At 40.2% G+C, this 72,089-nt stretch overlaps 1 pseudogene; it reads right to left on the bottom strand.

The window, feature by feature from the left end:
- Positions 1-27,849: 27,849 nt before the first annotated feature.
- On the bottom strand, positions 27,850-30,081 carry LOC149170243 (ferredoxin-dependent glutamate synthase, chloroplastic pseudogene; annotated as a pseudogene).
- Between the last annotated feature and the right edge of the window lie 42,008 nt (positions 30,082-72,089).

Raw genomic sequence — 72,089 nt, 5'->3', positions numbered from 1 at the left:
CTGGTAATCAAGTGGTTTCTACCATGTTCGACATCAACTCATTTATTCGCATGGCTAGAATCGTACCAATTCGGGAAGTAGAAATGAAGACCCTGGATCTAGTTTCCACCATCCAGGCTGCGAGGAGTTTTGTATTCATTATATAGTAGACTAATCATAAACAGATGGCTGCGCCCATACTGTGTCTACAAAAGTCTATGATTATGATGTACTGCAAGATCATTCCTGTATCAGAGTAGTTAGTCTGTTAGTTAAAGTTTTGATCTGAGTATGGGAATGCCTACCTCAGTGATGATATAATCTTATACATGTATTTTGTGTTGAAAATTGCAGGTTCTGACCAGGCTCTCCACGAGATAATCCTTGAAATGATAAAGCACTTCACCCTTCCTAGATAATACAAAACCCTAATCTACTACAGGCTTCGCACTTTAGGGGGCAATCTGTTACACTAAAAAATGTCACCATGGCTATTTACAGTTAGTATGGCTCTAGCAACAGTCATGCTACCCTCTTAGGCAAGTCTTATGCCTCTGCTCTCCATGTCAAACTCCAAAAAGAGAGAAAGTCTTTATAAATGTATTTATCTCTGGGTACGCAGGTTCTCTCAACCTTACCTGCGGGTACACACCCAATGTTCACAAAAGCTGCGTACTTGTACGCTCTGTATGTAAAAGGGCAGGTGCGTCCCCCTGTAAAGGTCAAAATGCGCAAGTTTCATCTTTAAAAATTTACTTGTAGTCATTTCTAGAGCATTCTAGAAGGTTGTTCGACGTGTATTGAGCGCCTCCAGATGGTTCATGTACCCCTACCAAAGAGGAACTTATCCCATCAATGAGGGAGCTATCCCATCCAAAGAGGGGATTATCCCATTGATGGTGGACCTAATTAACTTCCTCTTGAGCACTATAAATACAGGCATTGGGCCAGAAGGAAGGGAGGTTGGAAGCTAAACATTTCTAAGGGTAGATGCTGCTGGAATTAGGACTCCCATTTAGAAGCTTGTGAGGAGAGATTGCCATCTTTGCTTGTTCTATTTGGAAGTGGGTGAGCTTTGTCAAAGTAAAGGAGAACTCTTGATGGACCCTGGGAGGGACTTGCACAACACCAAGGCTCAGGTTGTAATTGTTCCTTTTGTTTCCTATTAATGCAAATGAGTCCATTCTTCTCAATAACTTGTTATTTATGAGTTGTTTCATGTACTCCTTGGTCTATGTGTTAAATATGTTTTATTCTATGAGATTATCAAGTGCTATTTAATCGTTTGATTGTTAGTGGATGCAGGTTTCAAAGTGAAGGAGGAGCTCATCCGGATCAGTGAGGATGGACTGCTACAACAGCGTTGGACTACAGGTAGGATCTAAACACTTGATTTCTTATATAGTAAATGCATGTTTAGAGAAGGATTGCTCTTGTTTGTCTTGTTTGTCACTAGAGAGTCTTAGGCTCCTAGGGAGGTTGGTTGTGTCCGCACTATCGACTCTTTCCGCCTGACACTCCTGGGCTTCCAACTTTACTTTTATCAACCCGGTAGTTTGTAACAAACTTGGAAGCGTTGGTGCTATATGCACAAGTACTAGTTCTCACTGCAGGTTGTCACTTGGTCAGCCTGCAAGATCAGTAGGAGCTCAAGCCAACTTCTATAGATTTCAGAAGAAGCTCTATGTGTGATGAAAGGAAAGAAAGATTACTCTATAGATGCTATTCTAACTGCAAAAAGGAGAAAGACTGGAATGTAAAGCAAAACCTAGTAAACCCTAATTAACAGCTAATTCTACTTTTGGCAAAAACATTATGAAAACCATGAAAGAAATGCCATTACCTACTCAAGGAAGTAAACAACATCTAACCATGCTATTTCTGGAAGTAAAAAAGCAAAAAACATATTTTTGGATTTTTATGTGTTTTTATATGAATTTAACTTGCATCCAATTTATTGTGTGTGAGTGTGGCAGCGAACGGTGGCGTTAGAGGGCGATTTTGGAGCTTAGGAGGATTTAGGATGGTGTGGATGGGTCCTAAGAGGTCTTAGGTGGCCTTCTAGAGGCTTTTTCCCACACTCAACCTTTAAAAGAAAGCCTACAGGAAAAACCACAGGAGGACATAGGAAAACTACAGGAGGAAAATAGGGAAACTACAGGAGGCCTACATGAGGAGGCCAAGAGAAATTTTCGTTGTTTTTAGGGTGTGAGAGTGGGTGGAAAAGGTGGATGAAGGTTGGAGTGAGGTGTTAGGGCATCTAAGGTCTACCATGAATCACCAGGGGAGAGAAAGATGATTGGGTTTGCTCAAGGATAGAGGAAGAAGTTCTATGAAAAATGAAGGAATCTAGGGCAGAATTGAGGTGAGGTTTGGGAGACCTGTAGGGCATGGATGAGATGGAGGGTGTTACTGCTGGTAAGCTGACCTACTACTGGAAGAGGTCTGCTGCATAGAAATTGACAGTCAACCAAGAAAATCAAGCAACCAATGAAATGAGTGCATCCTAGGAAAAACAGAGTTTTGCATTAAAATGGCCTAAACTATGATGTATAGAAGGAAATGCTGGGAAATGTTGTAAGAAAGGAAAGAATGCAAAAGGACTATTTCCAATTAGGAAGTGAACATGATAAATAATATCTAAAGCAAAACAAAATTGGACTATCAACCTACTAGAGAGCTGCAAACACTAGGAGTCCTAGGAATGAGGAAAATCTGTGTTTTTGGGACAGCAAGAGAGTCTTTGCCTCAGATCATGGTCCCAGAGGGAGGAAGAGAGGCCAAGGCACTATTTCTATCCTTTTGAATCTTCTCTCATCACTTCTTAACCTACAAAAAACACAAATGGAAGTAAACTACTAAATCATCAAAAGCAACCTACTCTTAACCATAAGAGAAATACATCTAACAACAAACTAATCTACAAACTGAAGTAAAGCATACAAATACAAGCAAAGAGAAGCTTGGTTTCTTGGATTGGACTCTAACCCAATAGCTTCAGCCCTCTAAGGTAACTCAGTGCTATCTCAGAAAGGATTCCATCTTCATTATCAAAAAATAGCAAGATTACATAAAACTGTCATGAAACAGTAAGCTTGAAATTTGAGCAGAGTTTACATAAGCAAAAAGTCGACCCTAGTGAGGCCTTAGGTCTCTCTACTCATACATCTGAAGCTATCAATAGCTTCCTTAAAATCAAGGAGGCTTGGCTCCCAAAACTCGAGATAACTAATAATCATCTTCCACTTGTTCGGTTGCCTTCTAGTGCATGATTCAGCCACTTGTTCTCTGAGCTGAATGAAGGGGAATTCGAAGTGAGGAGCAATAAATGAGGGGGATTTCCTTCTATAAGTCCTCTCCTCTGTCTACTTTGAGTTATTGCTACAGTCTTACCACTAGATCCTTGACTTTGACCTCGAAATCCATCAATAATCTGCATTAAATACATGTTAGACCACATGGCATAATAACTAACTCAACTCACCCAATAAGCATAAATATAATTAGAAAATCATACAATAAGCTAAGAGAATGGTTGATTTGACTAGGTTAGGAGGTAAAATGAGCCCATATAATTACCCATTTATGAGGCTCATCATCACCCCCTACTGAAAGTGTTGCTCATCCTCTGAGCAACCTAGTCAATTTCTTGGTCTTTCATGGCCCTAGTGGCCTCCCTAGCATTCTAGGCTTCTGATGTGGTCTACTCATGTTCTCCATAAAATCCTACCTTTCTGTCTGTGTCCTTCCACTACTCCTTCTCCTCTCCTTCTTTTCTGCCTTCCAGCATTCCTAATATGAGTGGAGGACTCAGTTTGAGGCCAATCCAGTTGACCTTCAGCCTTTGCATGGAGTGCTTGTACATTGGCATTATTTTCAATGCCTCCCTTAGCCTCAGGGGGAATGTCATTCTCTAATTTGCAAGTTGTGGGGTAGGGTGTTCCATCTTCTCGTGCATGCATGCACACAGTCATCCCCAGGTAGCCTAAGCATAACTTCAAAGTGTGCAATGGCTTGTTCCTGATTGGCTAGATATTTAGGGGTGATCTGAGGATCATTGGAAAGCAGGTTGTGTGTGCTGATGAGTGCCATAGGATCTGATGGCTCAACTATTATCATCAATGGTTCATTCTGCTCTTTTATTAACAATCTTTTCATTTCTGCTGCCCTCAATTCTTCATGGTTCATCCATGATGCCATTGATCCAGGTGGATATTGGTGGCCACCTGCCAAATCCACTTGGACCCCCACAATTGTTTCTCTAAGCTTTTTCAGTTTCCTTAATTGTAGCACAACTTACTATTTTTAGCAGTTTTTCGGGTCTTGAACTTTCAGAGCCGTTTGGAGGCCCTAAATGAAGTTTTTTGGGAAAACTAGGAGCAACATGGGTCCATGAACCGATGTTTCTCTTCCCAAAGTTGTAGTTCTCAGATAGATCTTTCTAATGAGATATTGTGTGCATCAAATGGAGATCATATACCAAAGTTACGGCCCTGGGAAGTTGATGTACCAATTTACCCAAATGGGGTCCGTAGTTTGGCATTTCATCTTCTAGGGTTAGGTTTTTGGATGTTTAGGGTTTTCCATTGTTTCTCAACAATAAATAGGCCTTCGAGCCTCATTGTAACATAGTTCAGAGGCATGTAGCTGCCACATCTCTTCTCAGAGATAAGCTACCATCGCCCTAGCTGGTTTATTTCCATCTCTGTTTGTAAGCATATTTAAGTATTTTACATTAATGAAATGAAGTATTATTTCCGCTACATCTCTGTGTTTATGGTTATCTTTGTAATTTTTTGTGTTCCTATTTAAATCTGGATTAGTGGTATCAAAGCGGTCTGCTTTTCTTCTTTGTTTTTCTTTGCATGTCCCCAACAAGGTCAAGATATAAGGAGTTAGGGATTGAACTAGTCAACCCTTTGCAAGACCAACCCCGCAAACCCCGACGGCCTCCCGTGTCGGATGAAAAGAAAGATGAGGGTGCAGGAGATGCTATCAAAATCTTGCTCGAAGAAGCCCTCGAGCGGCAAAGGAACGTGATGACAGACAGTTTTGCCCAAATCCTTCAGCGGCTACCCAGAGGCGACGCATCAACTTCCAGCAGCTCCTTTGGAAATGCCACGCCCTTTAAGGTACAAGTTAATTTGGAAATCCCCATCTTCGAGGGTCAAATAGACGCAAATGTTGTAGATAAATGGTTAAATCTGCTCGAGGGTTATTTTTCTGTTCATGATTTTTCCAGTCGGGAAAAGATTATTTTCGCTCTTCTCAAAGTAGCCCCCAACGTCAAGGACTGGTGGGAATCCTACTGCGAGCTGAAGGATGAAAGTACAGGCTCACTATTTTCATCCGCACCCACTTGGCATTCATTCCGGGATGCCATCAAGGAGTAGTACTACCCTATCAGAAGCTATGAGGATCAATACATAAAGTGGACCACGCTGCGGCAAGGAAGGGACCAAGACGTATCAGAGTTTACCAATATTTTCCATAACCTTCGCACAAAGTTGGGTCAAAGATTTGGAGCAGCATTTGGTACTCAAATACCATGGCTACCTGCACAAGTACATCCAGGAAGAGATAGAATTCCTGAACATCCCCTTGCTTAGCATGACATACCGATATGCTATCAAGGTCGAGCAAAAGTTTAAACAGAAGAAGCAAGACTTTGGATCTATGAATTTGAAGCAAGGGAAAGGTGCCCCCAAACCGCAGAACAAAGGAAAAAGCCAAGACGGGATGGCCCCAGACAACCCACCAAAGCTAAAACCAAAGAACAAAGCCGTGAAGCCAAAAAAGGACACAGGAAAGTGGTGTGAGTTCCATAAGAGCTCCACTCACAACATAAGTGAGTGTCGGGCTAAGCAATCACTTGTGGCCGAGCTAAAGGTTTCAGAATCAGATGCATGTTTCGACTCTGAGTCAAAACCTGACAAGGGGAATGACAAAGGGAAGAAAAGTATTGATGCGGAGCCCAACGCCACCGTTGCCACCATGAAGATACAGAAGGAGGAACCTGAAGATCCAGAGGAGGAGGAGCGTCTCTTACACTCCCAGATGTGTGTAACGGGCTCCCTGCTATAGTTTGTTGTCGACAGCGAGAGCCAAAAGAACCTCATTTCAGCAGAGGTCGTGAAGCGGTTAGGCTTACCGACCACAGCACATCCACAACCATACACCATCGGGTGGCTTCACCACGGATGGGATCTTCGTGTGAGCTAGCAGTGTTGCCTTCCATACAACATCAAGCCCTTCACGGATGAGGTATTGTGTGACATTGCTCCCCTTTAAGTTTGTGATGTATTATTAGGACAACCATACTTGTGGAAGCGACATGTTGTGTATGAATGAAGGCCCCGTGCTGTTATTGTTACATTGGGAAATAAGTTGTACAGGATACCAGAGGTAGCACCGCCTACTGCCATCTCTTTGGTTACTGCAAAACAACGCAGGAAGCTCATTTCCAAAACGGGGAAATTTGTTTTCTTGATGATACGCCCTCAAGGAAAGAAGAAGATGGTGGCCACAACCTCCATATAGGGCCCCTCTGCACGACAACTACAGATGGACAAGGTCGTGGAGGAGTACGAGGACATCTTCACCTCCCCCGCAGGGGTTCCTCTGCACTGTCAAGTCAAGCACTCCATCTATCTGACCCCAAGTGTGCCGTTGCCCAATGGACCAATCTATCGGTGCTCTGTTCTGAAGAACGATGAAATCAAGAGGTAGATTTAGGAGCTACTGCAGAAAGGTCACATCCGTCCGAGTTCATCACCCTGTGGGAGACCGATCGTGTTGGTATAGAAGAAGGATGGGACTTGGAGACTTTGTATTGACTATTGGGCACTGAACAAGATCACTATCTGTAATAGGTACCAATCCTGTGGATTGATGATCTTCTGGACCAACTAAATGGGGGAAAATATTTCAGCAAGATTGATATGAAGTCAGGATATCACTAGGTACCAATCGAACGCTCTGACGTGTGGAAGATTGCCTTCAAAGCTAAGGAGGGCCTTTTCGAATGGTTTGTTATGCCTTTTGGATTGACGAATGCTCCTGCAGCCTTCATGAGGCTAATGGATGACATCTTGTGGCCATTCAACAACTCATTCGTAGTGGTATACCTGGATGACATCCTGATCTTTACCCAAAGTTGGGAAGAGCACCTCCACCACATCCGACAGGTTCTCCAAACACTATGACAACACAAGCTATGTGCCAATTTGGAGAAATGCACTTTTGGCATGACCCAGGTTCAATATCTGGGATACATTATTGATGAATAGGGGGTGCATGTGGATCAAGCCAAGATCCAAGTCATTCAAGATTAGCCATCTCCAACCACTCTGATAGAGCTCCGTAGCTTTCTAGGTCTTGCCAACTTCTACCACAGGTTCATGTTGGGGTTTTCTCATATCACTTGGCCCTTGAGTAAAGTCACTAAGGGAGGAGCGAAAGAAAAATTCTTTTGGTTTGAATCTCAACAGAAGGCATTCATAGAGTTGAAAGATTGCCTATGCACAGCACCAGTGCTCGCATTACCAGATTTGCAACAACCATTTGAGGTCGAGACAGATGCCTCTGACTATGCTATTGGGGTAGTCCTTACTCAACACGGGCATCCAGTGGCATATCATAGTGTGACACTTTCAGATATATTTTGGAAGTATCCCACTTATGACAAAGAAATGTATTCCATTGTGCAAGCTTGCCGACAATTGAAGCATTACATTTTAGGGAAGGAAACGATCATCCACACAGACCACCGACCCCTACAGTTCATACAGACCCAAGGGAAATTGCAGAATGATGGCCATCACAAGTGGTCTACATACCTGCAACAGTTCCATTTGAATATCAAGTATAAGAAGGGCAACACCAATAATGTTGCAGATTGCCTCAGTTGACCACCGATCATGGCGTTAACCACTGTGCTCAACTCTTGTGGGCACGAGACTTCTGATTGGCCACTTCTCTACAAAAGTGACTCAGAATTCAGCCACACATACCAGACACTCTTGGAGGGTCAGCATGTTCCATATTTTCACCTCCAGGATGCCCTGTTATGCCACCTGGGTCACCTTTGTGTTCCTTTAAGCGAGTGTGCCAAGATGATTTGGGAAGCACACTACATTCAGGCTGTTGAGCATTTTGGGGTCGAGAAAATGGTGGTAGTATTGCAAAATTATTTCTATTGGTTGAATCTTCGACAGGATGTTGGGAAGTACATTAGATCATGCACTGCCTGCGCCATTGCCAAACTGACCATCAAGAAGCAAGGCCTCTATACCCCACTGCCTACCCCTAGTTGACCTTGGGAATCCATCTCCATGGATTACATGTCAGGCTTCCTTCCACTAAGCATGGAAATGACTGTGTTTTTGTGGTCATCGACAGGTTCTCGAAGATGGCCATTATGGGGCCTGCAAGAAGAATATCACAGCAGAAGCCATTGCTAAACTCTTCTTTGAACAAGTGTGGGTGCACTTTGGGATCCTATAGTCTATCATCTTAGATTGGGACAGTTGGTTCCTCAGTACATTTTGGTCCAATCTCTGGTCGATGCTGGACACCAAACTCACTAAGTCCACAACCTTCCATCCTCAAACTGATGGCCAAACAGAGGTTGTCAACAGGATGATTGTACACATTCTATGCATGTACAACTCAAAGCATCCACGCACATGGGACGAGAGCCTCCCCTATGTTTAGCACAGCTACAATCGAGCTCTTCACAGCTCGACTGGCCAAAACCCTTTTCAGGTGGGCTTGGGATTCCAGCCACTATGTCCCATTGATGTGGCCATGCCATTTGCAGCTACTCACACAGATTCAGCTCATGTCCAGTTTGAAACAGATAAGGCAACCAGCTTCATTGAGCACATCCAACATATTCGCCAGTAGGTCCATGGCATTCTGGAGAAATAAAATGCCAAGTACAAGCAGCGACATGATCAACATCGAGTGCCACACAAGTTTCAGGTGGGCGATAAAGTCTGGTTGCATTTGCAAAAGGAACACCGTACCGGAGCCTATCAGAAACTGATACCACTCCGATATGGTCCTTACACCATTACTAAGCCTATGGGAGACAATGCATTTGAGCTCAGCATTCCCCCATTCCTTTTCCTACACCCAGTGTTCAATGTGGACCGCCTTCGGCTATACTTTCCACCAATTCGACATTGCAAAACAACTCACACCCATAGAATTAAATCCAGATTGCATTGAACAAGCTGCAACTTATCGGATCATGGACACACAGATCAAGCACACTCACCAATAGAATATCCAACTGTATCGAGTTGTGAAAGCAGGCCAACTCCTTCACCAGGGCAAGTGGCTCACCAGGGACCAAGTTCAGCAGAAGTTTCCTCATCTCATGGAGGAACTCAATGCAATGGGGACCATTGCTTCCTAAGGGGGGAGGAATGATCTAGATGGATATTGGTGGCCACTTTCCAAATCCACTTGGACCCCCACCATTGTTTCTCTCAGCTTTTTTAGTTTCCTTAATTGTAGCACAACTTACTATTTTTAGCAGTTTTTCGAGTTCTGAACTTCCGGAGCCATTTTGAGGCCCTAAGCGATTTTTTTTTGGTAAAATTGGGAGCAACATGGGTCCATGGATTGATGTTGCTCTTCCCAAAGTTGGAGTTCTCAAATAGATCTTTCTAACGAGATATTGTGCGTGTCAAATGGAGATCACATGCCAAAGTTACGACCCCGGGTAGTTGATGTACCAATTTACCCAAACGGGGCCCACAGTTTGGCCTTTCATCTTCTAGGGTTAGGGTTTTGGATGTTTAGGGTTTTCCATTATTTCTCAACAATAAATAGTCCTTCGAGCCTCATTGTAACACAGTTAAGAGGCATGTAGTCGTCACATATCTTCTCAGAGATAAGCTACCATCGCTCTAGCTGGTTTATTTCCATCTCTGTTTGTAAGCATATTTCAGTATTTTACATTAATGAAATGAAGTATTATTTCTGCTACATCTTTGTGTTTATGGTTATCTATGTAATTTGTTGCATTCCTGTTTAAATCCAGATCAGCCATGGCCATTAATTTCAGATCCCCTAGCTTGGCATTGGGGTCCCACACATTTAGGTCAGTGAGGGCCATGTTGTGTAGATAGAACTCTGCCATATTTGCTTTGTCCTTGGAGGTGCTTTGGTCACAAAAATCCAAGAACTGCCTGTAGTCTTAGGAAGGCATTGTGCCTCTTTGTGACAGTTTTTATTTGGAATTGAAGCCGTTGATATTTCAGATAGAGGCCATAAGATTTGGCTGGTGTTCTGCATTGTAATGCTTCTATGGATAAGCTAGCCATGTATGCCAAATGAGTCTCTTTCTCCTGTAGCTGCCTCCTTAGTAATTCATTCTCATTCTCAAGGTGGCTTCTTGTAATGGCTTCTCTCTTTCTGAGAGTACTCAATTCCCTACCCATTTTCCTAAGTTTGTCTTCCATGTGGCCAATATCCTCAACTCCTTTGGACTTGGCTATCTGCATCCACCTATGTGTTCTTACTCTCTCTTTTTCCAATTCGAAAAATAGTGGAATTGCAAATTTCTGTGGGATTGTATTGCCTCCCTCAAGTAGTCTATAATAGGAGTCAAGATTAGGCTGGGGGTTAGGTTCTTGTAGCTCTTGTGCTTCCTCTTTCACCTCTGGCTATCCTTCTATCTTTTCCTCAAGTTTTTGTGTCTCCTGTAGGACTGTTTTAGGGTCTTGTAGAATTGCCTTCCCCTTCCATGTAGAAGATCTTGTAGTCCTCCTTTCATAGGTTATGGGTGTCTTGGAAGGCAATTCTTTCACCTGGGTAGATGGTGAATCTTAAATGTTAACGGGAGTCTTTGATGAGGGTTGAGGTTTTCCTATTTTAATTATGGTACTCTTCCTTGCCCTGAAATACATGGAGGTTTTTCTTTTCCTTTTCTGCTTCTGTTTGATTGGTGTACTGAGGGTAGTGGGGGAAGCTACTGCTTCTCTTTCCAAAGTTTTAGGGGACTCTTCTCTTTGCTCTACCCTCTCTGCCTCCTTTTCTCCCTCTTCTATTTCTTTTTCCTTCTCCTGCTCTGTCTTTTTTTCTACCTCTTGTTCCGTCTCTTCAACTCTCCCCTCTTCTATTTATTTTCTTTCCTCCTTCCTCTCTTGCTCTTCTATGTCACCACTGGCTTCATCTTCTCCTCCTTGTTGTTCTCCCTCCTCACTGATAGCATGACTTACATCATAGGTTAATGCCTTGATGTCATCCTCAACTTTCGTATTTCTGAAAACTTCCCATGCTATACGGATTGTAACGGTATGGAGGGCTTCCTCTACTAGGATCTTGATTAGGCCATGGTGAGCTAGCTGCAGTGAATTTCCTTCTTGTACCTTGGTGCTGGAGTCAATGAGGGACTGAAGGAGAAAGTAAGGGATATGAGCTTTTGATGTGCTGGGGTATCCATGCCATATCTCAATTTTTGGAGGATTCTGAAATGATATCCATAAACAATGTTGTGCCTCCCCTGATAAGAAATGTATTTGGTCACTTGGTAGCTAACCTCATCCTAGTGATATGGTACACTGGCCCTCCTAATTCCATTTTTGTCTTCAACAGGGGTTTCATTATCTTGGAAAAATTTCCTCTTGGAAGCCTGGCCAATTGGTTTCTCATCTTTACTCCAAGGCAGCCCAAGAAGAAGGGTAGTGAGCCTACTGATGAATTCAGGGGTTATTTTAATGGAGAGGCATCTAATGGTTACAGTAGCACGAGTTCTTGTGTGAGGGACCAGAAAGAGCAAATTCATGGGAAATTTCATCATCAAACCCTCTAAACTTCTCAAAGAAATTCATCCAGTTTTCCCTTGTAAATATTTCCACCACTTGAGGATGTGTATGGAGTCTACTGGAGTTAGTGGGCTCTTTTCTCATAAACCCCCTTTTCATACTGCCTATACTTCTTTTGAAAAACCAGTTATGGAGGTGGAGACAAGATATTTGGGTGCAATAGAAAAACAGAGGGGACTGTGTTTTTTTTTTTTTAAAATAGATTTTTTTTTTTGTGTTTTTCTACCCTCTTAAAGACTCATTTAATCTTCAATTTGAGACCAACTCTTTCACATTTTGATATTAAACAGAGGGAATTCATGAACCCTACCTCTTCATACTGAAATTTGTGCCAAAAATTGCATTTCCTTCCTTCAAAATGACTCATTGCACCTCCTGTAGAAGCCCGTTGTCCCTCCTGTAGATTTCCTGTAGGTGCTCCTATAGAAAATGTCGAGAGAAAAAATATGGAGGAAATCGATGGAGGATGGTGGATACGAGGCTGTGGAGGCATAATAAGACTACGGTGTGGCTGAGTTACGAGGAGAAACTGAAGAAAAGGTGGTGAGAATGCGCGGGGAGGAGTGCTCATTACCTTTTATGGTTGTTTTCGGTTATGAGTGCTGAGATGGCAAGGTGTACGTTGCCCAGATTAGGACCGTTGGTCCTCACTTGCTTGGTCATCATGACCCCCCTTGTAATCATCACCTCATTACTGAATCAGAGTTAACTCTTCCTCCCATTACCTATCTTTCGCATCTTTTTCTTGAGTTTACTGTGCGCATGTGTGGGTGGTATCTTGGTTAAGTGGAGTCAACTAAATGAAGGTGGCCAAGTTAACTGTCCACCTTTCCTTCTTTCGATTTCAACCATCTCGTTGCCTTCATATGATTCCTAATTACAAAAATGCAAATAGAGGAGTGACTTAGCTACTTACCTGTAATCCAAGTGTATTTGATGCCATCGATTGTAAGGTGCTTCGGTTTTCTCTGCTGCATGCTTTCATTTTCCTTCATGCATTCTGTCTCTACTTGATGATGTGTTGTTGTGTGTTTTTTCAGGTTATTCTTTTGCTGGAGCTGATTTGCATGTGCCTTTCCAACCTTCAAATGTGTTGTCCCTTACTACTAGTGTTGGACCTCTATGGAATTAGTTGCTACAGGAATTCCTACAAGAGCTCCTGTAGCTGCTTCTCCCCTTGAAACTTTAGCTATTTCCCTATGCTTGGAACTCAAGAATGATGCTAGAGGTGGAGATGAATGATGGAGGGATAGTAGGTAAGCTTCAGGTAAAGTTAATGGTGCCCTTTCCTCTTTTTTTTCTTTTTCAAAACTGAAAAACTGTTTTTCTGTGTTTTTTTCTTGGAAAGGGAAAAAAATGATAAAGATGCTTGGAGTGTGATGTAGGCTTGGAAATGATGGAAAAGAGGTTTGAAGATGGTAAGAGGGATTATAGGTTCCTCATGAATCTTTTCTTGTCCCTCAAATTGCCTCCTATAGGCACTTTTGGCTCTCTGTAATTTCTACAGGAGCCTCCTGTAGAAAACACAGTTTTGGAAGAAGAGGTATAGTGGGGTGAAAGAGATGCCAAGAATGATGGAGGAAGGTGTGGAGAAGATGAGATGTATGCTAGTATGAATGTTAGGGTCCCCTTGGCACCTTATCCTGCTCCCTGTAGTCCTCCTGCAAACCTGCAATGCAATAAAAATTCATTTTTTTCTTTCTCTTTTTTTTTTTTTTTGAAAACAACTAGGGCGCCTCAGAGAGGTTTTCACCTTAATTGCCTTCCTTGGGCGCCTCTAAGGGAGGTTTTCATCCAGGGATCTTATTCTTTTCCTTCTTTTTTTTTGACATCACTGAGCTGCCTCAGAAGAGGTTTTCAACCCAATGATGGGACTCAAGTGCCTCATGGAGGTTTTCACTTGAGTCCTTATTTTTTCTCTTTTCTTCAGTGAGTGGGTGAAGTGGAAGCTAAGACATGCTCCGCTACCATCACTGTTTTATTCAAATCTTCAATAAACTCTCGCTTGGAGAGGGTTTTCTTATAGACTTTCAACTGATGTCCAATGACAAGCATGGGGATGGCTTCATCATCAATGGTTTTGATCAAAACTGAACCATTGTCATTGCATTTCTCCATAGTGTAGGGTCCCAGTCATCTTGTCCTCAGCTTGCCTTTGAAATCCTTGTATCTTGAATCATAGAGTAGTACCCAATCTCCCTCTTGGAATTTCTTCTCCCTGATATTTCTATCATGCCATATCTTTCTCTGAAGCTGAACTACCTCTGTATGGATAAGGGCTTGCAATCCGTATTCATCTAATCCATTGAAACCAAGTAGTTTGCTATATCAGCAAACCATGGAGAGAGTACTGACATAGAAAATAGGTGTTCATCTGGAATTTGGTCATACACCATTCCTTCTTCACCTGCAGGCAAATTTACTCTAGACAAAATGTCAGCAACAACATTCTCTTTACTAGGCTTATCAATAATGGTCAGATCAAACTACTGCAGTAAAAGAAACCATCTAATAATGCGAACATTTACATCTGGTTTGTTCATTAAATATCTAATTGCAGCATGATCAGTGTGCACAAAGGTTTGATAGCCTGTGATATAATGTTTGAATTTGATTAAGGAATGCACGACAGTTAGGAGTTCCTTCTTGGTCACTGTATAGTTTAACTCTGCCTTTGATAGGTTTTTCTTATAAAGTATATGGCATACGGTAAATTTCCATCAATTTGTCCTAAGGCTGCTCCTATTGCTTTTTTTGAGGCATCTGTGTGAATGTGAAAGGGTAGGACCCATTTTGGGCCTCTGAGAATTGGGGCAGTCACTAGCTTGCTCTTCAAGGTATCTAGGGCTTCTTTACAGTTTTCTGACCATATGAACTCAACATCTTTGCCTAGGAGGCCAAACAAAGGAGAGGCTAACTTGCTGAAGTCTTTAATGAATCTCTTGTAATATCCAGCTAAGCCTAGGAAGCTTCTGACATCTCTCACCTTTTGAGGAGGTGGGACCGTTTGGATGATGGCAATTTTGTTGGGGTCCACCTACAATCCCTGTTGAGATATTGCATGACCTAGCATGGTCCCTTCAGTCATCAAAAATTCACATTTTTCCGAACTGAGGGACAAGTTCATCTTAATACAATTATCTAGAACTTTTCCTAGGTTAGATAAGCTTCCTGAAAGTCAGAGCCATAAGGAGTAAAATCATCCATGTATATTTCTACTGCATCATGAACCAGTTCATAAAATACACTCAATACCGCTCTTTGGAAAGTCGCTAGAGCATTGCAAAAACCAAAAGGAAGGACCCAGTATGCAAAGGTACCCCAAGGAAAAGTGAAAGTGGTCTTATCTTGGTCTTCCGGGCTGATTTGAATCTGATTGTACCCGCTAAACCCATCTAGGAAGGAGATATTTTTTTCCCTGCCAGACCATCTAACACTTGATCTATGAAAGGTAAAGGAAAATGGTCCTTTTTAGTGGCTTTGTTCAATTCTCGATAGTTGACACAGATTCTCCACTTACCATTTTTCTTTGGCACTAGCACCAAAGGAGAGACCCATTCACTGTTAGAGATGGGATAGATGAATCCTGCATCAAGCAATTTCTACAATTCTTCCTTAACAATATCTTTAAGTGTTGGGTTCATCCTCCTTTGAGGCTGCCTGACTGGCTTGCAATCTTCCTTTATGTATATATGATGAGTACATACTGAAGGGTGCACTCCCTTCATCTCCTTATAACTCCAGGCGAAGGAATCTAGATGTTTTCTCAATATGCTGCATAGCTCTTTCTCCTGGGAAGTAGATAGGGATGGATCGATTTTCAAAGTTCTTTCTGGGCCGTATTTTTAACATGGAGAGAAGTGGGGTTGGCCGCACAAAGATCAGTTGAGGGGTTATTTTTGGTTTCTCTTATTATGTATTCTAATGGTGATACACTAGGAGGTGGATTCTGAATCAAATTTTCAATCATATCATCCTCATCTTGCGGTTTCCCCCCCATGGTGATTTATAATGTACAAAGTGGGGCAGAATAAACTTCATCCTCATCCTCCTCCTCCAACCAGAGAGGTAGATCATGTTCTAGCAGAGGTTGGGCAGGAGGATATAGGATTAACTACTTGGACATGTGCCCGTTCTTTATGGTCATGTTCCTAGCTCGGCAGCTGATGTAGGCATCGGCTGTAGCCAACCAAGGTCTTCTTAGAATGAGAGGATACCCAGTGAGCTTTGCCTTTGGCTAGAGAACTAGGAAATAAGTAGGGTACTCCCAAGAATCAATGGAGGCCTTCACATCTTCCACAATCCCCTCAAGGGTCACTGTGGAGTGGTCTGCTACCTGCAGCACTGTCGTGGTCTTCCTCAAGGAGCCCTGGAGGTTAAGTTTGAGCGTTGTGTCCTTTATCATCACATTAATGGAAACTCCCAGATCAATCAAGGTATGTGGGACCATTGTTCCCTTGATGTGGACATCAACTACTGGGCTTCCAGGGTCCAGATATTTTGGACAGATTATCTGTCCCAACATCAGGTCGGGTAGTTGTCCTATGAAATTGATGGTTGGGGAATCTCTCTTGCGCCTTCCTGGATGCCTAAAGCACTTCTCTTTGATCAACCTATTGTAGACAGGAACATCTTTTATGGCTTGGAGAAGTGGTATCTTCACACATAAATGTTTCAATTCTCCCAGGAGTTCAGTCTCTTCTAGGGTAGGCTGGATTGTCATGGATAGTCTATCAAGAAAGGGTGGATTTGCTTTAGGTTCACTTTCCTCTTTATCTTCCTCAACCTCCCTGGGTGGAGTTTGGCTATCTGGGAGAACTTTCCCGGATCGCAAGTTAATTTCTCGAATCTCCACAGCATAAGTTGGGCATGATGGTTCCCCACTATACACTTGCTGAGCCTATCTATTGTTTGGGTTTGGATTTGGTTGGGTAGAAATTTGGGGTTGCCTTGGTGGAGCAGAAGGTAACTATTGTGGTTGGGCAGGTGGTGGAGGCAGAAGAGCGAGAAGAGAGTTGTATTGTGGTCTCCACCACGGATGAGATGCATTCCACTGAGGTTGCAGTTGAGCATAGGATTGAAATGAATGGGTGGCTGGTTGGGCATGATATTGAGATGTGAAGGACCAAGGAGGAGGCGTGGACTAGAAAGGATGAGCAGGGGGACCCTTAGAAGGTATGGAGGTGACTGGTTGGGGTTGTAGTATGCCTGATATGTCCCTTGCATCCCCTGCTGGTATGGTCTAGGTCCATGCGGCCTCCTTTGGTTTATGTAATAGATCTGTTTAGTGACTCCTTCGGCCCCTTGGTATACAAATTTAAGTTCAGGCAAGGAAGGGCACTCATCTATAGAATGATATTCTTCACAGACTGAACAAACCTCTATAGAGTTCAATGGGAATTCATTCCTAGGATGCCTCCTTGTGCATCTAGGGCAAAAATGGCCAAAGCCCTCTCTGCTTCCTCTTGTTTTCTTTTGATATGTAAGGTATCCATTTGCATGGAAAGAGTCTACAACATCTCACTCTTGAAGTCTTCCAGCATGTTTCCAATTTCACCTTTAATGGATGAATTGTATGAAGAGGTACTAGCTATGGGTTGACCCCCCTACCTTTCTTTCTGGCTGCTCTAGAATGGTTTCTAAAAACAATCTTTATGTCCTCATAGGATAGTTGGTAGACATTTCCCCCGACCAGTAGATGGAGGGTGTCTAAAAGGTCTTCCCGAATTCCCCTGAGTAGGACCAACTTTAGAGACTCAGGGTCAAGTACACCTGACCCTTTTGTAACTGAGATGGAACCTCTCTTCATAGTCTTCCAGGGACTCATCACTTCCTATGGTCATTCGAAAGATTCCTTCTTTAGTATATTTTGACCTACAATAGTCTCAATACTTGTCGTTAAAGGCCTGCTGCATCTGAGCCCAAGTTGTGATGCTATTGCCAGGTAATCCCATGAACTAGCGCAGTGCTACATCCTTGAGAGTAAAAGGGAACAATTTCAACTTTTTCTCATCTTCTGCATAATCATAAGTTCGATAGATGACAACAAAATAAAACAAGAAGGCATCAGGATCTTCTGTAGTCAGACAATGGAAGTGAGGTAGGGCTGAAGGACTTATATTCTTCATTTTGGTGTCCCCATTGGTTTCCCGAATGGGGAAAGTACCCTCTATTCTCTCTCCATTTCCCCTAGCATTTCTGTTTTCAGCCATTGGCTTCGGAGGAATGTTTTCTTCTTCTTCTTCTTCTTCCCCTATAGGTTCTTCAAATATGTTTGGTTGTTCACCTAAGGGTTCTTCTTGATTGCAACCACCGAAGAAGAGAGAAGATTGGCTATGTGAAGCAGTGGGGGTGTTGGGCAAAAATTTTCCTAAGTTATCTCTATTCCTACGAGGCATGAAAGGAAATATTTTTGGTTGTTTTTTTTTTCTTTTCCCCACACTGAAAGTACCTACAAAAAATGAAATTGTGAATTGAACAAAACAAATTTCAACTAGCTGAAATGAACTTGCTGAATGGAAATTTGTAGAATTGAAAAGGAAAGCAAGGATATGTAGAACTAAAAGAAAAGAAATGACTAGTCTACTTTTGCCGAAATAAACTATTAGCAGAATGTTGCAATAGGAAATAGAAGAAAGTAGTAATCACAGAATACTCTGACACTTCCCCGAAAACGGCGCTAAAAAGTAGTGAGCACCAGTATTGCAGCAAGAATGATGCAACTCCTGGGCTGCCAACTTTAATTTTATCAACCCGGTAGTTCGTAACAAATTTGGAAGAAGCGGTGCTATATGCACAAATACTAGTTCTCACTGCAGGTTGTCACTTGGTCAACCGGTGTGAGATCACTAGGAGCTCAAGACAACTTCTATATATTTTAGAAGAAGATCTATGTGTGATGAAAGGAAAGAAATATTACTCTATAGATGATATTCTAACTGCAGAAAGGAGAAAGACTGGAATGCAAAGCAAAACCTAGTAAACCCTAATTAACAAGCCAACTATACTTTTGCCAAAAACATTATGAAAACCATGAAAGAAATGCTATTACCTACTAAAGGAAGTAAACAACATATAACCATGCTATTTCTGGAAGTAAATAAGCAAAAAACATTTTTTTGGATTTTTATGTGTTTTTATATGAATTTAACTTGCATCTAATTTATTGTGTGTGAGTGTGGCAGCGAATAGGTGGCGTTAGAGGGTGGTTTTGGAGCTTGGGAGGATGTAGGATGATGTGGATGGGTGATAAGAGGTTTTAGGTGGCCTTTTGGAGGCTTTTCCCACACTCAGCCTTCAAAAAAAATCCTACAAGAAAAACTACAAGAGGACACAGGAAAACTACAGGAGGAAAATAGGGAAACTACAGGAGGCTTACAGGAGGAGGCTGAGAGCAATTTTAACTGTTTTGAGGGTGTGAGAGTGGGTGGAAAATGTGGATGAAGGTGTTAGGGTGACTAAGGTCTACCATGAATCACCAAGGGAGAGAAAAATGATTGGGTTTGCTCAAGGAGAGAGGAAGAAGTTCTATGAAAAATGAAGGAAAATAGGGAAGAATTGAGGTGAGGTTTGGGAGACCTATAGGGCATGGATCAGATGGAGGGTGTGACTGTTGGTAGGCTGGCCTACTACTGGAAGAGGTCTACTACATAGAAACTGACAGTCAACCAAGAAGATCAAGCAACCAATGAAATGAGTGCATCCTAGGAAAAACAAAGTTTTGCATTAAAATGGCCTAAACTATGATGTATAGAAGGAAATGCTGCGAAATTATGTAAGAAAGGAAAGAATGAAAAAGGACTATTTCCAATCAAGAAGTGAACATGATAAAGAATATCTAAAGCAAAACAAAACTGGACTATCAACCTACTAGAGAGCTTCAAACCCTAGCAGTCCTAGGAATGAGGAAAATCTGTGTTTCTGGGACAACAAGAGAGTCTTTGCCTTAGATCATGGTCCCAGAGGTAGGAATAGAGGCCAAGGCACTGTTGCTAGAATTTTGAATCTTCTCTAATCACTGCTTAACCTGCTACAAAAAACACAAATGGAAGCAAACTACCAAATCATCAAAAGCAACCTACTCTTAACCATAAGTGAAATACATCTAATAGCAAACTAATCTACAAACTGAAGTAAAGCATGCAAATACAAGTAAAGAGAAGCTTGGCTACTTGGATTGGGCCCTAACCCAAGAGCTTCAGCCCTCTAAGGTAACTCAGTGCTAGCTCAAAAAAGGATTCCATCTTCGTTATCAAAAAATAGCAAGATTACATAAAACTGTCATGAAATAGTAAGCTCAAAATTTGAGCAGAGTTTACATAAGCAAAAAGTCGACCCTAGTGAGGCCCTAGGCCTCTCTACATATACATCTGAAGCTACCAATAGCTTCCTTAAAATCAGGGAGGCTTGGCTCCCAAAACTCAAGATAACTAACAATCATCTTCCACTTGCTCAACTGCCTTCTAGTGCATGATTTGGCTGCTTGTACTCTGAGCTGAATGAAGGGGAATTCGAAGTGAGGAGTAATAAATGAGGGGGATTCCCTCCTATAAGTCTTCTCCTCTATCTAATTCGAGTTATTGTTGCAGTTTTACCACTAGATCCTTGACTTTGACCTCGAAATCCATCAATAATCTACATTAAATACATGTTAGACCACATGGCATAATAACTAACTCAACTCACCCTATAAGCATAAATATAATCAGAAAATCATACAATAAGCTAAGAGAATGGTTGATTTGACTAGGTTAGGAGGTAAAATGAGCCCATATAATTACCCATTTATGAGGCTCATAATATGGATTCCTATTTTAGTCAGTCCCTAAACTAAAATAGGAAGTAAAATTCGAATTTGAACTTCACAGTTGTTTGAAAATAAATTAATTAATTCACCATGAGTTAATTAGTTGTGAAAAATCAAACATGAAGTCTATGTGAGGACATGCAACAGTTTCTCCACTAATTGAGGAATTTATCCATCAGTTAATGAGATAAGGATGAGTTCTAATTTGAGTTGTAATTAGTTGGCTCAGTTAACTGAGTCAAGTCCAGTTAGATTGATTTAAATAGTTTGTTTAAATTATTGTGAGTTTAGTTAGTTAATGCATGGTTGCATATAACTGCTGCACTTTAGATAACTGAATATTCTCTCATGAATAACTCATGCATGTCAATTCAGATAGGTTCCCAGTTGAGATCAGAGGAGGGACAATGTACTATCAGTTGGATGGATTTTTCTATAAATGAAACTCATCCATGGAGAAGGATTTATCTCCTTCAAGATTGCACAGTTACTACTGGGCCAAGTGAGCAGTGTGAAGTGGGAATTCACATGTGCAGAAGCACTGGACCCCAAGAAAAACTACGCAACGAAATAGGAGGCTTGGAGGGCAGAGGAGAAGGTTTGTGAGAGGCCTTTGACTGTCTATGAGAAGTAGAGGGATTATACTGAGAGCTGGTTGGCTTCCAAGCTAAGGCTTTGTGTAATTCTGTGACTATTTTCCACTTGTATGATAATACAGAGTTGGGGTTTTAGGATGAGGCTTTCCCCGGGTTATTTCTTCTGTGTTATGTGTGATTGCTTCTGATTCTCAGTTATATGTGTTCTCATTGATCGCGCTCAAATTGATTAAGCTTCCACAAAGTGTTGTAGAAGTAGATCTTGTATTTTGTTTTAGTATATTGCATAATTTGTTGATCTACAGTGGGAATTTCTATATGAAGGCTATTCCTCTGCAGAGCATCCCAAATTTTCATGGGATGATCACAGAGGATCTTGATGCCTTCCTATTTGAATTTGATGTCCTTTGTATAGGGTATGACTACACCACTAACCCTCAAAAGCTAAAACTGTTCCCTTCTACTCTGAATGGAGTAGCTTTAAGATGGTTCATGGGTCTGGGTAGACGTACTATTAATTCTTGGGATGATATGAAGACTTCCTTCCTCACAAGATACCAGGTCTTTTGCAAGACTAGGGAGCTAAAAGATGAAATATTTAAGATGACTGCAACGGATAATGTGACTTTAGAAGAATACTTCGAATGGTTTCATTATAATTTGTAGAGATCTCCACACACCACCTTACCAAAAGAAGTCCTAAGAGCTATTTTAATTAAAGGAATGAAATACGAGTGGATAGAAACTCTAAACTTAAAGGGGAAAGGGGATATTTCTCAAGAAGATTATGATGAAATCATTCGCTTGTGTATCAGGTGTCCGTGAGGAAGCACATGCACAGGAGTAGGAAGCTGAGATCCCATGAGAAGGGGAAACAAACCACATAGTGGAGGCGTAACATGAATGGAAATCGGTAACCTCCTGGAAGATTTCAAGACAGACATCCTGGGCACCCTCACGACGCAGTTGGACGTCCTACAGGATAAACATAAACAAGCCTTATCAGAACAAAACTTGGCAATTTTTTTCCCACGCTGCCGAAATAAGCACAACCAACGGGAGTGTCCATTAGACATGGTTCAAACATGCGCTATCTATACCAAGGATCATGCCACTAAACAATTTCCATCACTTCTGGGGCTAAAAACCATGTTCAAGGAAGCAAAAGAAGAGATAGAGCCAATATATCTAATTAACCAGCATTGACAGTGGCAGGATAAAACTATAGGTATGTCAGACGCATCCCAGTTCTTTCCTTCTTCATAGTTTAATCAACAACAAAACCCTGGGGTAGCATAGCAAGGCCAATCACCTTACTCGAATTGGAAACCTCAGCCATTCCCTATGACATCGTGGTCAACTCAATCCTTTCTGGGTAATGGATGGCCAAATTCTCCTTTTACTCCTGTTTGGCAAGGTAATCCCTATCCATCCTAGTGGCCTGCCTCCACTTCTCAAAATCTGAACTGGTCTACAAATTGGCAGCGACCTTTGGGAATATCCAATACTCCTATGGGGATAGGTCCTCAACCTCAACCTGCATTATCAGCTCCTTATCCATTACAGCAAAATCCTCAGCCTCTTCTGCGCCCTCAATTGCCAGCTCAACCAAATTGGAATCCTAATAACAGACCTATTCAGCTGGTGCAGATTGTCGAGAGCTCAGACTATGAGATTGAACAAAAAGAATGTAATGAACTAAGATTGAGGTCGGAATGTATCATCACCCCTGAGGACAACATGGACCAACCATCAATTGAGATCAAACCACCACCTGTAATTGATACTAAAATAAAATAAGGAGAAGAGACAAATCAACATAAAGATCCTAAGGAACTCATAGTCACTTCTCCCCTGTTCCCTGAAAGGTTAACGATACCTAAGCCAATTTTTTACCCAAATTTTGATCTTGTAGGGGAACTAAAAAATATTTGCATAAAAATTTCACTCCTCGAGGCCATCCAGGTCATTCCCATCTATGCTAAAACAATTGAAGAGCTATGTGTAAAGAAACTTGTGAGGAAAGCAAAAACTTCACCCACCATTCATGTTGTAGGAACCTTATCTGATTTACTCTTGGGAGGGGAAACTCTGGTAAAGTATGAAGATCCTGGGAATCCCATAGTGATAGTTCAAATATATGGCCGCTCTTTTCCCAATACGCTAGTTGATCTGGGTGCAACCATTAACATTTTAATAGCATAAACCTGTCAAGAACTTGGTATTACAGCCTTGGAACCAACCACCACCTTACTAGAACTTGCTGATCATTCGGTGGTAAGGCCAGAAGGAACTTGATGGGATATTACGGTTTCTGTTGATTCATGGGAGTATCCAATATATTTTCTTGTTATAAACCCAAAGAGTTAATTGGGTGGGCATCCTCTAATTCTGGGCCGACCTTGGCTAGCGAAAGTTGATGTATATATAGGATGCTGAGAGGGAAACATGACTATTGCAAAGGGGGATGCTATAAAAAATCTTGTTTTATACCCCCCTACCAAACCAAGTCTTCCCATTATAAAAATATGTTAACAACCACCAACATACCTGGAAGAAAGCATCTGTTCACCACTCACAATAGCAGAGGCACTTGAATTCAAAGATCAAACTGAAGATGATGTTATCACCAATTTTATCAATTAGCTAGCTAATGTGAGAAATGTAAAGTGTCAAATGTTAAAAGAAATTGTTGGGTGTGGGATCCCCCAACGAAAGTTTTGGGGCTTAGAGCCCAGATTTTGGTCAAAAATTGTAAAATCCGATGTAAAGACTTCGCATTTTGTGGGCACAGAGCGCATAGCTTGTAAATGAGTCATAGGGTTGTCTGCCCTTAATTTTTTTATTGTAATGTCGGCTATAGAGATCTACCCATGGTTCACAGACCATGGGATTGTATAAATAGAGCGAGGTTCTAAGTAGTTAAGACATCAAGAGAAGGATGAAGAGTTGAGTCGTATATGTGGAGTAAAGTCTAGTTTTGGGTCATAGAGTAGGAGAAGGCTCTGCAGTCGAGTGCGTAGAGGTCTAGTAGTCCGCAACTAAGTGCGTGGACACCTGTAGTTGAGTGCACAGGGTGAGTCGAGTCTGTAATAGTTGGCAGTATTAATAAAGAGAAGTTACATATTAATTGTGTGTATTTATTTCTTGTTTTATACATTGAATATATTGGGTATAAATAGCACTTCTACTATTTATATGATGCGTGAATATATATGAATGTGTTGATTAAGTGAATGTGAGATAGAATATTTGCTTATGCGAAGTTAACTAACATATGTAAGAAGATAAGTAAGGTTCACAGTGTAATTTGGGGAAATAGCGCAGGTCGCTGCCATAGCAGTGCGAAAGCATCTCAACCTCGGGTTAGGGTTGTGCGAAAGATGATTACAATAGATCACAAAGGTATTGAAGGATAGAACAGTGCGTGAAGTTACCTGTGCGAAGGTAGGCATAGTTGGACTAAATTGGCACCACAAACATCTCAAGGGTTCGGAAACTTGGTTCCAGCATCCCGCCATACTACTTTGGGTGAGACTTCAGTCCGCACTCTGCGGGCTGATGCCGAAAGGGCAACTAGTGTAGGGATTTGTTTGGCTAAACAAATATGACCTTGGGTCAGGCCCCCTCAAGCCAACAAATGGTTCTGTTTCCAGGACCAGAATCTGCATAGATATCTCTGATGTCGTAACACTGGAATCCAACTAAGAGGGAAATTGAAGGTTGGTTGGATAGAAGAATTCATGAGTTCATAGTGCAAGAGAACAAGAACCTGCGACTGTTAAAAGAAGAGTGGTTAGACTGCAACCTATACACAGAGATCCACGAAATATTATTCACATCCTTCCCTACTGAGCTATACGAGTGGATCGCAAAGCTAGCAGATAGCCAAGGAAGGTGGAAACTTGACGATCCTATTGTGTGGACCCAATAGTTAGTGTGATGTCTAGAAGCATCGAAGGATAAGATTGCGCATGCCATTGATCATTGGCTTGATCAGATTATATTGAGTTTGCGGTTGACACCTTAGTCAGCTATAGTGAGGCAGAGCGACGCTTTCTCAAAGGACCGAGAGGTAAGTACGTAAGGTCTTTAAATACTTGGATTAAAATGTTATTGTGTGAAAAGATGCTTATGTAGTTACCTTGATGTTTGGGGTTACGCGAAGTCGAAAAACTTATAGGAACAAAGGAAATAAGGGACCAAAAAATAGCCCCTTGATTTCACCTCTGCAAAGAGACGAGGAAGATCTCACGAAGGTCTCTTCGCGAAGTGTGATACATCTGATAAGGCAAAGAATTCTGCAAATACTACCTCCACCCACACCACCACTAGCTTCACCGCCATCACCTCCATCTTCACCCGTACCACCTCCACCACCATCGCGAGTTAATATGGAAAGCACAGTGAAGTTTCCTATGCTCAAGGGATTGGGAAATGAAGATCTAGACCAATTCTGGTTCGTTGTAAGGGCCGTATAGGGAGTACAAGGAGTTACAGATGACAATATAAAGAAAGCCACAATGGTTAGCACCCTACAGGATCACGCGTTGACTTGGTATATTAAGCACTCTAATGATAATCCAAATGCGGGAATCGCGATATCCAAACAACGCTAAATAAAGAATTTACCAGGCCGAAGTCTGAAGCACAATCAATCATTGGATTCAAAGAGATCACGATGCTACCAAGTGAGACTCCTTGGGAGCTAGATCGCCGGCTGAAATGTATGATTTGCGAAGCTAATATGAATATGACAGATGGACAACATCGCGAGTGGTTTGCAGCTTCGCTAACACCACATTTAAGGAGTGCGCTATCGTCACAGAAGCTAACGACGTAGGTAGAGGCCTTAGAGATCGTGATGAGGCTGCATGAGACCTCGATGTGGGATCCCAACTTGGGAGTTCAGCAGATCCACGTGCAGCTGAAGAATTTATGCCTTGAGATGCAGAGTCTGAAACAGGACAAGACAACTCGACCAGAAGTGTGCGAAGAGGTGTGGTGCGTACAATGGAAGGGTGAGGGTCATGATAAGGACCACTGCCTAATTTTCACAAATTACCTCATAGGATGAGGACCAATGCCTTTAAGGCCGGAAGCGCAAGCAGGACCTAGCGCAACGCTTGCTTCGTGGTGCGCGATTTGTCAAATAGCTGGAAAACATGCCACGTACAACTACCACTTGTTACAAAAGTATACACAAAATTCACAACAGTTGTTTTGTGACTTTTGGGACATGATGAGTGCACTTGTAGAAGCTGTTATCACAAAATAAAGCACTGAAGGCTGCCAATCAGTAAGACTCTGTGTAACTATTTCAAACCAGGCTTTTGACTAAGGCTTAGCCTCCTTAGTCTGAGAGGGCTCTCTCAAAGGTTATGAATGTTGACTAATGACAAGATGGCTAACTCTTATAAGACACATGAACAAGTATGCTGGCTGGACAACATTGAATTGATTCCCATTGGGCTTATGGAGTCACTCATATCTCAGTAAACAATAACACTATCTTTTCATAGAAATCAGGGCACTTAACATCTAAATGTTCAAACATAACTTTGAAACCACAATTTGCAAAGGCATACAGGAAGTCAGAGCATGATTCATGAGTTCTGAGTGATTATGCATTAACAAAACTGTAAAAGAACATTAAAGAAAACATACCATCACACATTTGAACAAGAAGATCCTTTGTGAATCCTGAGAAGAAAAAACAGTCATTTGCATTACTGAAATCTGTTTATACATAAACCAAAACAGTCTTCTCCAAAACATCCAACCCCCATTACATCAAAGTTTGATCTATATATAGAGATACACCCTTAACTAATTTGAGCTTCCTCCTCCAGCATGAGGGGAGCTCGATGACTGCTACTAATTACCCCTATCTACCATTTAACTAACTCATTAAATACATTAAGTGCTGAGCTGTAATTACAAAGAGTCCCAACTAAACTAAAACTCTAATTCTATCCTCCTCGTAACATGATTCTTTCTTGATCCTTGACACCTGTCTCCTTTCAGTTTGGCCGAGATAGCATGAGATGAGCAATTAATGTCCCATGTTGGCTTTGGATACTGAAGACTTTGATCCGCTCCATGTTGGCTGAGAATATCCCTAAATTTTTGGTTCTGGTCCTCCATCACTTCAAGCATTCAGCAGCAGGTACTTTAAGTCTTTAATGAGCCAAGAATATAGGGCATCACCATGTTTCTGATATGCTGGAAGCTTCTTTGATGGACAGGTGTGCCAACCAACTTCTCGTATGCAGCTCCCTCAAAACCCTAATCACCGAGAATAAAGTGGCTTTATAACCAAAAATCTTAAACTTAGGTTAAAAGATTTCACCTTTTGTTAAAGGTACACCTGGCATATGTTGAATGGATGTAGCAGCTTCCTTTGATCCCTTTCATGTCACTGAGGTGTTCCCTTTGCAAATTCCTGATTCTTCTTTCAAACTGTTTGCCTGCGTTTTAAAAACAACACCTACAGCAGTTTCGCAATTTCATAGCGCGCTACGAAACTGCGAAACTGTTTTAAACAATTTCCATTTCCCTTGAGATTTTTACTGCTCTGCCACCTGATTGCAAAACTCCTTTTTACCTTGGATATGTATAGCAGGGTCTACATGCCTTCAAAATAAGGAACTAAGCAAAATTTTACAAAACTTAGAACACACCTTTCGCGCAGCCCATTCTCAATAAGTGTCTGATGTGTCTTTGTAAAACCAAGCCCCCAAGGACTACCTGCATGTTTGATAGAATTTATTGGACTTGCTCCAGTGCCCCTTGCAACTCCAGAGGCAACAGTTCCAATTCCAGCCTCTGCTACAAACTTGACAGAAACCTTTGCCATTGGATTGACCTGGTGAAGGTCAAACATCAATTGCGCAAGGTCCTCGATAGGGTAGATATCATGATGTGGAGGAGGTGATATCAGAGGTACACCAGGTTTAGAGTTACGCAATCTTGCTATGTAAGTGCTGACTTTCTTTCCAGGCAGTTGCCCTCCTTTGCCTGGCTTTGCTCCTTGTGCAATCTTGATCTCCAACTGATCTGCATTAACTAGGAAAGTTGGAGTAACACCAAACCGACCTGAAGCAACCTGTTTAATTGCACTAGTGGCAGTGTCACCATTTCGAAGACCTTTAAGGTGTGGAAATGTTGATGAATATCCATCAACTACATCTGATAGAGGTCTCCAACGCACAGGATCCTCACCACCTTCCCCTGAATTTGATTTTCCTCCTATTCTGTTCATTGCCACGGCAATCGATTCATGTGTTTCCCTTGAAATAGCACCAAGTGACATGCCCCCAGTGCAAAAGCGCTGCACAATTTCTGAAGCTGGTTCGACCTTCCCAACAGAAATAGAAGGCCGATCACTTGCAAATTCTAGGAGGTCACGAAGGACATTTACTGGCCGGTTAGCAAGGTGTTGTTGGTAGACTGAAAATGCGTTTTCATTTTTCTCACGAACAGCTTTATGTAACAATTTTGACATCTCTGGATTATTGCCGTGATATTCACCTCCAGGTCTAAACTGTATAAAGCCGAAGTTTTCAAGCCTCCTAGCAGTATCTTCAGAGAAGGCTTTCACCCAAAATGACAATGATTCACGTGCCAGCTCATCCATATTCAAACCACCAACTCGGGAGAAACTCCCACAAAATGCTATGTCAACCACTTCTTTACCTAGCCCATATATCTCAAAAATTTGTGCTCCACGATAACTAGAAAGCAACGACATACCTATCTTTGAGAGTATCTTCAAGAGGCCAGCCTTAATTGCCTTGCCAAAATTCTTCTGAGCTTGCTCGATTGTAACTGTTGGCATTTTCCCATTCCTCATCATATTTTCAGCTTTGGCACTCAGACGCCATTAACGACATGTCTCCAGTGCCAGATATGGACAAACAACACTCACACCATACCCAATTAGGCAAGCAAAATGATGTGTACTAAAACATTGAGCTGTATCAGCAATTATCGATGCTGACATACGCAAGCCATTTTGAATGAGGTGTTGATGAACAGCTCCAGCTGCCAAAAGAATAGGAATTGCTGGCCTAGTTGGTTCCAATTCATCGGCACGATCACTGAGGATTAACAGATGTGAACCACCTCGAACAGCCTCATCTGCAGCTTCACAGAGTCTATTTATTGCTTTTTCCAAAGATCCATCAAGACCTTTGCTGATATCAAAAATATTGGTAATCTGCGAGCCTTCAAATATGAATCTTTCTTCAGTAGCTCTAGCTCTCCCTCATTCAGCACGGGACTTGCAAGAGTTACCTGAGCAGCATTCTTTGGTCCAACTTCCAAAATATTTTCTCGTTTTCCAAGACTAACTTCCAGAGACATGACTAGGCCTTCCCCTGCTTCCACTTGTTTTGCTATAATATCAAGCTCAGACAACCGTGCTGTAATGCTTCTGCCAGCTAGCGGAAAGGCATCTAAGCTAGAATAATGCTTTTAATGTTTGATGCGTTCACTTTGTTTACAAGCCCATGATACTTTTACGAAGAGCATCCAAAGACATACGCTGATATTCCAAGCTGCTTTTATCTTGTAAATCTTTCATCATTTGCGCCATGATAAACTAAACCTTTAGTGCTTCCTTCAACAATAAACCGAGCAATGTCGTTCCTCCATTGAATAACAACTACCATGGGACAAACAACAAGGGTGCCTTTAACCTGAGGTAGTACCTTGCAATCACTAAAACTGTCACCTTCAGATTCAGAACTGATGACAAGCATACACGCAGGAGCTTGAGAGCATGCCTCCTGTAAAGTGCATCCACCCCAGAGCTATTTTGCATGACAGCTGCTATGGATTCGAAAAAATCCCCCATTTCGTAGCGCAGCCAATGCAAAATATGAATTATGCGCTACGAAATCACCTAAAAGATGTTGCGCTGCAAAACTGCTAAAAAAGATTCATGTGCTTATTTGCAGACATTTGGCATTGAAATTTTGTCAGTGATAACAGAAGCTATGAGTTGATGATGGATATAACTCCCACCTATAGAGTTCAGACTGAAACGTAGCCCCTAGACCCGAATACAGGAATAGCACGAACAGGATTTTAGGGGCGTGGACGAGGCCGAGGCAGAGGAGGACCTAGAAGAGGTCATGGACAATTGATATGCTACAATTGTGGAGGGCCAGGACATTATGCCCATGATTGCATGAACCCAACGTGCCCGTCATGTCTGTATTGCACCTTGTGTGATCATGAGGTAGAAGATTATCCTATGCTGATAACTAGGATACGCGGCAAAGGAGCACTACCACCTCCCCCGACTTAGAACCTGCAGATGATGAGGTTTGAGCCACGCGAGGAAGATTCAAATGTGAACATTGTGCTCTAAAGTGGAATCACGATGGGAGATGACAAAGGAAAACAACCGGAATATAGTACTTGGGTTTGCAAAGCCCCGGTGAAAGAAGCAGAGTTTGATTTGGAGCGTACTCGGGAAACCTTCATGGAAGCTAAGAAGAGCTTCACTGGTGCCTCCACTTCAGGAAGCATAGATAGACCAGAGCCAGAGATGGACCCATCTATGCTCACGACGTTCCTGGAAACATGTATGAAGTTACTGCACGACAGTAAGGCTATAAGAGGATTATAGTAACTCATTAACAGATGTGCTGGGACCACGCCAGGAGAACCGCCCGTAGTTTGGAAGATTGGAAAGCATAAGACAAGGACGGGAAGAGAAATGAGACTAACCGCGCAAATCAGAGAATATGAGATGGATCAAGTTATCCTAGATTTGGGATCGGATGCAAATGTTCTGCCGAAGCAGACATGCGAACGAATGGGGCTACCTACGCTATAGTGTCTCCAATTTAGCTACGAATGATGAACCAGTAGAAAATAATACCCATGGGGCGATTGCAGGGAATAACTGTGGATATTGAGGGAGTGAGCACGTAGGCAGACTTTGAAGTGATAGAGATTATTGATGACAAAAATCTCTACCCCATGCTCTAAGGAATTGATTGGGCCACTGACATGAACGGGGTGATTAATCTGAAGAAGTGCAAGATGATGTTTGAGAAGAAGTCACTACGCTTAATTATACCCTTGTACCCTGTTGAAGGATCGTGCTATACGGAGCTGGTGCATGACTATGAAAGTGATGATGACTTGGACTGCATCTACAAGATAACAATGCGAGAGAAAGACTGGGTAAATCCCACCACAGATGGGTAGATTCGATGGGAGCACGATAGCTCCTATACTTTGGATTCTGATGAGGAGATAGAGCGATGGAAGAATCGGTTACATGAAGTAACTATGCTTAATTGTAATATGATGACAAGGTCACTGCGTTGTGTATCGACAGAAGAAAGAGATCTACCTACTTATGATAGTTTAAGAGAGGTAGATACCTTCTTAGATAAATTTGAAAGAGAAGTGCCAAAAAAGAAACGCTTCGAGGCCTTGGACTGGGTACTGCGGACTACACCTGCGAGATGGTGGGGTACGCACAAAGGAAGCTTTGACGAATGGCGCAAATGTAGAATGATGATGCACACACGATTTGGGAAGCCTAGGGTGTGATTTATAGAAAAGTACAATGGACGGGATGATCCACGCGTGCATATGGCTAGGTGGGCTCAGGTATATGAAAAACAACCTATGTGGATGCACATGAACTCCACGCTGAAATGTATGGTCAATAAGCATGTGTTGGGGGAGCAAATGTGCAAATGGCTCTTAATATTGGGGAGACATTATGTAGGAAGAAAAGTCGTGCAAAAGGTTCTCTGCGCCGAAGCATTCAACAAAGTACTGGAGATCGTGTTGACCAAGGTATGTAATGTGTAGTGAATTGATTGGGACATGCGCGTACCCGCAGTATTATGGGCTTATAGGATGACATGCAAGAAACTGACGGGACAAACACTTTTTAGGCTTGTCTATGGAGTGGAAGCCGTAATGCCTATGGAATACTTCGTGCCTAGTATGTGCATAGAAATGCTCACAGGTATGACAGATTGCAGAGCCCTAGAGGAGAGGCTCGCGCAGTTGGAGGAGCTCGAAGAAGAATAGTTTTTGGTTGGATTCCACCAGCAGGTACAAAAGTAGTGTGAAAAGGCTTGGCATGATCGACATATTAAGCTACACACCTTTAAGGTGAATGATTTGGTGTTGTTATATGATAGTAAGTTTGATAAATTCCCAGGGAAGCTCAGAATGCATTGGCTGGGACCGTATGTTATTAAGGAGATCACAGATGGTGGCACGGTGCATTTGGTAAAGTTAAATGGAGAACTCTTCCCAAGCAAAGTAAATGGTAGTCATTTGAAGCCATACACAGGTGGTCCGACCATCTGACTAGTCGACGGAAGCATAGTCTTAGTGCTCTAGGTAGCTGAAAGGAGGCACGGGACTATAAACTACTCTACCCAGGAGCTTTGCAATGTCAGGACTGCATGAAGTAACGAAGTGTCACAGGGTCCACGACAGCGCGAGGGTAGCTGCGCTGCCGTGCAGGTCGGCTAGAAAGTGACCGTTACAGTCACTATTCATGATGTGATGCTTGGTTTGAGACCAAATGGAGTGGGCAGCGGACATTTAAGGTGAACTTAATGGGCTAGCTTCTTGAAAATCTACCGCCAATTGAGAATTAATGGATTGAATGTGGGGGGAACGGTCGAATTCAAATTCAAAAGGTGCTAAAAATTACAAAAGGGTTGTCCAACAAACAACACTTGGCAATTTGAGAACTGAGTTATTGCATGCCTAAACATTCATGAACATAGACTTGTTTGATCTTCTGAAGGCGAATTCGTTGCTTGAGCAATTACCCGAGCCATTAAGAAAATTGTGGAATCGTACTATGGCATCACTTGAGGAAGCCATGGATACGAGAGTAATGACTGCTGAGGAATCCACATAGGCCATTACAGAAGTAGAAGCCCCTGAAAGTGTCGGGATAGTCACAGAAATCCCTAAACTGCCGGGCATGCCGAGACCCAAGAAAGACAAGTAGGCCATGGTACCAGTGCGCGTATCCCTTAGGAATCCGTTAAGGGCTAAGCTTACCATGGAAGAAAAGGAGAAGGCTATCAATTTGGAGGTGGATGAGGAGGAATAATTTGAATAAATCCTAGTAGAGGAGGAGGATGTAGAAATGGAGGTTGCCTGCATATGTTCCTCCGCAGAAGGGTAAAGAAAAGGTGCCTAAAGATATAGATGAGAGGAAAATCTCTTTGCAAACTCTGCTGCTCCCTGACGATATTATTTTTGAAGGAGTGCACCTGGGGCGAGTGCCCGTACTGAGATTTGAAGACTGGGATATCATGGACCTCGAGAAGTTACCACATTTGGCAATCACACAGCTAATGCGCCAGAAGAAAGACTCGGCGAATGGAATCATAGAGTTAGAGTGCGTAAATGGCTGAGAGGTGTGGAGAAGGCAGGACTGTTAAACCTGCTCTGGGTGTCGCATTACCATCGCGCCCCAGTGACCATTTTTTTCATTAGGCAACTGCTCTGCTTGGTGCATGATGGGTGCTTGTGGCTAGAGGAGCCCATCCCCATCACAGACCATTTGATTCACAGGATTACCCGGCTCCCTTGCAAAGGGAAGGATCCAGCGAACATCTCGGAGGGAAAGAGTGATGACTTGGCCATCGCGGAGGCCATGAAGAAGAAGTTTAAGATGGAGAAAAAGAAAAGAGGGTATGCCATTTCCAGCATCAACAATCCCGCGGTCAAATTCGCGACACAGATATTGCCAGGAAAGGGTATGCGGAAGTGCCATGCAGATGAGTTTCCCGCGCTGGTGGTTGCACTAGTAGCGCAATGCGTAGAAGGGGTCCAGTTCAACTAGGCAAACTACTTATTTGGAGAGTTCCTTGAGAATTGTCATGAGGCATAGTAGGAGGGAAAAACTTTTCACTATGTGTGGCTTCAGCTATCCATAGTACTGGTGGCATGGGAATTGCTCGAAGATAGCCAGTTCCCAACGATCACGCAGGACCTTCCGAAGGTAGCAAAGTATGCTTCACTGTGGGAAACCACGGATGTGTAAAGGGTAAGGGACAATAAAATCTTATGGGTGTTCATGGAGATGAACATCAGAATGGGGATTAATCGCAAACAAGGTTATTGCCCATGTTCTACAACAGTCTGTAGAGCTTCATGGAGTTCAAGGCATATTTCCACCATGTTCACATTAGGGTGTGGAAGGACCCCGCAAAGATGTGGCACGAGCTACCTTATATGGCGAAAAACGACATCATCTTCGTGGTCCTTGAGTCATGGTCGCCAAAGTGGTGCACTCCAACCAGCCTCGCGGTGGAAGCAGAGAAGTTTGCCGTGCAGTGGAAAAAGGAAGAGGTGAAACTGCGGATGTCGCATTGGCAAAAAAGTGCAGAAATGAAGCAGCAGCAGCTAAGGCCCAGGTGGCACGCGACGCTGCGAAGTTGGCGGAAGAGAAGAGAATGAAAACAGAGGAAGAGCGCGAAGGACAGAAGTTGCCTTCACTCGAGCCAGAGACATATACAGAGCAAGGTAGTGTAGACCCATAGACAGCGTTCACCCAGCTGAAATGTCCTCGCCCAAGAGAGCAGTTAGGGCAGCGAAAGAAGTCAAAGGCTTCAAAGACTTCTTTCGACTCAATCACCCTCACTGAGGGGGATCTACATGACATTTGGCGAGTTGTCATGGCGAGATGGTGAGGGATGTCACCACGGAGGCCCTCTAGCAGTTCCAGGAGGAACACCAGATGATATTGATGGCCCTCCGGGCACAGATACAGGAGTTGCAGGTGCGCACTCCATAGGCTGGCACTATGTCAACTAGCCTTGCAGTAGGCACGTCCGCGGCCGAGGAAATGTTGCACGCCCGAATGACCAACACCATAGTGCTGCTAGATGGAGCACTCATTACAAAAAATGAGGCCAATAGGCCTATGGTCAGTGGGTTGAAGGGAATCGGGTTAAATGTGGCTGCGCTCCCTCGGGAGACGCTCTATGTTCTACAGGATGGAATCATTGCAGAACTACGAGCCAGGGAGGGTTGCGCGCTCCAGGTAATTAGCGAGTAGCACATCAACATTGAACAGCTAAGCCTGCAGTGCGATGAGGTAGTGGCACAAAACAGACAGATCGTGTAGGTGGTGGAGGAAGCCTGCCAGATGGTCCCGGAGTTGGCCATCCAAGCAGAAGAACTAGTGGAGGTGCGCATCCGGAAATTAGCAGCAAGGGTGTGTGAGGCAAAGGAAGAAATGGCCAGGGTTTAGCTGGAGCTGAACCTTCAGATAGCTGAACTACAATTGAAGGCGCAACCTTCAACTCCGCCGGAGGTTAAGGAACAATGTGCCATTGTGATTACAACAGCAATAGTAGAGGTTAACAGTGCAGTGACAGATTACACAAAGCTGTTTGAGTAGTCGTTCGAGGTTCTCACTACCCTGCATGAGGACCCAAACATACAACACCTAGAGACAGAGGCGCGCAAGCTACAATAGAAATATGACGAAGTAAAAGGGACCACGCAAACGGTTGCCCTTACACAGAGGCTCACGAGGATGCAACATGCAAAAGCACTCAAGGAATAGGTCGATGCTGCTTGACATAAGGAAGCAGTTTTGAAGGCATGCTTATAGCTATGGATTGATGAGGCATATATCATTACAGCCTCCATTGAAGCAAAGCTCGCGCAGCTGCAAGCAACACAAGAAAAGGTTTAGGGCAGTAGTTCATCCACAACAGTCTCTGAATAGCGCATCTAGGAAGTACAGCAGGCAGCTGCTCAGTGCGCTACCGATCTTACAGCGATCCAAGCAGAATCGGGAGGTCTTCGCGCAAAGATCTCCGCACCAACAGAGTGAATCGAGGGCGAGTCATGATGTTTGTGTTGGGGGTCTGTTGGACGCGGGATCCCCTAAGGGAATTTTGGGGCTTAGAGCCAATATTTTGGTAAAAAAATTTAAACTCCGATGTAAAGACTCCACATTTTGTGGGCGCGGAGCGCGTAGCTTGTAAAAGAGTCATAGGGTTGTCCGCCTTCAATTTTGTTAATGTAATGTCGACTGTAGAGATATACCCATGGTCCACAGACCATGGGATTGTATAAATAGAGCAAGGCTCTAAGTAGTTAAGACATCAGGAGAAGGATGAAGAGTTGAGTCGTATCTATGGAGTAAAGTCTAGTTTTGGGTTGTAGAGTAGGAGAAGGCTCTGCAGCTGAGTGCGTAGAGGCCTACTAGTTCGTAAATGAGTGCGCACGTCCCTGAGGCTGAGTGTGCAGGGTGATTCAAGTCTGTAACAGTTGGAAGTATTAATAAAGAGAAGTTTCATATTAATTTTGTGTATTTATTTCCTGTTTTATGCACTGAATATATTGGATATAAATTGCACTTCTACTATTTATATGATGCACGAATATATATGAATGTGTTGATTAAGTGAATGTGAGATAGAATATATGCTTATGTGAAGTTAACTAGCATCTGTAAGAAGATAAGTAAGGTTCGCGGTGTAATTTGGGGAAATAGCACAAGTCGTTGCCATAGCAGAATGAAATCATCTCAGCCCTGGGTTAGGGCTACGCGAAAGATGATTATAATAGATCGTGAAGGTATTGAAAGATAGAATAGTGCACGGAGTAACCTATGCGAAGGTAGGCATAGTTGGACTAAATCGACACCACAGAAATCTCAAGGGTGCAGAAAATTGGTTCCAGTATCCCCCATACTGCTTCGGGTGAGACTTTAGTCTGCACTCCACAGGCTGATGCCAAAAGGGACAGTAGTGTAGGGATTTGTTTGGCTAAATAACTTCGAACCTCAGTTAGATCCCCTCAAGCCAACAAAAATTCTGGATAATGAAGCCTTGGAAGATCCCTTGAAGGATATCAATGATCAACACATCAAGATGACTATTGTTCATAACAGCAAGCCTCTAGAAATTGAACCAGGCAAAGTTTTAAACATTAATGATAGCCTGGATAGTAATCAGCATCAAAAGCTCATTTAGGTCCTACAAAAATATAAAGGGGTTTTTGCCTGGGATTATCCTAACATGAAGGGTGTAGACCCATAGCTGTGTACACATCACATCTATAACAAAAGGGAAACTTGTCCTATCTGGCAACCTCATCGGAGATTGAATCTGCATCTCAAGGACATTGTGAAAGAAGAGTTACAAAAGTTGCTGGATGTGAATTTCATTTATCCTATTTCAGATAGCAAATGGGTTTCGCTATTAGTGGTTGTCCCCAAGAAAAATGGGAAGTGGCATATCTATGTGGATTATCGGGAATTGAATAAGGCAACACAGAAAGATCGCTTCCCTCTTCCCTTTATTGATTAAGTCCTTGATACTTTTGCAGGGAAGCAGTTCTTTTCCTTTCTAGATGGCTTCAGTGGCTACAATCAGATTCAAATCGCCCTTAAAGACCAAGAAAAAACAACCTTCACCTATCCCTAGGGTACATTCACTTACAGAGTGTTACCATTTGGCTTATGCAATGCCCCAACCACGTTCCAAAGAGCTATACTCAACATTTTTTTGACCTGATAAATGAGGGACTTGAACTATATATGGATGGATTTACTCCATATGGGGATGACTTTGATCAAGCACTGCAAACATTAGAAAAGGTTTTAGAATGATGCGTTGCTACCAGGTTATGTTTAAGCAATGTCAAGTGTCACATGATGATGACCAAAGGCATGATATTGGGACATTATATTTCTGCAGCAGGGATATAGATAGATCCAGTAAAAATACAGGTAATTATTTTACTACCTACACCCTGTACTCAGACAAAGGTACGTAGCTTCCTGGGATATGCAGGCTATTATCGCAGGTTTATTAAAAACTTTTCACAAATTGTTGTGCCTTTATATGCTTTAACTAGAAATGTTGATTTCAAGTGGTCTGACAAATGTGACACAAATTTTACAGGTTTAAAGAAACTAGTCTCGACGGCACCAGTATTACGTGGACCAAAATGGGAGCTTCATTTTCATATATCCATGGATGCATCAGATGCAGCGATAGGCATTTTCCTCGGCCATGAGGAGGATAAAAAACCATATGCTATATATTACATAAGAAAAAATCTTATTGCTGCAGAGCTTAATTATATAGTGACAGAAAAAGAATTATTAGCTGTCATTTATGCCATAAACAAATTTAGACATTATATAACTGGCTACCAAAATTTTCTGTATACTAATCACTCTACCATTCAGTATTTAGCTAACAATCCTATCACAAATGGTCGAGTGGCTCGTTGGCTATTTCTCTTGTAGGAGTTTGACATCACTACCAAAGATCGTTCGGGGAAGGAAAACCTAGTCATTGATTTTCTATCCTGAGTTCTGAAAGTCAATGATCCACTGGCAGTAGATGACCAATTTCTAGATGAACATTTGTTTTTCATAGCAGTCAAGACGCCATGGTACACAGATGTGGAAAATTATCTAGCAGTGGGGAAGATTCCTAGGAATTTGATAGCAAGGGAAAGGAAACATATCATTGAGTGTAGCGCCCGATTATTTTGGATTGGTGAATATCTTTTTCACACAGGGTCTGATATGTGTATACATAGATGCATTTGCGAGGATGAGATTTATGACATCCTGAAGGCTTGCCATGACAAGCCCTGTGGGGGACACTTCACAGATCGAAGGACGGGGCATAAGGTACTACAGATGGGCAATTATTGGCCCACTATTTTTAAAGATGCTAAGAAATATTCTCAGGCTTGTGATAGCTGCCAAAGGATGGGCTGACCTGGCCAATCTAATGAAATGCCACTGTAGCCCCAACTAGTCATATAACCCTTCGAACAATGGGCATTGGAATTTTTTGGCCCATTCCATCCGTCATCAAATCAGAAAGCCAACATGTTGCCACAGATTATGTGAAAAAATTGGTGGAAACTGTAGATTTACCATGAGCTACAGAGGAAGCCGTGATTAACTTCCTCTTTGGGCTATTTGTGTGGTATGGTTTACCACAAGAAGTGATAATAGATGGGGGAGGGAAATTTGTAGGACACAAGATTACAACCACTCTCATAAATCATCACATTACACACAATATCACTTCCCCATATCACCTGCAGGTGAACGGGCAGGTCGAAAGCACCAATAAGGTCATTGAAGCAATTCTAACCAAGATGGTCTCAACACATTAGCGAGAATGGGTTTCTAGACTGCCACAGGCCTTGTGTGCCTATCGCACGACTTGGAGGAATACTACTGGATACTAGGTATACCAACTCGTGTTTGGAAAAGAACCTATTTTTTCATCTAAATTTGAAATAAAGACTCTAAGAATGTCTCAGGAATTGGGATTAGATTTAACAGAAGCCCAAACCAAACGACTTCAACAAATCAATGAACTCGACGAGGCTCGACTGCTTGCTCTGAAACGGACTACAATTATTTAGTAGAAAAGGGAAAAGTGGCATGAAAACCTTATAAAAAATAAGACGTTTCAAAAAGGGGATTGGGCACTCCTCTATGACTCCAGATTTCAGGATTTTCCAGGCAAATTGCAGACAAGATGGCTCGGCCCTTATGAAATTCAAGAAGTACATAACAATGGTACTCTTACTTTGACTACCATTGACAGGTCTGGCCATTATTTCAAGGTGAATGGGCATCGGGTGCGTCTTTACCACAAACCACTCACCAAGGAGTCTTTTTGCCAGCAATTATGCGAGGACCCCTCCATGAAGATCTTAGCTACATGGAGTGATGACCTGACAACTTTTCTTTCATAAAATTGTGATTTTATTTAAATTGTAAATAATGTATATGTTCTTTTGATTGATTGCAATTCAATAGGCATCACCATGTAAATATGATATTTTTTCTTGTTTTAGGTGTTTGGTAAGTGTTATTAAATCGATTGAATGATTATTGTTCAATCAATTGAACAACACTTATGTTTGTGTGTGTGTTGTTGTTCAATTGATTGAATGATTGTTGTTTAATCAATTGAACAACACTTATTTTTATGTTTATATTGATGTTCAAATGATTGAACGATTGTTGTTCAATCAATTGAACAACAACTTTTTGCATTTTTTATTATTGTTGTTCAATTGATTGAACAATCCATTTTGCATTTTTTGATTTTTTTTGTTCAAACGATTGAACGATTGCTTTTCAATTGATTGAATAACACTTTTGCACTTTTTTTTCTTTTCAATTTTTCTATTCAAATGATTGAACGATTGTTGTTCAATTGATTGAAAAACACTTTTACGTTTTCAATTTTTCTATTCAAACGATTGAATGATTGTTGTTCAATCGATTGAACATCACTTTTGTGTTTTTATTTTTGTTGTTCAAACGATTGAACGATTGATGTTCAATCGATTGAACATCACTTTTTATTTTTTCTTTTCAATATTTGTTGTTCAAACGATTGAACGATTTTGTTGTTTAATCGATTAAACAACACTAGTGTGTTTTTTTCTTTCTGATTTTTTTTTCAAGCAATTGATGATTGTTGTTCAATTGATTGAACAACACTTTCGCATTTCTTTTTCTTTCCAATTTTTGTTGTTAAAATGATTAAACAATTTTTGTTCAATCAATTGAACACAACTTTTCTGTTTTTTTCTTCTTTTCAATTTGTTGTTCAAATGATTGAATGATTGTTGTTCAATCAATTGAACATCACTTTTGCATTATTTGTTGTTCAAACGATTGAACGATTGTTGTTCAATCAATTGAACAACAATTTTCTTTTCTTTTCGATTTTTCTGTTCAATTAATTGAACGATTGTTGTTCAATTAATTGAACGTTTGTTGTTCAATCAATTAAACAACACTTTTTGTGCTTTTATAGGAAGAAATGTGATCTCTTTTATTGTTTCATCACCGGTCATTTTTCCATCTTTTCTTTTTCTTTCACGTTTTGAATAAACACCATCTGATTGGATTTGTGCCTAACATAAAGAAAAATAGTAATGTCAATATCATTATGATCTATGAATCCTTTTGATGGTTAACTTTATTCAAACACTGACATGGTGCATCTCTATAATGACTTGTTGAACATCTTTTCTTTGGACACATCATAAAATGATTCATTATTTTAAAACAATGCTCGCTTATTTTTCACAGTTTCAAATGGATAAATCCTTTTGATACGATGATATGGGGGTAAAAGTATAAACTTTCATTAGCATTTTTCTTACTTCTTACACCATCCCTGACTCTTAAGGAGTAAATGAGCCTCCCTCTTTTTACAATAAAAGCATCACAATATGAAAATAATGAAATATGAAAATGCAGCAAAAGAGGATAGGGGGTCTCATCACGAGCCAGCCTACCATGATCATAAGGATGTGACAGGTGATATTCCATTTTGGCCACCATACAAGGTAATGACCTTTTTGATAATCACAACTGTCAGAAGGACAGGGGGTCTCATCATGAGCCAGCCTGATCACTTTGTTATATCCTGGTGAATGGCACTATGATTATCTGGTCACCATGCCAACATAGTGGTCTCTTTATGACAAGAAAAGAAAGAATCATTTACATGCTAAAAGGAGGACTCTGGATCATTCGTGGAGTTAAAAAGCAACCTTGTCAAGGCTATGAACACCTGCTGGCAGCAGTGGCTCTGCTAGTGGTATCAGAGTACTATCTTACAATGTCAAATGCTCTCTATTCTATTACCACCTTTGGATTCATTTTTAAAGGAAATTTCCCATTTGAACAACACTCTTACAAGGCAACAAGCATGGTAACTTATATATTCATTATATTATATTTGTCCAATCACTTTATGACAGTTGTTAATACTTACCGCCAATTATTCATTTTTTACTAATACCACTTAAGGTGAAAATCTTTTGACATAATGATTTAAATATATGTTTTTTTATTTTTTGGGCATTTCACCTCTGATACATGTATTTCTTTAATTTCTTTGTCATATATCGCACCACTTTTATGGATTGGTTGCCTACATTTATGAATTACCAATTCGTTCTCTTGCTTTCACATGCTTGGAAGATGTAGATGCCCTTTTATCATTGGGGGGGGGGGGGGGGGGTTTCTGCATATGAACAACATGTGTGACAGTTATGGATAATTGAGTGATAATTATAAAGTTTATTTCTCGATAAAGGACTGCATGATGATTGTGTATGCGTAATAATTATCAAAGTATTTATGATTGGAGAAAGGGCGACGACCATTATGGATGGCATGCAGATTGATTATGAGACTACGTCAAATATTGCTAACGAGACAAATGACTTGAATGTATTTGATGTTAATTCCCAAAACAACGTCATTTTCATGTTAATTGCTTTAACATTCTTTGCTGCTATTCTAAACTGAAAAAGTGCAATAGAAGTGCATGCGAGTGAACCAGTCACAGGAAAAAAATAGCCATGGGAGGTAGAGCTATCTGAAATGAACCCATAATGCTCATGGTATCGGAACAAGATCGTGCAATTCTTGAGCGTGCTTGGTGGCTGCAATATCTGAATAAATTGCAGGGATTTCACGAAGAGATGACACTCGAATTCCTAAAGAAATTGCATAATGGAAGCATCACAGTAAGAGGTAGGGACATAACGGTATCTGAAGTGGTCATAGCCAAAGTCATTGGTCTTCTGGCCAAGGGAACAAAATGGACAGAAAAACACGTCCTTTTGTACAATGTGGTCACAATTTTCCAGGACCCAGGTGAGAAATTGTTGCACAGGGAAAGAGATTCACCCTTTAGCGTTAAGAAAAACATGGTAGGAATTCGCAGTTGTTGTGCAACGGTACATCGTATGCGACGGTCATCAGGATGTGGTAAAGCCCTGCCAACTCAAATTTTTAGCCATCCTAAGAAAGAAAAGTTCAGTTAATTTGTCATTTTATTTGAATTCCCTAATGCATGATGTCGCTCGTCGAGTTAGGAAAGCTAAGTACCCACACACTGTCATCAGTCATAATGGACTGATCAAATTGATTATCATGCATGGACTGGCCCAGCAGTAGCTAACCTGGGAAAATATCATCAATCCTACTTTGGCCCCACCTCCAGAAAACCCAGTAACAGAACAACAAGGGCCAACAACCCCATGTCCGAGAAGGACACTGAAAAGAAAGAATTCCTCTGTGCCCTTGAACCCAACAAAACGTAGGTGCTCTATGCAGGTGAAGTCCCAGTGACATACTCCAATTCAAACAAATGAGGCTAGGCCATCTCACACACCACCTCCAAGTCCGCAAAATTCCCCTTTACAAGACTATGAGGAAGAGGTGGCCAGGGTATTGGAAAACATGGGGATATTTGGTGAGGGAAGATAACAATATGAGAATGTTGAAGTACAAAATTGTACCCCCAACTGGTCTACGTCTACTGACAACCCTGGTTATGATCAAACCCTGCCATTTACTGATTTCTTGGAAGAATAGAGGGAACCAGTCCCTTTTGTGGAAAAACCCCTTGAAGCTGAGGTGCATGAAGAGGAAGCCATTAGAGAAGAAAATCAGATAGTAGATACTACTCCAGTGGACCCCCTAGCTAAAGAAAATCATGCAGATGAAACCCTGGGAGATCAAAATCAACCAGGAAATGTTAATTTTTTTAAGTCCCCTAAGGACGAGGCCTACCCAAAGAAAACCGAGAGAGTGATAATTGCTCAGGAGACACCATTTTATTGGGGTCTCCTGAGAGAGAAATTCATGATGAAAAAGAGCTATAAGGTGAAGATCCATTGGGAGATACAGTTCCAATTGAAACCCTCCCTAATGCTGAAACAATACCACCTGAGCATGAACTTGAGGAAAATGCAGTTGCACCACCACCGATTGGAAGTCCTAGAATAAATAAGACCTACAAGGACAGGCTCAAAAAAAATCTTAAAAAGTATAGAAAACAAAAGACAATAATTGGGCAGCTAAGACAATGGTTAAAAGAAGCAATCAAAGACAGAAAAATGAAAGTGAAAATGGAGACCACAGGGACACAAACAAAACATCGTTCTGGAAAAGTTGCTGAAACCCAAACTGAGATTCTTTTGGTCTGTTCAAAGGAAACTCAGACAAGCCATGTCTTGTGGAAGACAATGAAATGCAGACTGAAGACCCTTGTGTTTGCCCACAGGAGACCCAAATGGACTACCTTACTGAGAATGTTGTCGTTCAAACTGATGCTGAAGAAAGCATCCCAATTGATTTTTGCAAATTCAAGAAGCAACCAAGGTTGTTGTCCAAACTGAGCCTATGGAGACACGAGATAATGAAGTCCAAATAGCGAAGACACCTACTTACATTCCCTTAGCAAGGGAGGCATTTATTAGGATATTGCATAGTGAACTACTAAAGGTTCAATAGGAATTAACTCAGCACAAAGAGGAAATAGTTTCCCTACATATACATCAAGAATTAAGGAAAACATTTGAGGCACTCACAACTAAAGAGGATGAGACCTTCGCTCAATACAAGGCTGAGTAGAAAAAGGTTGAGAAAGCACAAGACAAATTACAAAAGGCTACAGAGCAGTCGGAGACTGTGTGCTCTCTTTATTCAGACACCCTGTCATGCCGAGCTCCTGCTACAAACTATGCATTATTCCTCCTGGAAAGGTACCTCCTGCTGAAAATTAAAGCTGTTAAGGCTAGCAAGTCTGTGGAAATAAAAAATACCCCAGACTTTGTCAAATACTTCAGAGAGCAGAATGAGAAGGTACAATGACTCCTATGTGAACTTTACATGCACAATTTCTTTTTAGAGGACGACAGAGACAAAAACCCTAGCCCCTTTATAGGGGATGTGCAATTCCATACATTTCTTTCCTTTGCTACTAACCAACTCAAATGGGCCAAGGCCCACAATACTTTTATAAACTGTGAATATGGCATCAATCTATGGGTTAGGGGGGAAACCTACAAAACCACTACATATCTCTATCAGGCACAAGCAATTTATGAAGTGAGCTGGTGTTGTGGGACAATTAGGGCCATTCCACACAGATATTATACAAGATGGGAAGGAGTACTTCCAAGAGATCAAGGAAGAAGCCTTGTATGCAACTAGACAAAGGTGGGAAGTCTCTGGCAATACTGTTAGAAGCAGAGAACCATTTGGATATTGGAACTTTAAAGCTGCCTGCTCTCATTTCCACAAATACAGTAACATGGTCTTGACCATGGGGCCTGAATGGATAGGATGTCGGTATAGAACCCTAATCATATGGTCTCCTATAGATAAGTATCGCAGTTACTACAACTTGAAGGATCAAGAAGTAAACCAGGATTTTGATGCACTTAAGAAGAAAAAGGCTTCAGAGTTTATAAGGAGGAAGTATATCCTGCCTATTCCCTAACTCAGTTGCACCTAAACCGTGCGACAAGGTAAGCTGGGGAGTCAAGAAAAAGGTATGTTTTCTTCTTGTTAATAGCTTTATTTAGCACTCATCCTCACTTGATTATCTTTGTTTATGGATAGAAGTATAGGAATAACAACTAAAGTTGGGTAAAAGTAATCAGTAACAAATTAGACGAATCTAAGCAGGAAAAATTGATTTTTACTATCTTTATGTGCAGAAGATGCGAATTGGATGATAGTTGTTTAAAATTAATAGAAAAAAAACATCTCATAAAGTAAAAACACAACATCAGAGGCAAGGCAGGACATTGGAGGACCAAGCAAACCGGTGCTATTTTATGACGAAATCAAATTGAGTATTGCGAAATGATCAGGACCCCTTGATCCTAAGGATTCAATTTTATCTATTTACTTTTCTAATTGTTATATATAAGGCCGAAAGGCAAACTGCATGAATAGTTCAGAAATTCATAGTTTATAATTATTCGTTTGAACTGTTAGCACTTAGAATGAACCTCAAGGCTGAGAAGAGGCAATTTCGAGGTAACCACAAACCAAGCTTTTGATCTAGCATCTAACCCGGCCAGACTAGAGAGGGATCTCTCTTTGCTAACAAAACATGGCTCTGATAATTGAATCTTATGCTAGCTATGAAGTATGGGGATTTGATTGAAAGTTGTGGGTCAAAAACAACAAGAGAAGGGATCATTGGGCTATGGAATCGAGGCTAGTTTCTGCTGGCAAACTTGGGGCAAAGTAAGTGCAATGTTTAGCCAGATAAAAGATGTAAATGAGAGAAGGAAAGAGGATAAATCCTACTACCCTACAGGCATCAATCAAGGGATGGATCTACAGTGGCAACATTAGAATAAAAAGAAACACATGGTTACTCAACAAAGCATCAAACAGAGGATGGATTCTACAAAGATAACCACTACATTTAACAACAAAATCATTGCGAAAGGAGAATCATGCGTGGATGGATTCCTAACACTTCCCTTAGATAATGTTGTAACAAGAATTAGCAGAAAAAACAAATTATGTAAGTGATTTTACAAGGAACACATGTTGCACATTAAACACCGTGATGGATCCCAAATCTAAAGGGCAGAAGCTGCTCCATCAAAAATAATATTCAGAAAAAGCTTTACACAGTCCAAAGAAACTTTCCTCTGCTGAAAAATTTGAACCTTTTACACTCTAAAATTCATAAAATATATACAATTAGCTCATCCCTGTACTAAGGGAGTTGAGCTCAACCATCTCTCTCAAGATAGAATCAGTGACATTAAAATTGGACCGAATTTCTGAAAATAGGTGTCAACGATGAACTCGTATCTCTTTAACCATAACACATGTTACAAAAGTGAGTGAGGTTTTTGTATATAAGGTCATTTTTGAGAAAAACCTCTCTCACATTTTGGAAATTCGTTTCCATTTTCTCGGAATCTGTGCCACAAAATAATCTCTAAAATAGGAAATCATTAAATATTTAAATTTGTAAAAATAGGCTGTAAATATCTAGTCAAGTATTCCAATTCATGACACCTGTGAATAAACGGAAAGAGGTTTTTGTTATATGGATCGTGGTTGACAAAAATCTCCTTGGGTTTCTCAAAATTACTTTCCATCTGTTGTAAAATGGTGCCACACAACAATGACTAAAACAGTAAAACAAATGCAAAATTTGTTTTGTTTTAATGTAGGCTTCAAATATCACTGCATATCTCCCACATAGTATCACCTATGCATAAACTGAAGGAGGTTTTTGTTACTTTGTATGTGATTGACAAAAACCTCTTTCACTTTTGTAAAATTCATGTACATTACTTCATAAACTGATTTTGTAGTAAACTTGTCCTTGTGTGCAGCAAATGACCTCAAAACATGCATAATCAAGAATCAATCATTCATTTCGATCATATCTTCTGATTCGGGAGCTGGTTTTGGAAGTGTGATATACCGTTGGAAATATTTTTTTGATCTACTTCTGATGAACATGCTTAGGATATGATTTTCACTGAAGATCATGTGAAAAACATCTCTGAAAACCAGACATAGTAAGAGCCCATTTTGATCCCTGGTGACAGGCTACGAAGACTGGAACTAACATGGACATATAATATTGTTACTTTGGTGATGATGTAACTCTATTATTCATTTTAATGAAGAAAACTGTGTTTAAATCATAATTATATTCTGAGTATCTCATAGTGGAGACTTTTGGTGACTCTGGGCCCAGTCAAGAGAAGATCTACTGCTTCACCTGTGCTATAATCTTTTCTATTTATTCTTTACTGTCTGTTAATGTTAAGTTAATATCATTTTTATTATCGTGAGGATTATCGATTCCGATTTTCTTTTGTTGTTCATTCGAGATTCAGATTGAGCCGTGTGTTATATATGAGTAATGCTTTTGATTGAATTGGTTATGCATTAGATCGTTTTTCATTCCAAGTAATGTTATCATAGATTTCGGAGATAGAATTGATCGCTTTTTGTAATATAGTTATTTGTTGTTTAGATATCATTTGTTGTTCTATTATCATTTGCTGTTCAATTATCAGTTGTTGTTCAATTAGGATTTGTTGTTCAATTATCATTTGTTGTTCAATTGTCGTAGTTCTCTTTAATGATTGAGTGAGTTAGTTTCAATTCCATTTAAGACTGCCAAGTGTGATTCTTTACAGTTGTATTCAGAGTCTTTTTCTTTCATAATAGGTTAAGTAAAATTGAAAAGTATGTTATGAAATTCTTTCAAAGCTACTTCTTTCATAATTGTTTAGATTGAGTTTGATGAGATAGTCATTAGAAATTACAATGATTTATTATTAGTCAACCTCTAAATTCACTGCATATATAGTCTGACACTCTTGAAATAAAAAGACTTACCTTGGGTTGACAATTAATTTAGGAATTATGATTTCCTGTAAAAAGACATCTTAGTGCACCAACAACAGGTTGACAAAGGTAGTGCACTACAATGCATTAGATAGGGATTCCAAGTTCACTTCTAGGTTGTGGAAAGAGTTATTTGCAGGTTTGGGTACAAAGTTGGCCTTTAGTACAATCTATCATCCGCAAATAGATGGAAATACAGAGAGGTTCAACAGGATTATGGAGGAAATGTTGAGAATGTACGTCATGCATCAACAATGAAAGTGGGAAGGGTATCTTTCACTAGTGGAGTTTGCATATAACAATGGGTATCAGGAATCCTTGAAGATGAGTTCATTTGAGGTGCTTTATGGGTGGAGTTGTAATACTCCTATCAGTTGGAGTGACCCAATGAACAAGGTATTGATAGGACTGGTCATGGTGGCAGAGATGGAATACGACATGCATGTTATCAAGAAGAATATAAAGGTAACATAGGACAAGAATAAGATCTATGTCGATCAACACAGGGTGTTTAAGGATTTTCAGGTTGGGGAAGAGGTGTACTTGCACATCAAGCCCAATAAGATCTCCTTGAGGATTGGATCATGTGCTAAGCTAGCACCTTAGTAATTTGGACCTTTCAAGATTCTTGAGAGGATTGGACCAATAGCCTACCGACTTGCACTGCCTCTGACAGTGAAATTCCATGATGTTTTCCATGTGTCGTTGATTAAAAGATATCTAAAAGATGTTCATAAAGTTATTGATTGGTATGTATTGCAGGTGGAACCAGAAGGAGAATTCTTGTCGAACATCAGTGCATTTTGTAGTGAAAGATTCTCATGCTCCAAAATCGAGCAATCAAGCAAGTTAAAGTGCAGTGGAAGCACTTTGGGCCTGATAAAACTACATGGGAGATGAATGATCATATGCAGGCTATGTATCCTTCTCTATTCATTGGTTGAGAAAATGTGTCTGATATGTGTTTGATGTTATGTTTGGTTATGTCTATATATGCATATGTATGTAAATAACACATCTAGTTGTGTTGTAAAGCTCCAATAAGCGGCATGGTGTTCATGATGTGTTGGTTATGTTTTAGCAGATGGATATGACGTAAATGATGTATCGAGCTACATTATAAAGCTCCATAGAAAAAAATGTGTTTGCTGGTTTATAACTATCATTTAACACTGGGGACGGTGTTCCTGTAATAGCCATGGTTAAAACTCCATGTAATAAAATTAATAAAGGAAAAAAATAAGACCAAGGTCATGGGGCATGTATTCCAAGTTAAATATTGGGAAAAAACATAGTGATGGGATCACTTGTGATTAATAAATAGCTATGGAAATTCACAAAGGAAATGGCAAAGAAAAAGAGGCATTAATTGGATTTTTATTTATGATAATACTTGAAAATAGGAGAAAAGGAAGGTGAAAGGTCACATAACTATTTTTTATTAACTGCAGGGATCATAGTAATCTACTCCATTTTTAATCAAAAATTCTTGTTGAAAAGAAAATGGGTCATAAAGTGAGTATTGGTCATCTAGTTTGTATGTTTGCACATGTAATCATGCCATGTTAGGGCTTCATAAAATTCTACATAGATATGAAAGAAATTTTTCTAAAGTATATGTAAGATGTTTGGTGCATAGAATTTGCTAATTAAACTATTAAGGAAATGCGAGCATTTATCCATTCCCACTGTATTTAAGAAGTTTAATGAAGTTAGCCTATAAGATGATAAATTGTTTTTTTGTAAATGTCGGTAGATGAATTCATGCAGTGAAATACCAGTCCAACTAAACATGCCACTGTTAATCAATTTAATTCTTGATTGTCAACCCAGGATACCAACCTGGAATTTTATCACTATATACTTGTTCAAGTATGTGTTGTAGCTAGTTTTTCCTAATAAGATATATTGGATCATTCTTTTATAATATATCATGATGCATAGAACATCATTATTAGTAATGAAGGTGGAAAGAAAACAATTGTAAACAACTCTAGTTTCATGGTCTAGAAAGTTCAACAACCTATCTCAAGGCTCATCAAGGAATATGTAGTTGGGAGGTTTGTTGCTAAACTGATATTAAATAATGATATTCAACAACCCTACCATATTTCCATTCAGGACATTTTTTCTTTGGTTCAAGTAGCAAGATAAGCATCAACCTCGAAAGCAAGGGCCCATCAAAAGGGGGGACTCCATTAGCATCTGAGTTCTCCTTTAGAGGGAAGGTGTGTAGTAGCACCTTACAAAGTAGACGTGGCCCACTTTAGTATTCATAAATGTGGTTTTAGATGGTTACATACAAAGAATTTTGATCCATGGCAATGGGTATGTGCAAAATGGTATCTTTGGGAACCTTTTCGAAGTCTCCTCCAATTCGATTCCCCCATATGAGCTACCGATTGCAACACATATGAAATTATCTAGTAAGTAATCTCTCCCCTCCCTATAACTCCTAAATATTGTTTTAAAGTTGTATTATTTAGTCGTGAGGCTAATTATATAATCTAGTATGAGGGCGATGCGTAATTCATCCGTGCTCAATTTGGAGTTGACACGTGTCTCTTAAAAACATACTTTAAATGAAAAAATGTTGTCATCTATAATAAAAATATAAATGATTATACATATTTGGTTAGCTTTAATTAAAAGCATTATAAAACATTAATATTGGCATTCTCATTGTGATCATTTGGTTCGTTGATATTTCACTCTCACTCTTCAAGTAATAAATAAAATATTTAGATTTCTATGTTAAATAATACAATTTTATATAACTTTACAAAGATAAAGTAACTAAAATGAATGTGCAACTCATTCAATTTTTAATATAATTATTATTAATAATAAATTATTCAAAAATACAATTTAAGCAATGAAAAATTACACATGGTTTATATATATATATAGAGAGAGAGAGAGAAAACCACTATAGATCTATCTTAATCATGTATTTATCAAACACTAAAAGGGATTAAATCCCTTGACGTGTGATTTTTTTTTTTTTGCATTATAAAAGTAGCTTTTCATATAATGAGACTTGATCCCTCTCAGCTCTTGCTATATTTGTGGTTAAGATGGATCTATATTGGTTTATTTACACCCCAAAATTCACATGGCATTGTCTCTATGAGTAGCATATTGTAATCAACTAAACTTGATATTAAAATGGAAAGAAAAATTTACAATTGGTCATTACCCTTTACAAGTGCATAGTTTATTATTAAATATGAGTGATGTCCTAAAAAATTTACAATTTTTATTATGATTGAGCACATCCTTGTTGGTCTATTTTATGCATAGCATCTAGCTTAATTTGATGAATAGTTAAAACAACAACTCCATTTTGATGATTTTCCTGCTCATAATATTCAACCACAAGCTTTCCTTTAACCTTTGTAATCTCAACATGTATTGTTAGGATATGAGTAAATCAAGAAGATATTTTTATAGCCATTTAAACATTTTGAGTTAAATCCTTAAGGCCTATAATAATGTCATAATCATTTCTAATTTTACATAATCATTTCTTTCCATACAAAAATATACTAATAATTCCATAGTATCAATGATACACAACATAGAGTATTCTAATTATTATAAATTAATTATATGCATAACTTATATGAAATTGTGTTTAATGTAAGCAATGAAGTACAACAAATACTATGGTTGTTCCTTTCAAATATGCATATATCCACCCTTGCCCCTTTGTTTTGTAAATAAAATATGCATATCTCTATACCTAAAACGAGTCTAAGCTTGCTAGATTAAGTGTTTAAGGTTTGGTAGTATGGACAAGTTTTGATAACAACAAGAAGTTAGTGTTTTCCAAATAAAAAAAATTCATATGATGCTTTTAATACCAAGTGAAAGATTTAACATATAACATGTATAAGGCAAAGGGGATTCATGATAGTTATAAAAGGAAATTATGAAATCAAGGAAAAGTAGGAAAAAAAGCAATACTCCTCCCTCTGTGAATCTCATGAGGAATCCCATGTGGTATTTTAACTTAAATTAACTGAAGAAATCATTTACACTAGTAATATGGAGGTGATATTATGAAAACCCCATCCCAGGTTTCCATCATGAAAGGCAATGTAAATACATTTGTAAAATATATTAAAATGGGCTAAGTCAAAGGGACACAGATTCCAAACCAGAGGGGTTGCTTGCTTGGAATGTATGTGGTTTCCCTGTTGCAGGAAATCTGAATAGTTTTTAGCAGTCATTAAAGGATTTTTGGTGTGTGTGTGTTTAATGGATTGGTTTTATGAAATTAATGGGACTGAAAGAGAAGGAAAAGGACCATGCTTCCTTGCAAAAAAATTGCAAGGAAAGAAGGACAAGGGATTTATGATGATGGACTATGCTGGCAGCAAGGACAGGGAAAATCAATCCCTACATAAGAAATAAAATAGAGGGAATAGGAAAAGAGAGGGTTTGACCCCGATTCAGTATGAGATATTCATTCAGACACAAAACAATGCAAAAGAGGGGGAACAACAAGGAGTTTTTCATAAGAGAAGAGAAGACAATGATATCAGTTCAGTTGGAAATATTAGTAAGAAGAAGGTCTCTCTTTGGTGAGGAACAATGGCCTCTGAAATCCATGTATAACCAAAGGGTAGAGAATGGTCTTCTCTAGATTCTATTGATGGATGGGGTGGAGGATTTTTCCTTTGATTCCTAGAAGGAGGACCTTTGAATCCTTTCATGTTTGATTTTTTACAGTGCGTTCTAGATTCTCTAAAGTGGGTGGAACCATTGTGTTTTGTTTGAAGGGTGGAGGCTTGCTTCTCTAGACTCCCTTGACATACTTGGGTGGAGGAAGTTGTCCTTTGCATTCCTTGTTTTTCCATTGGTGGAGAAGAAGCCTCTGGATTCCCTATGTGTTTTTTATTGGCTTCCATTGGGTAGCTAGATGGTGGATGCATCTGACCTCTGAATTCCCTGTGCATTGTTTAACTATTGAGTGACCGATGGATGGAGGAAGGAGGTCTTCTGGAGTCTATGTTTGAGCTGGCAGTTAGTGTTTTAATTGTTTGAGAAATCCCCTCAATCTTTGGAATTTGGCTTGGTTGTAGTTGTCTATGGTTGAGTGGAGAGTCCTTGTCCCAAACTTAGCTTCCTTAAAAACAGTTACAAGATAAGTGTTATTTTGCATTTGCTTAATTGATAATGCATGTATATGACCTTTCTGAATTGAAATGATGTTGCATAGTAGTATTTATTACTATATGCAGATATTATGATAATGAATGGTATATTATGCAATGCCTTTACATGATAACAATAATTATGATTTATTTTTAGATTGAAATGATGTTCTGTGTGAAATGCTAGATTGTGTGGTTAATAGCTCATAATAAATAACATAATGTGCAAAGTATACAGGAATTGAGAGGATCCATGAGGATCGAATCTAAATCATGGAAACAATTAACATAAGGAATTCTTTTATTAATGTAAAACGATTACATTAGAGACAACTTGTTTGACAACGTTTGTGCATATGTTGGCTACAAGCCTATGTTATAGTTTATGTGGCACTGTGTTGATGTTGAGGATGACTTCCTCTTTTAACTATAATAAACTGTGACTTTACAATAGAGGCTGCTACTAAATTTCATTTTCAGCAGTCCTAAAGGTCAAGTGCCTCAGTGATGCTAGCTAGGTCACTGCAAGTTTGATGGTGTGCCTAGGAACACAGATCCTTGAGGAGTTATGAGATCCTCATAGACCTCTTGAAGCCTTGTGAATCTCGTGGACTCAAGAGGTTTGATGCTAGCTTAAGCTCAGGAGGGGTAGAACTTGTAAGGTCTTAGTAAACCATAGAAACCATGGAGGAATGTTACCGTAGGTCTAGTCAATTTCAATACCCTTGCAGTTGAGCCCTAAGTAAATCCATGCTTGAATGGATAAGTTCTAAATAGAGCTGTGTGTGACGAAGTTAAGAAAAAACTCAACTTATAATTTGATTGACTAATACTTATCCTTCAATACTAAGGAAAACATAGCCGTGGGAGCTCTTGATTGTGATGGGCCTACTTTAGTGAGGTTTATCATGGCCATGCATGAGAAGTGCAATAGAAAAAAGGGTGCATGTTGTTTGCAGTGCAATTCTTATGTGATGGGAAGGCTAGTAGTGATGCTGATAGTGAGGAAAGTGAACCACTGAAATGATACCCGATTATGCAACAGTATGAAGATGTGTTTCCAATGGAGGTTCCTAGATTACCTCATCATAGAGAGGAAAATTTCTCTATTGATTTGGTACCTCGAGTAGAACTAGCATCCAAGGCACCATACAGGATGAGTAGCCCTGAGTTGGTGGAGATAAAATTACAGCTAAAGAAGATGTTGGATAAGGGCTACATAAGGCCTAGTGTGTCCCCATGGGGAAAACCCATATTGTTTTTAAAGAAGAAGGATGAAATCCTTAGATTACACATTGAATACAAATAATTAAACAAGGTGACCATACATAATAGGAACCCATTGCAAAGGATTGATGATCTCTTTGATTATGTTGACGGTGTTGGACCTGCCAACATGTCAAGGGATCTCCTCATAAGAAGTCCCAACTAGACATCAAACTGTTTGGAGTAGGAGTCCTAGTAGTGGATAGTATAGTATCGCCTTAACTATGTTTTTGCGCAAAGATAAGTAAGATGTCATTGTTGGCAGCAAGGGTGTGACCTTGCAGCAAGTCAAGGAAGGTGCATGAATGGCTGTAACACACAGAGGGGGGAAGAGTGTTCCCCTTAGAAACCTGTGATAGCACATAGCTTGAAAGGGAACACACGAGCATAAAGACATCACGAGATGGAAATCAAGATAGATGAAGATCCAAAGTGATGGATTATATCAAAAACACGCTTTGATAAGATTCATACAAACACATATGGAATAGTCCATAAATACATGCGTAAATTACAACTACATATATCATTCAAGTAACCAGGATAGTTGAATTACAATAACAACATATGCATGAAATGTGTTGACTTTATTATATTAAAAGAGTGAAAGATCCAATCATACATACAACCATGACAACCGCTAGCCCTGACAACGGAACATTACAGTGACTACTGCCTTCTCCTCCAAAGAGATGTACTAGCTCTACACTGTGGAGAAGCCAAGGCTCGTTACAATACACTCCAAGCTTTCTCTAAGTTATACCTATAGGAAGCTTGGCTCCCGAAATCTTGTACAATGAGTTATGAGGTTCTATAAATAGAAATGGGTGGGGTGGCCCTTGACATTCTCCTTTGTGACTCTTCAACTATCCTCATGACTCTTCAACTTACACATGACTGTTACATTCTACTATTGACACTTAGTCTTTCACTTTACAACATGTTTACAATACATTCTGCACATGTACCCATGTGAGACAAAATGGGCTCGAGTAAGCCATGCAAGACATCACTAAGACTCAAACAAATGTGGGAAGACTAACTCTTCGACATCCTCTCGATGATCGATGGTGGAAAAATGATGCCAAGATTGGTAGTCCATTATGGTGTCCGCATACTCTGTGGTGACATCCTTCTGAAAGCAAACTCTTGCCTCTTTTGCATCTAGGTACACTGCTTTTGCACCTCTGTTAACCTCATCAGATAACATGCTCATCATGGTCTTGAGTGTAGTTGGACCAACAACATACTGGTGCATAGTGTCTGCGGTCATCTACAAGTTTGCGTTGGTGGCAATGTGCATCAACTAATCAAAGTACGTGTCCAACTCTAGTCAGACTTGGTTCTTTGTATTTCCCTCGGTGAGTGTGCCAGTGGATGGGATCACATGCATGCACACAATGACATCCATGCTACTAAAAAATCATGCATGTGAAGCCTATAAGCTGGCGATGAGCTGTGGAAGTTCCTCAAAGTTCCGAATCTAACTTTGGATGTGTGCCTTCAACAACACTGCTTTTTGCTTCATCATCTTTGGCAAGCACAATGGGGCTCCTTTGTACCTCATTGTCCATATTTTCATGTGATTGACAATAGTGTGTATGTCTGGAAAGATGTGTGCTCTCCTAGCACAGCATTGCTGCCAACCATTAAGATGGACAACTGACTTATGCACGGTGACGCACCTGAAAGTACAAATTCCACATCATTGTCTCAAGAGATGATACTTCATCAAGTATCAATTTCATCAACTCTGCTCTAGCGGATGTTGTAACTTACTCTTCTCCCAGCTTGGCTGATTGTAACTCCTTAGTCATGCTCTCATTCTTAGCTATCAAGAATCTAACACTCGACCTGGTGGCTTCGACATATTCCTAGGTAGCATCAGACAATGCAGCTGGATGTTTTCACACATCGGACACGATCACTTGTTCTTCAAACTATGCAGAAGATACATGGACATCTGAAGTGGGCACTCTGCGTGACTGCACAACTCTGTGTTGTGACTTGTCGAATTATATGTTGTGCACATCCGCTTCGGGATTGTCCTCAAGGATTACAGTGTCTCCTTGATCGCTTGGGACTTGCTCTTCTCTCAGATAAGGAGAAGCCGGTGGCATGAGCTCTTGGTTCTAAGGCATGAGGTCAATGTCTTGATCTAAATCTAGCTAAGCCACATCCATTTCCATCTATTCCAACATCTGTTCAATCTCCTGAGCAAAGTCCTGCTCCTGCGATTGCTCACCCTGTCTGCTATGTGCCAACTGTTCGGATGAATCAATAACCTGTATGGGCGCAGTTTCAACAATATGTGCTTGTTGTGCCTCCTATTGTTCCTGTTTCAACTATGCTTCCTTCTCTCTTCTGTGAAACTCTTGTTCTTCCTTGAGTTGCTTCTTCAACTCCTACAACTCCTTTTCTACTTCCTCTAGCTTTTGGTTCTCTCTTTGCCTTTGCACGATCCTCCTATTGCACTTCCGCATCTTTACGTCAATCTCCAAGGTTGCTTTCAACATTAGTGGATCTGCTTTGAACTTGCAGCTTTGCTTCACCTCTACTTTATGAGAAATATTCCTCTTGCCTTTGTCAAGCCCAGGTCTACTTCCCTATGCTACTACTGATGATGTTTCTCTCTGAAATGATGCTGCCTTTTTCACCACTAACCACTCTACAGTCATTTTGATCGGTTCATTAAGCTTTGAAAAGTTATAGCCATATCTCCATGGGTCTTCGTTAGGCCAATGGAACAACCCATGGATCCAAGGATGATACACTCTCACATAGTGGTCCTTCGCTAAGTATTGCAGGTCATATGGATTGAAACTTCTAGTGTCGAAGGTGAACCTCTTGAATTCCTCCATCTCGGCCTCAACATGCTTGAGATTTTGGATCTCATACAACCTGATCCGCAAAGGAAGAGAGAGCCAAGGGGCCTTCTTCTTCTTATGCAGTCTTGCTGACAAACCTGTCAAGATGTGATATACAATTTCTTGCATGACCAGCTTATCCATGGAAAACTTCGGCAAAACATCAGGAGCCTTCTTTGCGCCCTACATCAGGATGAGGGTGCCAAGGGGTGAGGCATACCGATCTGCTATTCCAATCAATGCCTCCATCGTTGCCTGCGACATGAAAGGTGGATCCTACTAAAAAATCATCCCTTATATCAGGGTGACGAAGTGGTTTGATAGTTGTATGATTAATCCACGGAAGCTACATTCAGAGAACAACTTGCAATAGGTGTGCACAGAGGTTTCTAAAGGTATCCATGCCCAACCCAAGCCTAGGAACTATCGATAGGCATAGATTGCATCAAATATTTAAGTGGACATGAAAATATTTTCTTGATGAGCCTTGGGGTAGATTTTAGGATTCTATTACTTGTTCCTTCAACCAAAGAGCCAACATGTCAGACTAGTTGAAAGGTCTTCCTTCTATTTCTAGCTGATCCAACACGATCAACCAACTTTGCAGAAAGGTATTTGTACTCTCTTGGCTGTATAAGCGACATGCAAATATGACCAAGAGATGACATTCCTTCTCTAGTATCCTTGTCTTGTACACTTGGTTGGGTGTCATCCTGAACTTAGACGACTCTCTCACCCAACTCTTCAAGATGTCTCTTGAGTTTGCACTACTGCTAGGTCTGGTGAAGGGTGTATCCATCATGATCACCGGATGTGGCAAGTGATACATTGCATGAAAGTCCTTTGCCCTAAAGGTAGCTATTCTATTCCGCTGACACTGCTCAACATCATTGCCTTTGGATCAGTATGGGAGACAATCCAATGGATCACGTCCGCAATGGAAACGATGGATACTTGCATGCAATCCGGTACAAGCCAAACTTGTGTATGTTGACATAAACCCTGCGGTCCTCCAGATTCTCCTAAAATGTGCCTAAAAAGATGTCGTTGATGTCTTTCCATTTCATCTTGATTTCATTTTCTATGAAGAGCTTAATGTCTTCATAAACAGGTAAGCTCATAGACACTTGCAAGACCACATCTCCAGTTTCACTCTAACTGATCTCCTTTGACCCTTCTCTCTTGGAAGCCATTATACCTATACTGCTAAGAGACAAAAGAACACCTGTGATACCTGGAGATAGAGAAACACTCATGGAAAGAATTCTATCAATTGAAAACCAAAAGAAACTTGAGGATTGACATGTAACACACCTGGGTGACTGACTGGAAGATTTGCACAATTTTCACTAGGAGGCTGGGAGACTGACTGCCAGAACTGTGCAGAACATAGTCTGGACTGTAAGTGAGATGACTGACTACTAGAATTCCATAGAGCATAGGCCACCTTGGCCTGTTGATTACTGAAAGTGCAGAATGCGTAGCTTCAGTCGGCTTGACTGCAACCCAATAAAACTGCATATGCACAATTCCGAGGGCCAACAGGGCACTACCTCTCATAATTGCACAAAGAAAGTTTGGGAGGATAGTGTGAGGCAAGACATGTACAATTCCTGGGAGGGAGGCAAGGCCTTCCATCCCAGAAATGCATAGTGAAAGCCAAGCAGGGTAAGGTCCGGGCCAAGGCAGCTCAAACCCACTAACCGGTGACTGAAAAAAGGTAAAGGCTGAATGCATGTGCCAAGCTGAGTGAAAACATGAGTGAATGAATATGCATGCAATCAGTGAGTGAAAAATTCAGTAAATGAGAAAACAAGTATGTGTGTGAAGTGAGTCATAGTGCATAAACAATGTCATGCATATGACAATAAACAAATGCAATGAAAAACTTGAAACAATGCTTCTACAAGCTAACATGCATTAAAATGATAGCAAGCATTCAACTAAACCAAGAAAAAAACACTCACACAAATTGGCCAATATGGCTTTGGCATATTCCTGATCTAACTCTAGCTGATCCATATCCATGTCCATCTATTCCAACATTTGTTCAATCTCCCGAGCAAAGTTCTACTCCTGCGATTGCTCACCCTGTCTGCTATGTGCCAACTGTTCGAATGAATCAATAACCTGTATGGGCGTAGTTTCAACAATATGTTCTTATTGCGCCTCTTGTTGTTCCTGTTCTGACTATGCTTCCTTCTCTCCTCTGTGCAAATCTTGCTATTCCCTGAGTTGCTTCTTCAACTCCTGCAACTCCTTTTCTGCTTCCTCTAGCTTTTGCTTCTCTCTTTGCCTTTGCGCGATCCTCCTATCGTGCTATCACATCTTTATGTCAATCTCCAAAGCTGCTTTCAACACAAGTGGATATGCTTTGAACTTGCAGCTTTGCTTCACCTCTTCTTTATCAAAAATATTCCTCTGGCCTTTGTCAAGCCTAGGTCTACTGCACTCTGTTGTTGCTGATGATGCTTCTCTCTAAAATGCTACTACCTTTTTCATCGCTAATCACTCTACAGTCATTATGACCGGTTCATTGAGCCTTGATAAGTTATAGCAGTATCTCCATGGGTCTTCGTTGGGCCAATGGAACAACCCGTGGATCCAAGGATGATACACTCTCACACAGTGGTACTTCACTAAGTAATGTAGGTCATATGGATTGAAACTTATGGTGTCGAAGGTGAACCTCTTGAATTCCTCCATCTCAGCCTCAACATGCTTGAGATTTTGGATCTCATACAACTCGATCCAAAAAGGAAGAGTGAGCCAAGGGGCCTTCTTCTTCTTATGCAGTCTCGCTGACAACCCTGTCGAGATGTGATATACAACTTCTTGCATGACCAGCTTATCCATTGAAAATTTTAGCAAAACATGCGGAGCCTTCTTCTCACCCTACATACAGATGAAGGTGCAAAGGGGTGAGGCATACCTATATTCTATGTCAATTAATGGCTCCATCACTACCTGCGACATGAAAGGTGGATCCTGCTCAAAAATCATCCCTTATGCTGGGGTGACGAAGTGGTCTGATAGTTGTATGATAAATCCATGGAAGATGCATTCAAAGAACAATTTGCAATAGGTGTGCACAAAGGTTTCTGAAGGTGTCCGTGCCCATCCCAAGCCTGGGAACTGTTGACGGGCATAGATTACCTCAAATATGTAAGTGGACATGAAAATATTTTCTTGCTGACACTTGGGGCAGATTTCGGGCTTCTATTACTTGTTCCTTCAACCAAAGAGCCAACATGTCAGACCAATTGAAAGGTCTTCCTTCTATTGCTAGCTGATCCAACACGATCAACCAACTTTGTGGAAAGGTATCTGTACTCGATTCGCCGTATAAGCGGCATGAAAAGATGACCAAGAGAAGATATGCCTTCCATAGTATCCTTGTCTTGTAAACTTGGTTAGGTGTCATCTTGAACTTAGACAGATCTCTCACCCAACTCTTCAAGATGTCTCTTGAGTTTACATTAATGCTAGGTCTGGTGAAGGGTGTATCCATCGTGATCACTGGTTGTGGGAAGTGATACATTGCATGAAAGTCCTTTGCCCTAAAGGTAGCAAGTTCTGTTCCACTGACACTGCTCAACATCATTACCTTTGGATCAGTATGAGAGACAATCCAGTGGATCATGTCCATGCATGGAAACGATGGATACCTACATGCAGTCTGGTACAAGCTAAACTTGTGTATGTTGACATAAACCCTGTGTTCCTCCAGATTCTCCTCAAATGTGCTTGTAAAGATGTCATTGATGTCCTGCAATTTCATCTTGATTTCCTTGTCTATGAAGAGCTTAGTGTCTTCATAGACAAGAAAGCTCATAGACACTTGCAAGACCACATCTCTAGTTACACTCTCAACATGTCCTTTGACCCTTCCCTCTTGGAAGCCATTGTACCTATACTGTTGAAAGACGGAAGAACACCTGTGATACCTAGAGATAGAGAAACACTCATGGAAAACAATTTATCAATTAAAAACCAAAAGAAACTTGAGGACTAACATGTAACACACTTGGGTGACTGACTGGAAGATTTGTGCAATTTTCAGGAGGAGGCTAGGAGACTAATTGCTAGAACTGTGCAGAACATAGTTTGGATTGCAAGTGAGCTGACTGACTGCTAGAATTTCATAGAGCATAGTCCATCTTGGCCTGCTGATGACTGAAACTACACAATGTGTATTTTCAGTCAGCTTGACTGCAACCCAGTAAAACTGCATATGCACAATTCTGGGGGCCAACAAGGCACTGCCTCTCATAATTTCACAGATCAAGTATGGGAGGCTAGTGTGAGGCTAGCTCTGTACAATTCCTGGGAGGAAGGAAAGGCCTTCCATCCTAGAAATGCATAGTGCAAGCCAGGCAGGGTAAGGTCTGGGCCAAGGCAGCTTAGACCCACTAACAGGGGACTCAAAAATGGTAAAGGTTGAATGCATGTGCAAAGCTGAGTGAAAAATGAGTGAATGAATATGCATGAAATCAGTGAGTGAAAGATTTAGTAAACGAGAAAACAAGTATGTGTGTGAAGCGAGTCATTGTAATGGCGACCGTCAGTGCAGAAACTATGTCATGCATGCGACACTGTTTCATGTAATGAAAAACTTGAAACAATTCTTCTACAAGCTAACATGCATTAAAATGACAGCAGAAATAGTGTCATGCAATAAAAAACTTGAAAAAGTGCTTCTACAAGCTAACATGCATTAAAATGATAGCAAGCATTCAACAAAACCAAGCAAACAACACTCACACAAATCGAAATACAAAAAGTGATAGAAAAGCAATAAAATACATGAAAAGCAGACTTACTTAGAAAAAGTTGAGTTGAGTGTGCTGAATAATCCTAGATGTGATGGGGAATGCCAGAGCTCCAAGATCAAAGTGAAGAATGAGCTCTAAAGCGTCGAATAAATAGTTTTGACAAGAGCGAGGTTTATGACGCGCATGCCACAAATCTAGAAAAAAGCAACACTTAGCGGGAGGTTTCTAAAACGGATTTTTCATGTAACCCCCAACTACTAAAAATGGATCCCTAAATCTATGGATGATTTTTTCCTTTTTCTTTTTTGGGAAAAAATAGCCCATTCATGCAAAGCAAGATTGGTCAGTCCTAGAGGGAATCATTCAACTTGGGAGCACATGCAACAGACTGCAAGCTTCTGGATGACTTCTATGTAGTTTGTGGGTTGAGTGGCTCTCTCTGCCCCTTAGGCTATACGCAATTTGTGGGTTGAAGCCAAGGCTATCAGCTAGTTCTGTGCAAATTTTGAGATTAAGCCAAGTGATGTGCTGCTCTGCGAAATTTTCAGAGGGAAGGTTTCTTGCTTGCTCTATGAATTTTTTGAGAGCAACTGGATGCCTTGATGCTCTGTGCAATTCTAGAGAGAGAGGTTTGTTTCCCTCTAGTTCTGTGCAATTCTTCAAGTGAGCATAATGGCCAAATAATGACCAAGTCATAGGATGTTAGCTGTTGAGTGGAGGAATTGCAATTAAGAAAACTCCTTTCAACACTTAATTTGTAAACCCGAGGTTTTGTACACTTCGAGGCATAGCACATGAAATTACAAGAAATGATATGAACCTTCTCTAATTGTATTCCTACTTCTTCAATTACAAATTGTAGAATCAAAAGGTTAGATCACACGACAATGAATACCAAGAAAATTCTGGTGCTGAATGAAAAGAATGTGCATTGAAAAAACCCAAAGTAAAGGAAACTCTCAATTCATCATAAATAATCTGAATCGATAAAATAACTATTTGAGACCTTCTTCATTATTTTTGTAAGACGGAAGAATGATCCAACTCATCAAAATTCATGTCTTCCTTAAGATTTTCCTTCCTGCACCAAGCTTTCATTCTTGTACCGCAACAAGGTTCCTGTACTGGAACGTTGTTCCTGTACTAGAGTGAAGCGTCTATTGCTATGAATCCATCTCACAAAAAGATAGAAAATATAGATCAACGCCTTAAAAATAAGCCTCTTTGAGGGGGCAACCTCCATTACATTACACAAATGAACAATTCTTAAATGATTCAAATGACAAAACCTCCTTTCTATATATAGGGGTTTACGGGGTCACAATATAACCAAGCCGACATAACAATAATAACATAAAGGCACAAAAATAACAATAGAGGGATTCTATGCGGCACAATAATAACAATATAGGGACAACAGGGGCACAATAATAACAATAAGGGATACGATGACAATAGTAATGGGGGGATCACTAATATTATAAGGACCTAACATGCCCCTCTCCTTCAAAAAAGTGTTGTCCTCAATGCTTGAGTAGTTCTGGATGCTTCTATATAAAATTCTCATCCTCCCATTTGGAATCTTCAACGGGCAAGTTCTTCCACTTGATGAGATACTCTGAAATTGATCTATTTTGTAGCTGTCGAGTTCTTGTTTCTTTGACTGCTTCAGGTTCCAATATGATTTTTCCTTCCTCATCAAGTTCTGGCAATATTGTTTGAATTGGAAGCTTGTCACCTATAACCTTCTTTAAGCATGAAACATGGAAAACTAGGTGCACTCAAGAAGTTGCAGGAAGCTCCAATTTGTATGCCATAATACCTATCTTTTGTAACACCTTGTACGAACCATAATACTTTGGTGATAATTTTTTATCCTTCTTAGCTTACTTGAGGGACATTTGTTTATATGGATGTAGCCGTAGGAATACCCAATCACCAACATTGAAACTTCTTTCGCTGCGATGTTGATCTGCCTGCTGTTTCATTCTATTTTGTGCCAAGGTGAGGTTTTTCTTTAAGAGTTGGGGAACTTGTTGTTGATGCTCGATGTGATCTTCCACTCTTGAACCTTAGAAATTTCTCTTAAATATGATGTGATGGATGGTGGATGATATCCATAAAGTGCCATAAATGGGGTCATTTTTGTTGCAGTATGGAAGGAAGTGTTATACCACCATTCAGCCAGAGGCAACCATTTGACCCATTATGTCTATTTATCAGATACAAAGCAATGAAGATATCCTTCCAAACATTTGTTTACTATCTCAGTTTGCCCATCAGATTGAGGATGATAAGATGAGCCATGAGCTAACTGAGTACCAAGACAAGAAAATAATTATGTCCAAAAATTTCCAGTGAAAATGGGATCTCTGTCACTTACAATAATCTTAGGGTTTCCATGTATCTTTTGAATTGTTTCCATAAATGCAGTAGAAACTGTACTTGCTTTAAATGGATGAGATAATGCACAAAAGTGTGCATACTTGGTAAGTCTATCACCTACCACCATGATAACACTCTTTCTTTCGGACTTGGGTAAACCTATGATAAAATCCATTGAAACCTCCTCCCAACATTGGCTTGGAATGGATAAAGGTTGTAATAGTCATGGAGTCTTAATTGTTTCAACTTTATTTTGTTGGAAAACCAAACATTCCGCCACAAAATTTTGAATATCCGATTCAAGGCCATCCCAAAAAAAATCATTCTTAACCCTGTGGTAGGTTTTTAGAAATCCTGAGTGCCCTCCTAAGGGAGAGGTGTGCAATTCCCTAAGAATCTTTTGTTTGAGTTGGAAATTTTTACATAGGTATAACCGATCCTTGTACCATAATGAATCATTTTTCCAGATAAATGTATTAGATGTACTGGGATCTTGTTGTATCTTTTGAATGAGTGCCTACACTTCCTCGTCATTCTTCCATTCATCCCTTGCTTCGTTTATCCAATCTGGTTGGATAATAGAAATAGCGCAAAGAAATGCTTCCACATCCTCATCCTTTCTTGAGAGTGCATCTGCCACAACATTTTGCTTCCCTTTTTTTAGATGATTTCAAAGTCATAACCCAACATCTTTGTGACCCATTTTTGTTGTTGTTCTGAAGATAATCTTTGTTCTAAAAGGTATTTAAGACTATCATGATCTGTTTTTACCTTGAAGTGTCTTCCCATTAGGTAGGGTCGCCATTTCTTAAGTGCATGTAGTATTGCCAACATTCCCTTCTAATAAATAGTTTTGCGTAAATACTTTCCTTTGATTGGACAAATTTCGAAAGAAATGGGTCTTTTTTCTTGCATTAAAATAGCACCGATTCCATTTCCTGAGGCATCACATTCCATAATAAAGGTTTTTGTGAAGTCTGGTGTAGCTAAGATTGGTGCTTGGCACATTGCCTCTTTAAGATGTTCAAACGTCTTCGTTGTTTCTGGAGTCCATGAAAATGCATCTTTCTTCAATAATGTTGTTAGAGGTGCTGCTATTCTCCCATAATCCTTAACAAACTTGCAATGATACCCTGTCAACCCGAGAAATCCTCATAGATGCTTTATGGATGTGGGGATTTTCCATTCCTTAATGGTTTTAATTTTGCTAGGGTCTACCTTAACACCTTCATGAGATACAATATGACCCAGATATTCCACCTCTTGTACTCCAAAGAAACATTTTGACATTTTTTCATATAATTGTTTCTCCTCCAATAGTTTGAGCACCATGTCAACATGTTGGACATGATCCTTCCAAGACTTTCTGTAGATTAGTATATCATCAAAAAATACTCACACAAATTTTCTAAGGAAGGGTTGAAAATGGAATTCATCAAACCTTGAAATGTAGAAGGTGCATTAGTAAGGACAAAAGGCATGACCAAAAGTTCATAATGACCCTCATGAGTTCTAAATGTTGTTTTTGGAATTTCTTCAGTCTTCATTCTAATTTGATGATATCCTAAATGAAGATCCAACTTGGTGAAGTAAATTGATCCATGCAATTCATCCAATAATTCATCAATGACAGGAATGGGAAATTTATCTTTAATAGTGAGCTTGTTGAGCTCCCTATAATCTGGACACATGCGCCATGATCCATCCTTCTTGTGAACTAATACTACTAGAGTAGAGAAAGAACCTTAACTATGTTGAATTATACCAGACTCTAGCATTTCTGCAACCATATGTTCAATTTCACTCTTTTGGGCATAAGGATACCTGTATGGCCTGATGTTTGGAGGAACACTTTCTGGAATCAAATGAATAGCATGATCATGATCATGAATAGGTGGGAGACCTTTGGAAGTCTCAAATACATTGGAATGATTGTCCAAGACTTTTTGGAGATCTGGAGAAATAGATGATTTTGATGTGGGAACCTCTAGCGAACATAATTGTGCAATTACACCTAGTTTTTCCTTCTTTAGAAGCTTTGTCATACTGTTAGAGTTGATTGTCTTTCCCAGTTTCCCTGCAATACCCCTTAATTCAACTTCCTTTCCTTCCGCAGAAAATTTCATGAAGAGTTCTTGAAAATTGAAAGCTATTGTACCCAAGGATTGTAGCCATTGGACTCCTAGTAAAACATCAACACCACCAATTGGAATGGAATGTATTGGGCTATTCAATACATATTCTCGCATGGATAACTTGATATTATGGCACTTTCTAGAGCAATTTATGGTTCCTCCACTTGCAACCATCACTTGACACTTTGGTGCTGGATATAGGAAGAAATTCAATTCCTTTGCTATCTTACAATGAATAAAATTATGGGTACTTCCCGAATCAATCAACACTATTACCTTTTTCTTCTTGATATGTCCTTCTATCTTAATAGTTTGAGGAGTGGTAATTCTAGCCAATGCATTACAAGGTATGGTCAGATTCGTTTATTCTTTATCTAGGGTTTGTTCCTGGAGTATATCCTCTTCTTTTGACATTTCTTGTTCCTTTTCTTCCTCCTCTTCACAATCTATGTAGAATAATTTCTTCTCAGCACACTTATGACCTTTAGTGTATTTGCTATCACAACTGTAACAAAGACCTTTTGCTCTTTTTTCTTCCAATTGTTGTGGTGTCAACCCTGTAGGTTGTGGAAGGCTAGGGGCAAAAACACTTCCATCTTTATAGTTGTGAGTGGTAGGCTTCCTAGTTTCCATAATTTTTCTTTCCATTTTTCTTGCTAACTTGAATGCCTTCTCCAATGAATCAGGTTCCCAAAGGTGAACCTCATGTTGGATATTATCCTTTAAAGTCCCTATGAACACATCAATCCTATGCTCCTCTGGAATGTCTTTTACCCTTATGTTCAATTTTTGGAAGTCCTCAATGTGCTCCATCATTGAAACCTTTTGTTTGAGATTTATCAATTGGCTAAAAAGGGTGTTTCTTTTTGTATCCTCATAATATGCTATCATTTCTTCCGTAAAAATTGCTAAGTGACAATTTGTTTACGAGAGCAAAGCCATCTACACCATACAAACTAATTTGGTTCCAAATATAAAGTTTGAATATGTACCTTTTGTGTGTTTTACACATTATGGAGATCGAAAAATTGCTCCATCTATAGTATCCATGTTCGGGGATCCTTGCCATCAAACTTCCTCATATCGATTTTTGGAACATGGTGGGTCTTCAATCCAACACTAGAGTCTATGAAATCATGATTAACATTTATTTTGTTCTCATCATGAGTTTCCTTTACTACCCTTTCACCATTAGTGACCATTTCTTGTAGCAACTTATTCAAATTTATCTTCAATTCTTCCATCTTATCGTCCATGCCATTCATCTTAGCTTCCATCTTAGCGTCCACGCCATCCATCTTAGTTTCCACTCCATCCATCTTAATTTCCATGCCATCCATCTTAGCTCCCAATTCATTCATCTTAGCTTCTACACATTTCTTTAAACCATCCATCTTAGCTTCTACGTCATTCTTTAAACCATCCATCTTATTTTATGTTACCTTTTGTGCGAGTGAAATTTGTTGCACTTGGTTTTGTAATATTGATATATCATGTTGCATTTCTTCCTCTTCTTCATGAGTCATGCTAGAGCTTTCATGTTGCTTACTAGGTGTTTACATTTTCTTTCTTCGGGGCATCAATTACTGATAATAGTGCTTCACTATGCCCTTTGAATTCCTTCAAACTAATTTTTCAAACCAATCTTATGCAAAAATTTAAAGAATACACACCTTTTTTCACTTGTAGGAGCTCGATATTGAATCTGGTGTACCTCTGTAGTTTTGGATCTCCTAGTTCTAAAATCGTGACATGCAATAGCTCTCTATGTCCTCTTTCCAATGCCACCAGTCTGATCAAAATTGGATTCTCCAAAGAAGATTTATGCCAAATCTCTCATGGTGACCTGATTATAGACTAGTTTAGTAGATCGAACTTGTACGACGTGCCACGTGTCACTATTTCGATCTTAGTACCTGAAACTAATACAAGGATGTTGGCATTATGATTCTGGTATGGCTCTATGTTGTACTTGATGGCAACACCCTCAAGTGGCCATGCTCTGATCAGGCTCTCAAAATGTTGGAAATTAAGAGGTACGCAGGAGAATAGTTCAAAAGGTGCGTACCCGCAGGTACGCCGTGAAGGGACTGCGGCCGCACACGCAGGTCACCCGTTCAGAAGGTGCGTACCCCAGTTCACTTACTTCAAGGCAGAGAAGCGCGCTCACGTGGGGTTTCTTATGTTTGGCCCGTGGTATTTAGCCCGCCGTCCTTGATTCTATGGTTTTGGCCCATGGTATTGTTTTATATTATTATTATTTTTGAGCCCCATGTTTTTGGGCCCCTTGTATTGGTTATCTATGGTATTGATCCATGATTTTAGGAAGAGCTTGCCTATATAAAGCAAAGGAGATCACTTGGCTAAGTATCTTTTGCAAATTGAATATCTTAAGATCTGAAATATTGGGTTATTGTTTTAAAAGCTTGATCTATATAAAAGTGAAGTTGAAAGCGAATCTGTGAAGGGTGATCTCTCGAGCGCATGAACAGATCTGAGCATCTGACTATCTGTGGCACACTGGGGGACTGCCAATTCGGCCCTAATCAGAGGTACGCAGGTGATTAACGGTGCAAGTGCGTGGGTACGCAGAGCAGAAGAAGGAGAAGTGCGTGGGTACGCAGAGCAGAAGAAGGCGCAGTGCATGGGCACGCAGTGCGACAGAGGTTCAGGTGCGTAGGCACAGGCAAAGTACGCGGCGTTTCAAAAGCTGTAGGTGCGTAGGTACGCGGCGCGATAGCATCTGTGGGTGCGTGGCTACAGTAGCAGTACGCGGCGCGATAGTATCTGTGGGTGCATGCCTACAGTAACAGTACGCAGCGCGATTGAAGAAACAGTGCGTGGGTACGCGGTGCAGCAGAAGGCTCTCTGCAGGTATATGCAGGGGAGCAGAAGGTGAAGTGCGTAGCCACGCAGGCCAGAGAAAGAAAAACTGTGTATCTGTCTTAAGATCTTTTGTTGACTGAATTTTTCTGTTGATAAGGTGTTCTGGGTTTAGTTTACTGTTATTGTGGATCTGGTTACTGCAGTTGACTGGGTGATTTACTTGTACTTGTTGATCTCTTGATGTTTATGGATCCAGTTTGAAAATTTATGAAAAGTGGTCCTTGAAAGAAAAGAAGTAGGGGGTTGTAGCTCCCTTCCAGGAGAGACTGGAAAACGAGAGAGAGTTGTAGCTCTCTGCAGGTTGCAGCCTGCGTACTGGTAAAGGACTGCACCAGTATAAAACCATTGTAAAAGGAGTTTCTAATTTGAAAGAAGGTAGATACATATTGCAGCAGGTGGTTTTCACCCACATTGGGTTTCCACCTTACATCTGGTGTTCTTTGGTGTGACTCTCTGTTTTCTTTGTTCATGGTACTGACATGCAAAAATAATTCAAAGTATAAATAAGGAAGATTTATTAAAAGAACTAGATAATACTGATTCACCCCCCCTCTCAGTATTATTTCCAACAAAAGAAACTAGAGGTCGTCCTCTTTCTAAAACTTCTTATGAGATTTCAATCTGATGCTCAAAACCAAAGTTATGACGATTTTCCCCAGGTCAACTGTTTGGAATGTAATTCGGGAGTCTGCAAAAACGCGAAATTCCTCAGATCACATCTCCACAAATATGGCAAGAAAAGCTATAAAATTTGGACCCAAAGATCAAAACTATTTTGACCCAAATGGGTTTTCTTTTAGCTTCTGAAACATCACAAACAAAAAGTTATAGCGAAAATGGCACGATGACCTGTTTGGAGTAGCAAAAACCTGGAATCCAAAGCTCTGATACCAAATATTATGAAACCAACTCACAAAAAGATAGAAAAGATAGATAAACTCCTTATAAATAAGCCTCTTTGAGGGGCCAATCTCCTTTACATTACACAAATGAATAATTCTTAGATGATTCAAATGACAAACCTCCTTTCTATATATAGGAGTCTACGAGGTCACAATATAACCAAGCCGACCTAAGAATAATAATATAAAGGCACAAAAATAACAATAGATGGATTCTATGGGGCACAACAATAACAATATGGGGACAATAGGGGCACAATAATAACAATAATGGATACAATGACAATAGTAATGGGGGGATCACTAATATTATAGGGACCTAACATCTATACTGGAAGTACGTATATTGGGCCCTTACTGAAGATTTGAACCTACATACAAGAGATCTGGGCCTTTGTACTAGAGTAATATGTTCCTGTACTTGGAATGTCGATTCCTATATTAAAACAAAGATTCTTGTACTAGGAAACCAAAGTTCCTGTACTTGGTTTCCAAATCGGTTGCAAGCAATAAAAGCATGTTAACTAAGGAAAATGAATGCAAGGTGAAAACAAAACTGTAAAATGAACTTCTATAAGAAAAATGAACCATTAACTAATCTCATGCTTGGAAATAAAAAGTGCTTTCATAGCCAAAGGAAATTTCTATTGGAATAAGAAACCGTCTCACTTGGAAACTACTTTGACTTAAACATCAACAAGCTCTTTCCTGAGATGACTATTTATTGAATGAATTAGATCTACAACCTTATACAAACAATCATTTTAACTCAGGGAATCCTTCTGATACATTCAATATTAAATCTAGAAAACGAGTGTAGGTACAAACCCAAATAATGTAACAGTGTTTTAGTGAAAGATTATAGACATTAATCAAATCTGAATTCAAACTTGAATATTAGAATATGCTTCACTAAAAAAACCAAACACTATTTGCAAAATGATAATAAACCTGCAAAAATAAGAACGACTGGCTACAATGAATAAAGGAATCTTTTCAATCTTGCTGAAATGAAAACACACTAGTGCAGGAACCTTAAATGTATGTTTTCTTAGTAAAGAAAAAGGCAGCACGCATTTGCAGGAAAGAATGGAAGGGAAATAGAAGTGAATGCAAATGAACCATGCACACACTTGGATCCAGATCACACAGCTTGCAAGAAATTAAAGTTCATTAGCTATAAATAATCCAAACATGATCTGCTTCATTAACCTTGCATAAAAAATAAATCTAACACACCTTTAAC

Source organism: Pinus tabuliformis, chromosome 4_2 (genome assembly GCF_031772625.1).
Source record: "Pinus tabuliformis cultivar Carrire ecotype Pingquan chromosome 4_2, CPIR1, whole genome shotgun sequence".
Lineage (NCBI taxonomy): Eukaryota > Viridiplantae > Streptophyta > Pinopsida > Pinales > Pinaceae > Pinus > Pinus tabuliformis.
Note: the sequence above shows the minus strand (reverse complement) of the source record. Positions and strands in the feature narration are given on the sequence as shown.